The sequence below is a fragment of the Oncorhynchus clarkii genome, chromosome 20 (genome assembly GCF_045791955.1).
Source record: "Oncorhynchus clarkii lewisi isolate Uvic-CL-2024 chromosome 20, UVic_Ocla_1.0, whole genome shotgun sequence".
Taxonomy (NCBI): Eukaryota; Metazoa; Chordata; class Actinopteri; order Salmoniformes; family Salmonidae; genus Oncorhynchus; species Oncorhynchus clarkii.
The window spans coordinates 26,121,362-26,193,450 of NC_092166.1; the positions used below are offsets into that span (position 1 = coordinate 26,121,362).

Genomic DNA, 72,089 nt, shown 5'->3' on the forward strand with positions numbered 1-72,089 from the left:
ATTCTCCCTGTATGAAGACTTACTTGACCTATTACTTTGACTTTTTAGTTGACCAAAGGGCCTCAAAGGTGCATCTCCTGCGATCTCTGTTCTGGACGGTTTTCTTGACTTCAATCCAGGTGGTCGTCGTAAGTGCTCTTCATAAGCAATTCTCTTCATCCCAGTATGAAGAAAGAGGCCTATTTGATGACATTTCAAATAGACACTACACTGAAAAAAGAGAAACAAGATCCAATGGTACAGAGGTGCTTTAATTCTAAAGGGCCCAGCCCAGCCATGGACACCGTGTTCTCCCTCCTCCTCACTCCCTTTCCCCCTCCCTCCTTCCCCCTCTCAGGAGCACGTTGTCAGTGGGTCAGCAGCCGCTCTCTCTCCTCATCACAGGGAGCTGAACACACTGTGCCGAGATGGAGTACCCCCAACCAGACAGAGTACCCCGACCAGACCTGGCCACATCGACCCATGCTACCAACCCGGCCCTCTAATGGAAGTCCTGGGCATCCAGATGCCTCTCCCCGTCCCTCTCACCCTAACGGGGGCATCAAGTAGGTCTCTACTCATCATCCTGACCAGCGGGCCCCCTCTACCCTCCTCAACCCCCCTTCCTTCTCCCCAGGCAGGCCTTTTTGGGAACATTGTGGGCAGATGTGTCCAGATGAGTACGTTCTAATTTCTTAGCCAGGTTAATGCTCAGCCAGAGGCCCTGGAGGATCGATAGCTTTATTTCCCTAAAACACCGGCATGGCGAGAGGCGACTCACAGGGCGCTTTTAATATCGCCAGCGTCCCAGTGTGTCCCAGTGAGGACTGGGCCATATCGATCATGCCACACTGGAAATACGTGCGCCTTCTGGGGAAGGATCTATTTGTGTCACCCTGGGCTGAGATGGGGTCTCTGCTGGAGGAGGAGAGAGCCCAGCCAATGGAGGATGCCAAAAACATCAAAACAGCCATGTTTACAGATTACCCAAAGGGAAAGCAAATTACTGCAATTATGCAGGCTGTGGGAATACTGATATCAACATACCTGCTATTCCTCCCAGAGACACAACTTTTATGAGAATAGAACACAAACAAAAACAGCACACTGTTCATTTGATTTGACGGCTAAACTGCAATAAACATTGGTGGTCGGTTTTAACTAAGTGAAGCCCCACACGTCATATGTATTGAAATGAATCATTTGTTTTTTGGAGATCACACGGTTGTGCACACTAACTTCAACTCACTAACACACATTTCAGTTGATTGACTGGTAAACATCATTGTTATGCCGCTATGCATTTCGGTATATTGGATATGTTTTCTGATCATTTTCCAGGAATAATGATGTATATAGATACTTTATTTATTACCGCAATTCCTATCTTTTCCCAGGCAGTGCCAACTGATCACCAATGAAACACCCTAACATGCTTCCCAGAAAATGTGACAGATCTATCATTGTAATATTCATCTGTTCATACAGAATGCATTTCCACATGAAGGGCCTTTTGTTGTGGGCTGTATGTGTGCCATATTCATGACACAGACCATAATAGTCTAAATCCTCTTCTGTTCCCCTGAGAGACCACAGAGGACAATGTCATGTCCAATTATCTGGCTACACTATAGAGATGAATCACAACTCATGTCAAGAGGCTACAATCTACGCTACAAACATGCACACAAGCACACGTGCACTCTCACCAAGGCCAGGTTGTAGAGGGCAACAGATATTAACATTGATAGAATACATTCTCCTGAGGTGCTCCCAGGTCATGTATGGATTGGACAGGCAGACTGGATTGGGCGTGCTTTTTTTTAAAGATAAATTGACATAGACGATTTCAAGGAGCTATACTGGTTAGAGAGATCGAAATTGTTTGAGCAAAATGTGTTATGTTTATCGATTTTGTGTTGGCATGTAGGTATTTCAATTTATGGCAGATCAGGCAAACAATTTCCTCCTAATTGTCAGAACAATCACTAGATGTGCTTCCAGGTCACCAAGTTCACCAACACCTGATATTCAGAGTCTAACAGCAAAATCCACTAAACTATCATAACAATACCTAGCCAACAAATCAATCAATGTTTCTCTCTCCTCGTTGTGCTGTTTGGTTTGTGATAGCTGCTCGTGGTTGGGTGGGTGGACTCTATGAAGGGTAGGCTACCTTAGCCGGACACAACCTAGTGCCAGCTCACCCTGAAGTGGTGCAGAGCTCCGGCCCAATAAAGCAGGCTGCCTCCCCAGGGCCCCACCCTCCAGCCTCCAGTCAACGCTTGTTTTTGCACCATTTATTTAGTGTGACACATCTCCAATTAAACTGTGGAGGCTGCTGCATTTCCTCCATAACTACCTCTTATTCCTCCCCATAGACTTTCTGTCACACTGAGAGAGGGATGGAAGGTGGGAGAGAGAGAGAGAGAGAGAGATGGAGAGAGAGGGGGATGGAGAGAGAGAGATCACATCTTGCCTGCCAGCTATATGATCAAATAGTCATTTTCCCCTCAGTGGTTAGAAGCCTCGCCTGAAAGGTGCCTTGAATTATAATTATCAAAATATTGAACAAGATAATCTTCTGAAATAATACTGTCAACTTGACACCTGAGAAGACACTGCATATACACTGAACAAAAAAATAAATGCAACATATAAAGTGTTGGTTCCATAATTCATGAGCTGAAACAAAATATTCCAGAAAATTTCCATACGTACAAAAGCCTACTTCTCTCAAATTTTGAGCACAAATTTGTTTACATCCCTGTTTACATCCCTGTTAGCATTTATCCTTTGCCAAGATAATCCATCCACCCAACAGGTGTGGCATATCAATAAGCTGGCATGCTGACTGCAGGAATGTCCATCAAAGCTATTGCCAGAGAGTTTAATGTTCAATTCTCTACCATAAGCCGCCTCCAACATTGTTTTAGGGAATTTGGCAGTACATCCTACCGGTCTCACAACCGCAGACCACATGTATGGCATTGTGTGAGCGAGCGGTTTGCTAATGTCAACAGTGATGTGAATGTGAACAGAGAGCCCCATGGTGCCGGTGGAGTTTTGATATGGGTAGGTATAAGCTACGGACAACGAACACAATTGCATTTTATTGATGGCAATTTGAATGCACAGCATTCAGCATTATTAATGCACGGCCACATGTCTCAAGGATCTGTACACAATTCCTGGAAGCTTAAAATGTCCCAGTTCTTCCATGGCCTGCATACTTACCACACACGTCACCCATTGAGCTTGTTTGGGATGCTCTGGATTAGGGCTGTGGTGGTCATGCAATTTTGTCAGCCGGTGATTGTCAAGCAAATAACTGCCAGTCTCACGGTAATTGACCATTAATTAACATAAACACATGTAGCATCTCCTGGCTTCCACTCACAGCCTACAATCCAATGATGCAGACCTTTGGAACATCTGCATTTTAAAAGTGTAATAAATCTATGAAATGTTACCTACACCATCACAATATATCCATTATTTATTTTAGACAGGTCTAAAGAAATATGACATGAAGAAAATGTAGTCTATTTCGGAAGAACAGAATAGCATATTCTGAGTTGCCATATGGCTGTGGGCTACACTAGTTAATTTAGCAGACAAGATTTGCTTAGAATTCCATGGCATTATTTTATAGTATGAAGAATACAATTGAACAAAGCTGAATAAAATAGAAAGGATATTTTCTCCAAACGATTTGAGGGAGTGAACACATGCTATGTGGTGAGCATTTCCCTGGAGCTATTCTGTGGTGAGCGGTTAACAAAGAAATAGGTACTCCTATATGCTTAATTTAAAGTTATTTATGTAACTTTAGTTGTGATACAAATGTTGCGCTATATATTTTACATTCTAAGGCTGCATGATGCGACTCTAATGATGATTTGAAAAAAGGTTGCATGGAAGGCATGAGCGCTCTTTGTTTTTTTTGTGTGCAGGTTGTACACACTTTATCAGTCTCTCATCCACAATTTGACAAGCACTTGACAATGCCTCAAATTTCCCGGCTGCTAAAGCTCCTCTCATGCACATGCCTCTCAGTCACGTGATTGGGTCTTTCTACAAGTGAAGACAGACACATCCGGGATGCATCTGTGTGTGTCCTTATCCAATTCAGAGGCGCATAGTGAAGATATTGGAAGAACTGTCCACATTTACTTTTCCTCAGCCAACGAGATGAGTAGGCCTAACCAACAGCAAAAGCACTAGCCAATGTCAATCTACTATCCCCCATAGTACAAAAGTTGACCTATTCTATTCTGTGTGAGAAATAAATATTCCAAACATAGTCTGGGACAGTTGTGGGATGCGATAGATCCTAAATTAATACAACCACTAACATAAAAAACTGTTTTAAGCAACGAGCCTGACGCAACAGATGAGAACGTTTAGCTTAAAATGTTGATAAACTATAAGGCTATTTTTAACATTATATACGCAGCATTGTGCACACGACAGTAGGCTATAGACATGAGTGTTCTATTAGCAGGAAAACTGATAGGCTAATTGACATGATTTGAGTCAATTGGAGGTGTACCTATGGATGTATTTCAAGGCCTACCTTCAAGCGCAGTGCCTCATTGCTTGACATCATGGGAAAATCTAAATAAATCAGCCAAGACCTATAATTATAGGACTTTACAAGTCAGGTTCATCCTTGGGAGCAATTTCCAAATGCCTCAAGGTACCACGTTCATCTGTTCAAACAATAGTATGCAAGTAATAACACCATGGGAACATGCAGCCGACATACCGCTCAGGAAGGAGACACGGTCTGTCTCCTAAAGATGAACGTACCTTGGCGCGAAAAGTGCAAATCTATCCCAGAACAACAGCAAAGGACCATGTGAAGATGCTGGAGGAAACAGGTACAAAGGTATTTATATCCACAGTAAAACTAGTCCTTTATCGACATAACCTGAAAGGCCGCTGAGCAAGGAAGAAGCCACTGCTCCACAACTGCCATAAAAAAGCCAGACTACAGTTTGCAAATGCACATGGGGAAAAATATCATGCTTTTTGGAGAAATGTCCTCTGGTCTGATGGAAAAAAATAGAACTGTTTGGCCATAATGACCATCATTATGTTTGGAGGAAAAAGGGGGAGGCTTGCAAGCCGAAGAATGCCATCCCAAACGTGAAGCATGAGGGTGGCAGCATCATGTTGTGGGGGTGCTTTGCTGCAGGAGGGACTGGTGCACTTCACAAAATAAATGGCATCACCCTGACCTCATTCCTATAGAAAATTTGTGGGCAGAACTGAAAAAGCATGTGCGAGCAAGTAGGCCTTACAATCCTAACTCAGTTACACCAGCTTTGTCAGGAGGAATGGGCCAAATTCACCCAACTTATTGTGGGAAGCTTGTGGAAGGCTACCCGAAACGTTTGACCCAAGTTAAACAATTTAAGGGCAATGCTACCAAATACTAATTGAGTGTATGTAAACTTCTGACCCACTGGGAGTGTGATGAAAGAAATAAAAGCTGAAATAAATCATTCCCTCTACTTTATTCTGACATTTCACATTCTTAAAATTGATTGATGATCCTAACTGACCTAAGACAGGGAATTCTTACTTGGATTAAATGTCAGGAATTGTGAAAAACTGAGTTAAAATGTATTTGGCTAAGGTGTATGTAAACTTCCCACTTCAACTGTGCTTTTTAATTTTTTTATTGAGGGAGGATCAGCTTAATATTGCGGAAAGAATGTTGCTTCCAATGTAATTGTCTGCATCATTTCCAATCCCCCATATATTTTTGGTAAATACTGTATATATATCCATACACGCATGCATACATATATATACATACACATACCTATATAGACATACATACTTTTAAAATAATATACCTTTATTATTATTCCCCGCAAACCCTACCACCGATCCCCCAATTGGAGTAAACTAATAAACACTTCTGCTTTTACCTTCAATTTATACATCTTATACACACTCTACAGACACAGTCTACTTTACAATACACTTGTTTGTTCTTAGTCCTTCCTCTATTTCTGATGTCCATCCAGTTTGATTTCTATTTGTAACTGTGCTATTTCACAGAAGTTCCGAACCTATATACATTTTACAGATCCCGTATGCTTTACATTGTTTATCTTGTTATTAGTCTCACCCTTCAGCTCCACTCAACCCCTCCCATCTATCTTTCAACATCATCCATTTCGGATTTCTATTTGCCATATCTTTTTCAACTGTGCTGTGATGCTTCACAAAATAATTGAACCTTCCTATTCTCATAAATTCTACAGATTGTAAATTAAAAATAAACATTTTTGCTAAAATAATTATTATATTATTGATTGATTGACTATAGCTTTTCAAATCACCCAGTATTGCTATCTGTAGCGTTAGTTCTAGGCAAATGTTGCAATTCTTCAGCCATTCCTGGACCTGTGACCAAAAACGAGCTACATATGGACAATACCAAAACAAATGATCTCATGACTCTGACTTCAACTGTACTTAATTGTATTGCCAAAAAGTGATTCATCCATGAATCCTGAGAGACATTGACCAAAAATCCACCCTCAGATTATGTTTAACTAAATATTTTGTCTCCTGAGCAACTTTGACTCAAAGAAATACTTTTTTAGATTTGCCCTAGAATAACCAATACACCTCTCTGTGTTTTCCGATCATATTTGAGTTTTGTATTGCAGTTCTATCAAGTGTGTCCACCATTGGCAAATGTTTTATTTTTTGTTTTGTGCACAGTCCTACGATATGGGATATGGAAAAGTACAATCACTGGGAGCTATATCTCTGCACATGATCTATCTGTTCAAAACTACTGATACAGATCCCCATACACCCTCTGGTGGTATGGATAAATAGTTTATACACCTAATTTTGAGTTGCACCCCCTTTTGCCTTCAGAACAGCCTCAATTTGTCGGGGAATGGACAAGTTGTCGAAAGCGTTTCGCAAGGATGCTGGCCCATGTTGACTACAATGCGTCACAGTTGTGTCAAGTTGGCTGGATACCCTTTGGGTGGTGGACCATTTTTGAGACACACGGGAAACTGTTGGTGGTGAAAAACCCAGCAGCGTTGCAGTTCTTGACACACTCAAATCGGTGCACCTGGCACCTACTACCATACCCAATTCAAAGGCACTTAAATCTTTTGTCTTGCTCATTCACCCTCCGAATGGCACACATACACAATCCATGTCTCAATTGTCTCAAAGCTTAAAAATCCTTCTTTAACCTGTCTCCTCCCCTTCATCTACACTGATTGAAGTGGATTTATAAAGAGACATCAATAAGGGATCATAGCTTTCACCTGGTCAGTCTATATCATGGAAAGAGCAGGTGTTCTTAATGTTTTGTACACTTAGTGTATGTCTCCAAAAAACATGATTCAAATAAAGGCCTTGTCAAATTACTATAGTCGGAATTAGGCGTTTTTGGCTGGGGTCAAAATGATCATATTGATACAAAAACACTCAATAATGATTTAGATGTATTAAGAACAAGTTGAGTGACAAAGTCATGAGAAATTGGAAAAATTGAGTGAACCACCTTTGGACTATGATAAAAAATATGCCCCTGGGGTCAAAATGACCCATCGGTAGTTTGAGTCTTTGTTTCTTTCAAATTTGGACTAGAACCACTATCACCACTCGCTCCTGTCCGCCCTGCACGCGGTAGCCTTCTCATGGTTGTGAAATCTGCAGAATGACTCAAACACAAGGACTTTTATAGACAGCTCCATTGATAACATCACCCTCAATTCCAATTCCCTACACCTGGTGCTGAAAAAGAGGCCGCATTCAAAACATCCAACAATCCCACCCTGTTACATAAAGAGTCACGGGGTCATACTCATCAAAAACACTATGTAAATCAAATGTGGACTAGTGAGGGGTTGCTTTCTCCCACTATCCTATTACGCTCAACAATTAGCACAGTGACGTCTCCATCTTGCTGAATTGATGAGTGCCCAAAAGAGATCCCACAGTACAGGAGTATAAGGGAAGAGTCTACTCCAACCACATAACCCTCCTCCTCCCATCCCTTCACCCCCTCATCCCTGTGCACCCCGTGGCACCAGACAGTCACAGGAGGAGTGACTTTGTCCGACCCCATTCCCGTCTGCGAGGGTGGCAGCTGCCAGGGAGGGCTGGTGGGGGAGCGCCCAAAACGGTGTGTCTGCCAAGCCAAGGGGCCAGGGGGAGCCCCAGTGGCAGCTGGGAAGGGTGGGGCAGCCAGCTGTGGAGCAGCAGGATGGTGCTGGGGTGACTGGGAGATGCCACCAGACCCTGAGCACTCTACATACATAAAGACACATAGGTTACATGCAGATCGTTATAAAGGAGTGCAAACTAACACAAACAGGATTTCTCTATTTTCTCTCAGTTTTTGAAACATCCATAAACATTTACATTTTAGTAGACACTCATCCAAAACAACTCACAAGAGCACATAGGGTTAAGTGCATTGCTCAAGGGCACATAGGTGGATTTTTCACAGTCAGCTCGGTGATTCGAACCAGCGACCATTCAGTTACTGGCCCAACGCTTGTAACCGCTAGGCTATCTAACACACAAACACATTATCATCATCAGCAGCAGGGCAAGGCAGGGCCATCATCTCCACACTCTGGTCACGTGTTCTGGCCACACATCTGGTGCACCATCTGTATCTCTCCCCCCTACGTGAGCTGAGAGGGAGAAGAAGGGGGAGGGGAGGTCATTTTGGGTGTAAATATGCCCTGGACCTTTCCAGACACATCTGGACCAGACAGACCGGGTATGCAGGGAGTGGTGGGAGCGTATTGAACCTATACTGCCAATACAGTAAATACACAGATATTCAGAACAAGGAACTCACAAAGCAATCGTACAATATTATCCGGCTATATCCATAGATTTGGAGAAGAGACATTTGAAAGAAAGACACTGTATAAAAATTCTAGCAATTTATTGTTGCAGTTTTTCCACAGTGACATACTGTACCATTTAACATCACAGTGACACTTACAGTAACAACCCCATCATATTGGCTACAGGGTGCTGAATGAAAAACAAAACATTAATTACAAGATATGTACTACAGTATACCAAGGTTAGTATCTTTGAGGCTGACTGGAAATCAATGATATACTTCTCTTCTCTGTAACATGTGAATGGTGTCCATGTAGTAATAGTGTATCAAGCCCAAGGTTTAATAGAATAACACAACTAGTCTGTACAAGCGTAAGATGCTGCATGACATTAATGGAAATGTATCTCAAAGCCTCACAACACACTCCCTCTGAGTGTTTCATATAATATTGTACCTAACTCACATTCGGTTGGTGGTAACGTACAACATGACACTTTGAATTACACGTTTATTCTGGGGGGGGGGGAAAGAGGCTTACGTCCTTGTAAAGAAGACTCCATCAGACTGAAAGAAGCTTATGTGGGACTGATTATACTGAATGTACGAGTGAGTCTGATTGGACAGTCTGTGGTCAAAGCACTCCCCCAGACCCATAATGGGAATATTCAGTATGGACATAATGTTCATAAAGTTGCAAATAAAAAATGTTATGTATCGAGCAGACACTATTCTCCATCACATGGAACAGAGATCTGTGTCGGATGTACATTAAGACATATGTTTGGAATTTCGCCCAACTGAATAAAGCTCTTAACCAGCTGTCCAATAACAGAGCACACTGAAGCGTCAAGGCCATATTCTGACAACAGATACTGTAGATGCTACTAACTTTAACCTTTAGGAGTAGCAGGGAGCATTGGAAGCATTCAGGTGCCCTATTCATAAAGCGTCTCAGAGTAGGAGTGCTGATCTTGGGTCCATGTAGTCCGTCACACTGTGATCGCCAAGTAAAAACTGATCGCAAATCAGCTCTCCTAATCAGACACTTTACGAGTTTGGGCTCAGCGCGGTTTTACACACATACAGTGCATTCGGAAAGTATTTACACACCTTCACTTTTTCCATATTTTGTAACGTTACAACCTTATGCTAAAATGGATTTAATAAAATAAAAACACAATCTACACACAATACCCCATAATTAAAAAGAGAAAACAGGTTTTTAATAAACATTTGCAAATTGATATTTTTTTTTAACAGAAATACCCTATTTACATAACTACTCAGACCCTTTGCTACCGGACTCGAAATTGAGCTCAGGTGCATCCTGTTTCCATTGATCATCATTGAGATGTTTCTGCAACTTGATTGGAGTCCACCTGTGGTAAATTCAATTGATTGGACATGATTTGGAAAGGCACACACCTGTCTAAGTAAGGTCCTACAGTTGACAGTGCATGTCAGAGCAAAAACCAAGCCATAAGGTCGAAGGAATTGTCCGTAGAGCTGAGACATTTCTGCATCATTGAAGGTCCCCAAGAACACAGTGGCCTCCATTCTTAAATGGAAGTTTGGAACCACCAAGACTCTTCATAGAGCTGAGCAATCGGGAGAGAAGGACCTTGGTCAGGGAGGTGCCTAAGAACCCAATGGTCATTCTGACAGAGCTCCAGAGTTCCTCTGTGGAGATGGGAGAATGTTCCAGGAGGACAACCATCTCTGTAGCTCTCCACCGAGCAGGCCTTTATGGTAGTGGTCAGAAGGAAGCCACTCCTCAGTAAAAGGCACGGCAGCCCGCTTGGAGTTTGCCAAAAGGCACCTAAAGGATTCAAGATTCTCAGGTCTGATGAAACCAAGATTGAACTCATTGGCCTGAATGCCAAGCGTCACGTCTGGAGGAAACCTGGCAGCATCATGTCGGGATGTTTTTCAGCAGCAGGGACTGGTAGATTAATCAGGATCGAGGGAAAGATGAATGGAGCAAAGTACAGAGATCCTTGATGAAAACCTGCTCCAGAGCGCTCAGGACCTCAATACTGGGGCGAAGGTTCACCTTCCAACAGGACAATGACCCTAAGCACAAGACAGGAGTGGATTCTGGACAGGTCTCAAAGTCATTGAGTGGCTCAGCCAGAGCCTGGAGTTGAACCCGATCGAACATCTCTGGAGACCTGAAAATAGCTGTGCAGCGACACTCCCCATCCAACCTGACAAAGCATGAGAGGATCTGCAAAGAAGAACCGGATAAACTCCCCAAATACAGTGGGGCAAAAAAGTATTTAGTCAGCCACCAATTGTGCAAGTTCTCCCACGTAAAAAGATGAGGCCTGTACAATTCAACTATGACAAAATGAGATTTTTTACCCCAGAAAATCACATTGTAGGATTTTTTTATGAATTTATTTGCAAATTATAGTGGAAAATAAGTATTTGGTCAATAACAAAAGTTTATCTCAAAACTTTGTTATATACCCTTTGTTGGCAATGACAGAGGTCAAACGTTTTCTGTAAGTCTTCACAAGGTTTTCACATACTGTTGCTGGTATTTTGGCCCATTCCTCCATGCAGATCTCCTCTAGAGCAGTGATGTTTTGGGGCTGTTGCTGGGCAACACGGACTTTCAACTCCTTCCAAAGATTTTCTATGGGGTTGAGATCTGGAGACTGGCTAGGCCACTCCAGGACCTTGAAATGCTTCTTACGAAGCCACTCCTTCGTTGCCCGGGCGGTGTGTTTGGGATCATTGTCATGCTGAAAGTCGTCCTGGTCCCTTTGCAGAAAAACATCCCCAAAGCATGTTTCCACTCCCATGCTTCACAGTAGGTATGGCATTCTTTGTCCCCCAAACACAACGAGTTGAGTTTTTAACAAAAAGGTATATTCTATTTACCAAAAAGTTTTATATCTGACCACATGACATTCTCCCAATCTTCTTCTGGATCATCCAAATGCTCTCTAGCAAACCTCAGACAGGCCTGGACATGTACTGACTTAAGCAGGGAGACACGTCTGGCACTGCAGGATTTGAGTCCCTGGCGGGGTAGTGTGCTACTGATGGTAGGCTTTGTTACTTTGGTCCCAGCTCTCTGCAGGTCATTCACTAGGTCCCCCCGTGTGGGTCTGGGATTTTTGCTCACCGTTCTTGTGATTATTTTGACCCCACGGGGTGAGACCTTGCGTGGAGCCCCAGATCGAGGGAGATTATCAGTGATCTTGTATGTCTTCCATTTCCTAATAATTGCTCCCACAGTTGATTTCTTCAAACCAAGCTGCTTACCTATTACAGATTCAGTCTTCCCAGCCTGGTGCAGGTCTACAATTTTGTTTCTGGTGTCCTTTGACAGCTCTTTGGTCTTGGCCATAGTGGAGTTTGGAGTGTGACTGTTTGAGATTGTGGATAGGTGTCTTTTATACTGATAACAAGTTCAAACAGGTGCCATTAATACAGGTAACAAGTGGAGGACAGAGGAGCCTCTTAAAGAAGAAGTTACAGGTCTGTGAGAGCCAGAAATCTTGCTTGTTTGTAGGTGACCAAATCCTTATTTTCCACCATAATTTGCAAATAAATTCATTAAAAATCCTACAATGTGATTTTTGGATTTTTTTTCTCATTTTGTCTGTCATAGTTGAAGTGTACCTATGATGGAAATTAAAGTCCTCTCTCATCTTTTTAAGTGGGGGACCTTGCACAATTGGTGGCTGACTAAATACTTTTTTGCCCCACTGTACATACCCAAGAAGACTCGAGGCTGTAATCGCTGCCAAAGATGCTTCAACAAAGTACTGAGTAAAGGGTCTGAATACTGATGGTAATGTGATATCTCCATTGTGTAGATTGATGGGGGGGAAAAAACTATATGTTTTAGAATAAGGCTGTAATGTAACAAAATGTGGGAAAAGTCAAGGGGTCTGATAACTTCCCTGAATGCACTGTATATCTCAAGTCAGAATTCAGCCCCACTCACAGGTCATGTTCTGCTTCTGCTGCCCAAAGAAATGTTTCAGCACTGATGCTTCAATGCAGATGGGTGTTCTCTGTTTGTTTTTGAGGGCTTTCTATGTACAATCCATTCATAAAACCAAGGCATCCGATTTGTTCACCCCAAGAACATATTCTTTGTACAAGTCACTGAAGAAGCAAAGAGAATTCAGGGGGAACAAATAAAAGAACAAACAAAATGGGGGATGAATACAATGTCATCACAACAAAAAATGACATCAATAGACATAGTTCAAGAGAGAGAAAAAACAAAAACAATATTCAACGATAGTCTCCAAATTATTATACAAAGTTAGCTTAATCTAAAAAGCATAAAATTGATTTTTACATCACACATGTTGACCTTGACATGTACCATGGCCTAACAGAATTTTGTTTCAGATGCAAGATCTCCTCACGCCGCCTCTGTCCCACCCCCTCCCATTGGCATTATTGCTTCTTATGAACGGGGGGCTATTGGATGGAGAAACATTGCACTACATGAGTGTGAAGTTCAGTTCTGTACAATTCTGTCCTGTTATATCCCAAAAATGAATGTAACTTGTTATTTTTGCCCATTTCACCATCTGCGGGGCTCTGTATAAGGCAGCTCTGTTTCCTTTTAAGGCATCGCTGCTTTGAGACTAACACAGACCAGAAGCGAAGTGATGGAAGTGGACAAAATCATCTCATTATCGACATTAACAAAAATTACACTTTTCACATAAGGACCACAAAGTGTGTGCGTGTGTGTGCGTGTGTGAGAGAGAGGGTGTCTCAGTGAGCTGCAGCCAAGTTTAGAGGTTAGAGGTCAGAGCAGGGCTCTTGTTGACTGCCATGACCATCTCTCATTGCTGGTAATTTCCATATTGACCCTGTGGAGGAAGGAAGAAAGTACTGTAAATGGACACATCTTAATGACTTCTCATTCTAACGTCTGAACAAACAGGCATTTACTTGAGAAAAGCTCATATTTATATATCTAAATAGGATGCAAACAAGCACATCTGTGGTAGCTATCAACCTTATGTCACAGATGCAGACTATTCCTGTCTGGCTGCATTGGCTGGATTTAACCAGCAGGTGGCAGCATGGCCTCAGAAAAGCTCATGAAAGGAGGGACGCAACTTCTTATTAGTATTCTGCAGCATTAAGCAAAATGCTGCTCTGTGACTTGTGCATTTAATATGATAGGAGGGATGTTTTTTGTTTGTTGGTATTTTAAAGGTTAATTTCTAAACAGGGGTCGAAAGTGGCTGCTCTTTAGGAACAATTGTCATTAGTTACATATTTAAGATTTTCAGTTTCAATTTGACTATTACTTTGATCAGATACTATATCTACACAGTGCATAATTATTAATAAATGACACATAAAACATTTAAATGCAGTTAATTGCATGAAAAAAATATGAATATTAACCAAAGTATGGAGAGTTGTATTTTTGATTTTGTCAATTCCAAAACATCTACATTTTCTCAAGTTCCCCTACAGATTGTGCTTGATATATTTGAAGACCTCAAGCATAAAGTTCGACCCCTGGTTACAAAAAGACGTAAAGAAATCAGATGTTTAAACAGAAGACAGGAGGAGAAACATAACAAATGCAGATCAAGGCTAGGCGAACAGGTCAAACGTCCAGATTTGACGTTGAGGTGACGTCTTCACAGCAACCATTACCTTTGCTTCTTACAGAGCTAGTCAGGGGTTCAAATCCCCGGGTCTTTATTTCCTCATGTGTCCCTGAATATTCAAAGATAAAGAATCAAAGTGTAGCTGTGGCCTCCGCAAAGGACCACAGAAAATACAGGGCAACACGTAGCTCTCCCCTCCCTGTCAACACTACCAAAGGTCTATGTTACATTTGGGGAGGAGAGATTCTACATTACCCTGCTCTGCTCTGACTTGCTGTATTATTCAAGGCAATATATCATAAACTCTTTTCCACTCACAACTCAACTGTGAAGGCAGGTTTCTCTTAACAGAGGAGAACCATACTAAGCTGTAAGCTGGCTAAACACATCAAACCGTTTAAGGAATTATATATTAACCTCCCCATACAACGTCAGCATGCACAAGACACCCACTCCTCCCTGGTCTCTTGCTTATGAAAACTCCCTGAACCCTGGATAAACTAAATGTTATATCTCATCTTTAACTTCTATCCATCTTTAGCCAACATACAAGGACACAGTAAGACCTGCCTACTCATGGGCTCATGCTCACCTGGTCGTAGCCTGGGTATGGGCGTTGTTGCTGGGCCTGAGGGGGGCCGGGCTGGGGGCCCCGGTAGGCCCCGTACTGCTGCCCCTGGCCCTGGGGGTAACCCTGAGGGTACTGGCCTGGAGCTCCCTGGGATGGACCTGGTGGACACACATAAATCAAAGGTTATGGACATCTGACTGAAATATTACATGTACATGAAGATACTGTTCTTCACAACGACATTATAGACATTGTCTGTTCAATCATCAAACGTAGTGTCTGAGAGCATAAACAGCATGCTAGATTCCCAGATTTTGCTGTTCGATGTCAATCATTATGACACGTCGTATTCTTGCACAATTGAGCGCTTCAGGGGAACTCACTTAGAGTCAATCCACCTCTATCTACCCATGAACACAGGTCCACTGACAGGCAGACCGACAGAGGCATGGCAGAGAGAGAGACTAGTGGGTCGTATTAGTTGGGCCCTGGGCCATTCGTTGAAGTTTGGCTCCACACTAACACTGGCCTACTCTTCTCTGTAATGAGAGTCAGAGAGTCTGACTAACTGCAGCCAGAGCTGTAGCCAGCACCAGGGACGGGGCTGGGTGTTAAGTCATCTAATGCAAGGAGACATCAAGGAGATTCCGTGGGCCTTCATTAGAGAAGCAGAGCCTCATTAAAACCCATTTCATCGGACAGCCTCTGAATACTACCGTTGCACTGGTGTTACCGTACCGCCGCATAGCGCCGTGCTATCAGGCATTCCAACGGCTGATCAGTGATAGGATGCCTGACTGACTGGGGCCAAAAGAGAGTCAAAAGAGAGCCACGCAACATCGTTAGGGCGCTCGTAATGCCAACGCCGCAAAGCTTAACTTAGAGGGGGCCCGCCTGCGAGAGTGAACGAGCGTGGCAGATGGAGCCTACCTCACAGCTTCTGCCTCTCTCCACCAGCTCATTACTGACATGAGAGAAATGCCTCTGGCTCAGAGAGAGAGAGAGAGCGAAAGCAGGAGAAGAAGAGCTGACAGGATTTTAAAAACGAAGGGGAGAAGGCCCACTCGCACACACTGCCATGGGCGGTTACCCAGAAGCCTGACCTTTCCTTTCTCTTTCACTCACTCTCTATAACAGTGACTAGGCCTGTACAGTGACCCACCGTAGTACTAGAGGGACACCTAACACAGCACATTGTCTGCCAGCTCCCTCTTCTGATCAACGTGCCAGTGTCTGTAGCCTTGACTGTGCTGCTGCGACATTGAAAGTGCACAATGTCAATTAGGAAAACAGTGGCGTGGTACAGTAAACATACAGGGGGCGCTGGGTTGGTGCCATTTGGAATCAAGGACTGATGTTTCAAGACAACTAAATCAAAAGCAAATGGTGCCTCCTACAGGATGAGTGTGGACTGACAGAGAAAGAGGAAGTCAAAGGGAGACTGAGTATTTCCACCCACCATAACCCTGTTGCTGTCCAGGATAGCCCTGCTGTCCGGGGTACTGCTGCTGTGGGGGGTAGCCCTGCTGTTGAGGAGGACCTTGCTGGTAGGCCTCCTGCTGCTGGCCATACTGGGCGTTTCCTATAGGGGGGACAACAGAGACATTACAGTACCTGTGACATTACAGTATCTGAACCAGGCTCGACGACATAACAGCAGACAGCACAGCAGTGCTTAGTGTGGCCAGAATCAGGGTTGGGGTCCATTCCATTTCGATTCAGTCAACTCCGGAGGTACACAGAAATTCCAATTCAAAATGTTGTTTGGAATTTCAGTTTACTTCCTGAGTTGACTAAACTGAACAGGAAATTGACCCCAACCCTGATCCGAATGTTTTGAAAACACTGATTTAGGCTGTTAACAAACAAAGTTAACAAACCATGATCTTTTTCATAGGGGGACTGTTGGTTGGCTGCTGGGTCTCGCTCTGGCAGACAAGACAAGAACCACAGGAGAAAAAGAACCAACACTGTGAGCACGCCCATTAAAACATTAAGTTTTGTTTTTAATATACAGAATTGTTATAGTGACACCTTTTCAGCATCCTTACCTGACACCTGCTATGAGCCGTAAAATAAAATAAAAGCTTGAACGACAACATTTATGAGAAATGAAATATTTGTGAGTGAGAAATCAAGAATGATAAAAAAGTTTTTAGGAAGGCAGAAAACAGAGCAGACTCTGGAAGCTTCAGCCGCTCAACCTCCCTTAACCTGAACTGAGCTGGCCAGGGAAGGCTAATTGGGAGAAATAATACCGGTGTAGAAAGTGTATTTTAGGCATGTTAATTGTAAAAAACTAGCATTTAGGCTACGGCAGTTATTGAACAAAATAGCCTTAGCAACAAAAAAAAGTTGCATTAGTTATATGGCTTTAGCGTAGCTTTCTTTTTCCCTACATACATTTCTGTGAAACTACAACGATACCTCCATGGTAGTATTGTTCTGAGAAATCAAAGTGTTGATCAGGAAACGGTGGCTAAAGCAAACCGTACTCACCATCACCTATAGCATTACTTCACAGGGAGATAGGAGACATGTTATTTCATGTCCATTTTGGAGGAGGTAGAAGTCAATGGGGGGGGAAATTCGGGGGATTAAGATATTGTTATATACGCATAAACATTTATTGTGCTTCACACAGTGTATCTGTGCGTTGAAATGTTCAGAAATATAGTTTTGCAAAAGTTTAAAGTAATCATGGGAGAAAATAAACTACTTTCTTTTGAGAATATACATATTTTTCCAAAACAATATTTAAAATCCTGTAATTCCCATCAGAGTACAACCTAGCTATTGGAGACTGCTGTGTCAACGTTTCAAAGGGAGTAGAATGTAGAAAAAGGTGTAAAAAGGTGATTGACACATGCAAGAGAAAATTATTCATTTGAGAATACTTGTTTATGTTGATGCTATGACACAAAATCACTATGAAGGGGTTGGAAATCACTGGGGAAATCATCCCAGTCCAACTAATCTCATTTTCCGCCATGAGACTTTAACACAACATCTGACAAGTCTGCTAACTCGTGTGTGTGTGTGTGTGTGTGTGTGTGTGGGGGGGGCTTCTGCTAAAGTAGGACCTCTGCTTCCGCTAAAAGCACGACCGGAGATCAACTTCCAGGATTGAATCGCTGTATGCATTTGGAGTCCCACCATGAGAAGATCAGGGTTCGACAGAATAACTAGCCGACTAGCTATTTGTTTATCGACGACGCACAGTCCTAAATGGGACGGTGGGCGGGAAAACCAAACATCAGAGCTTCCTTCAGGCCAGACTTACAGAGCACAGTGACTAATGTCCAACTGAAGTTAGAGGACTTCTACTTCCACAAATGTTCTAGATAACCGCGTAGGAACCGGAATACACCGTCGACGCTCAGTATAAGGCTTGGGTGTGAGGTGGTGCTGAACGATCCACTCCCTTAGCTGATGGACAGGGTCACCATCTGTCACACAATGTTGTTTTGCTTTGTTACGCTCTCCATCCTCTGTCCTTCTCCATGCCTCAACACAGCTCCTCTAAGTGAACCTTAGACAGGCAGAGGTTTGGTTGGTTCTACGAGCGAGCAAGCGGTTGGTTGGATCTCCTACCTTCTGAAGCTCCCTGTCCTGCGTGACTGTACTGGTCCCCATAGTAGTCTTCCTGCCCTGGGTACTGCTGAGGGGGTCCTACACACACATACACACACGGCAAACAACACACACACAGGTAGATTCAAGGTGTTGTTGGGGGGGTAATTTCGGCGAGGAAGTTGTAATTTTGGTCGCTTATTTGCTAGAGAGCTCCTGTGTGAGTCTCGTTGGCCACCAAACTACAGTTTAGTAGTGCTGGGACTGAAAACCTTCAGGGCGCCTGGGTGAGTGTTCCTTCTATGGTTATGGGGCTACCTGCGTCTGTGAGCCACGACAGTGGAAGTGAAAGATAGCTCCACTTAAAGACGAAGAGGAGAGGAGGTGGCAGCCCTGTGTAAAGTCAAACCAAGCGCCTTGCTCTTGGCCCAGTGGTCCACTCTGTGGAGCGGAGCATACCTTGCTGTGGGGGTCTGTAAGGGGGCATGGGCCTCTGCCCCATGACATGGTTGCCCGGGTTGACCTGACCCATCATGCCCATGGGATTCTGCTGGCCCTGGTAGTGCTGCCCGCCACCCCCAGGGGGCATGTTGTACTGCTGGGAGGGAGGCTGCTGGTGCATCATGGGGCCTGGGGTGGGAACAACACAAATACACACAATATTTCATTACAGAACCCAATTAGAAAAATAATAATAATAAAATGCTCTATGGGTGGATGTCATCATCAATAGAAGGACAACTGAAGGTCCAGTGTGAGAGGTGATAAGGTCTATCAATTATACACCCCCCCTTTCCTGTACCTTGGTTAGGCTGCATGTTCATGTTGGGCCGGGGGCCGTAGTTGCCCATGGGTCCCTGTCCCTGGGTCATGTTCATCTGTCCCTGGGCAGGCATGCCCTGAGACGAGGGCACAGCGTGGTTGTAGCCGCCCATGGAACCGTGGCTGCTGGGGGGCATGTTCATGGCGCCACTTCCGGGCATGTTGGGAGGCTGGTTGGGGCCAGGCCCGGGGCCCTGCATGGGCATGTGATTGGGCCCTGGGAAAAAAGGACAGACCATTTAACTTTCAGGATGATACAGTGCCTTGCAAAAATATTCATCACCATGGCGTTTTTACTATTTTGTTGCATGACAACCTGTACATTTTTTTTGTTTGTATTTTTCTCCCCAATTTCATGGTATCTAATTGGTAGTAGTTACAGTCTTGTCTCGTCGCTGCAACTCCCGTACGGACTCGGGAGAGGCGAAGGTCGAGAGCCAGTCTCCCTCACTCCGGAACACAACCCAACCAAGCCGCACTGCTTCTTGAAACAATGCCCATCCAACCCGGAAGCCAGCCGCACCAATGTGTCGGAGGAAACACTGTACACCTGGCGACCGTGTCAGCGTGCACTGCGCCCGGCCCGCCACAGGAGTCGCTAGTGTGCGATGAGACAAGGATCTCTGCCGGCCAAACCCTCCCTAACCCGAACGACGCTGGGCCAATTGTGCGCCGCCCCATGGGCCTCCCAGTCGCGGCTGGCTGTGACAGTTCTTGGGCTCAAACCCAGAATCTCTAGTGGCACAGCTAGCACTGCGATGCAGTGCCTTAGACCACTGCACCACTCGGGAGGTGACAACCTGTAATTTAAATTGATTTTTATTTGGATTTCATGTAATGGACATACACAAAATAGTGAAATGAAAAACAATTACTTGTTTCAAAAAATTCTAAAAAATTTAAAACGGAAAAGTGATGTGTGCATATGTATTCATCCCCTTTGCTATGAAGCCCCGAAATAAGATCTGGTGCGACCAATTACCTTCAGAAGTCACATTATTAGTTAAATAAAGTCCACTTGTGTGCAATATTTAAATAAATAAATAACCCACTATTCCTAGGCCATCATTGAAAATAAGAATTTGTTCTTAACTGACTTGCCTAGTTAAATAAAAGTTCAAATAAAATCAGGGTTGGGTTATAAAAAAATCTGAAACTTTGAACATCCCTCAGAGCACCATTAAATCAGAGAGGCAACAAAGAGACCAAAGATAACCCTGAAGGAGCTGCAAAGCTCCAAAGTATCTGTCCATAGGACCACCTTACTCCACAGAGCTGGGCTTTACGGAAGAGTGGCCAGAAAAAAGCCATTGCTAAAAGAAAAAAATAAGCGAACAGATTTGGTGTCTGCCAAACGGCATGTGGGAGACTCCCCAAACATATGGAAGAAGGTACTCTGGTCAGATGAGACTAAAATTGATCTCTCATCACCCCGAGAACACCATCCTCACAGTGAAGCATGGTGGTGGCAGCATCATGCTATGGGATGTTTTTCATTTTCAGACCCTGGGAAACTGGTCAGAATTGAAGGATGACGCTAAATACAGGGAAATTCTTGAGGGAAACCTGTTTCAGTCTTTCAGAGATTTGAGACTGGGACAGAGGTTCACCTTCCAGCAATACAATGACCCTAAGCATACTGCGAAAGCAACACTTGATTGGTTTAAGGGGAAACATTTAAATGACTTGGAATGGCCTAGTCAAAGCCCAGACCTCAATCCAATTGTGAATCTGTGGTACGACTTAAAGATTGCTGTACACCAGCAGAACCCATCCAACTTGAAGGAGCTGGAGCAGTTTTGCCTTGAATGGGCAAAAATCCCAGTGGCTAGATGTGCCAAGCTTATAGACACATACCCCAAGAGACTTGCAGCTGTAAATGCTGCAAAAGGTGCCTCTACAAAGTATTGACTTAGGGGGGTGAATAGTCTTGAACTGCACTGTTGGTTAAGGGCTTGTAAGTAAGCATTTCACTGTAAAGTCTACACTTGTTGTATTCGGCACATGTGACAACGTTTGGTTTGATTTAGTTATGCACACAAGTTGTTTTTTGTGTGTCTTATTTCTCGTTTCACAATAAAACATATTTTGCATCTTCAAAGTGGTAGGCATGTTGTGTAAATCAGATGATCCAAACCCCCAAAAATCTATTTTAATTCCAGGTTGTAAAGCAACAAATTAAGAAAAATGCCAAGGGGGGTGAATATGTTCGCAAGCCACTGTATATTACCATACAGTACAGAGATTAAGATGGAACTGTTAAATTAAAAGATTCTCTCCCGAGAAAGTATTTTCTCCCTATACTAATATTTACAACCATGTGTGCTGTATAGAGCCTTGACAACTGGTAATAATTACCATAACAAAGTAGACTAAATGCTCAGTCTCCCTCACTCAAACGAACACGCATATAAAGCACAACCACAGTGAAGTGGAGTCCAAGACCACCTAGGAACATAAAGCGAAGAAACAGTCAGATGCACAATTATACCCCTGAACTAGCTGCACTGGGAGCCACATTTGAAACGGAATTACAAAGAAAACACTACAAAAATGTATGTGGTCACCATTCATGTAATACATTAAATATATACATCATTGGAGAACCATTTCATAGTCATCACAGGTACATTGTTCCCCCCATTTGAATCTTACAGCAACTCCAACTTACAGCTTTTCATGACTTATGGGCAGGGCAGACCATATGATAAGCTATTACATTTTTTGAAGTGCAACCTGGAATGAAAATGTAAGAGGACCAGTGCTTCTATAGTGAAATAAATCTCACATCTGTGCCGTTTGCGAGCGATGTTGTTAGGCTACATTGTATCGTTGCTTCTTCTTCAGAGCGCTCTAGTGAGAAACAACATACTTTTACTTCGCAGAGAACCACGAGATCTTCAGGTTTAGCATCCACACATTTTTGAATAATGATGTTTGTGGTGAAGGGGGTGATTAAATGTACATTATACAACGGGCGAGTCTAGTCCTGAATGCTGATTGGTTAAAACCGCATTCCAGCCAGTGTCTATTCCACAAGTTACCAGCGGCTCACGTTGAAATGCCCATTTTCTTTGTTCCATCTGACTGTACAATCCAGTCTCATCAGCCCAGCCAGGCAATTATAAACTTGTTCTCCACTATAAAAAGCATCTAGACATTACCTCACATTTATTTTAGACTAACATGTAGTTTAACAGCAGAGACTTGTATAAACCTTGCTGTCTGTCTCTCCGACCTTTTCAATTGTGTTTCAATATGGAATTGCGATCTCCATCGTCCCATATAAAGTCATCGTGTCCGAATGAGCCTTACAGCAAATTGAGCTGGTTGTCATAGCAACATCAAGTTGACTGGCTAAATCGATACTTTGTTGCCAAAACTAAAACGGATGAGTGGAATATTTCTTTTGATTTTTTTCGGCAGCATGACTATGGATGAATGGGAAAAAGAGATGGCAATAATACCCAGGCATGCAGATTTGGAGGATACTGAATGACCTAGAGAAAAGCAGCGACAAAAAAAAGATACAAAAACACAGTTAAGAATACAAACTGGGCTGTGTGTTGCTTTGGGGGCTGGCTAGCAGAGAAGAAGAAAAGGTTGTGGACTTCAAAACTGTCACTAAGAGTTTAACATCCTTCACCTATAGTTTTATGGAGATGTACAAAATGGGAAGGGGGAGCACAACAGCATAAGTAGATACCTGGCACTCCGTGGTGGGCTCAACTGGTTTCTAAATGACCCACCCATCGGTCGCAGCTGGTGCCTTATGAAGGACACCCGATTTACCACCCAGAATCATGTATTTCTGGGAAACATTAAACAGCTAAGGCAGCAAGGCAAATATTTCACAAACAGACACCCTCCCATCACCGATAAGGACATGGCCCAGCTCCAAAACTCCCAGGGTCTGAATCCCAGTACACCAAGGGGTTTGGTCCAGAAAGTGTGGTTCAACCTCCAGTTACATCTGGGTCGAAGAGGAAAAGAGAGGAACAGACAACTAAAGCCCAACTCATTCCTCGTAAAAACAGACGAGAACGGTCTAAGGTATGTTATGCATAGCCTGTTTGTGTTATTTCTAAGTTGCACTCCTAATTAGGCTATTGGAAAACAATATTATAACAACGCATTCTCTCTCAGATACGCCACTCTCGCATATAACGAGGCAACAAAGAATCCACTGGACCCAAGGGAGAGGGGCAGGGAGTCCAAGACGGGATTCATGTTCGAGCAGCCAGGGAACCAACTATGCCCGGTGGCATCACTGGAAAAATATCTATCGAAATGCACAGAGAAAGCCCTTCAATTTATATAGCAGGGGATGTAAAGCCATAACAAGTTTTTCCAGCAGCAGACTATGATCGATGTCAAAAGCTGCACTGAAACCCCCCCCAATATTTTTATCATCAATTTCTCTCAGTCATTTGCTTAAGTGCTGTGCTTGTTGAATGTCCTTCCCTATAAGCATGCCGTTAGTCTGTTTTCAATTTATTTAAATGTAAAATAGCATTGTATATAGGTGGGCTATTTGAGCCAGTAAAGGGGGCTTTACTATTCTAAGTAAGCAGGAATGACTTTAGCTTCCCTCCAGCCCTGAGGGCACACACTTTCTTGTAAGCTTAAATTGAAGATGTGGCAAATAGGAGTGGCAATATCGTCCACTATTATCCTCAGTAATTTTCCATCCAAGTCGTCAGACCTCGGTGGCTTGTCATGGTTGAGACAATTATTTTTCACCTCTTCTACACTTGCTTTATAATTCTTGCCTTTCACAATTTGGTCAGATATACTTGGATGTGTAGTGTCAGTGTTTGTTGCTGGCATGTCATGCCTAAGTTTGCTAATCTTGCCAATGAAAAAGTAATTAAAGTTGTTGCCAATTTCAGTTGTTTTGGAATGAATGGAGCTGAGTTTGCCTTTTTTCTCCAACATTTAATTGAAGGTGCACCAAAGCTTTTTACTATCATTATTCAAGTTATCTAGAAGGGTGAGTGACTAACTGTGTATTGTTTGGGCAGAGTGAAAGTACAAGCGCTTCCCACGTTCGAACACACACACCCCACATCAAAGCACGCCTCCAAGACCCAAATTTAGTTCTGTTGAATTTCCTAATAAGGAGAATTAAAACCGAGGCTAAATCGAGTTCAGGCCCCGTTTAATGATGCTATTATTTTCTCCTTCATGGCATGCAGAGTGTGAAAGCTCATAAACTAGAGATAGCTTCTACGATAACATTGAATTGGCTTCTTTCTCTCATCGATACGTTTCACACCTTTCCAATCCAGAACCAAGCACACACAAGTTACAAACACACACGAGGAATTAATTTTCATAATGTTGGATGTGATGGGTATATAACACACATGAGGAATTCATTTTCATAATGTTGGATGTGATGGGTATATAACACTCACACGAGGAATTTGCAATTTTTCATAATTTTTCACAATTTTTCATAATGTTGGATGTGATGGGTATATAACACTCACACGAGGAATTCATTTTCATAATGTTGGATGTGATGGGCATATAACACTCACACGAGGAATTCCTTTTCATAATGTTGGATGTGATGGGTATATAACACTCACACGAGGAATTCATTTTCATAATGTTGGATGTGATGGGTATATAGTCTTCTCTATTCGCTACAGAAAATTGCAAAGGAGTAACGTTAGGAAACAGTAATCTCAACCTACAGCTGTCAAATGATTTGGCATTATTAGAAGCAATCAGCAACAGCTTGATAAAAAGTGTAAAACATGCGAATGATAATTACACGAATGTAAATGGGACAATATTTTCATGTTGTAAACCAAATAACAATTGCAATTTTAGTTGTCTCATTAAAATGGTTTCAATATCTGTTTATGAATTTCTACAATTTATATTTGGTTTGAGGTTAAGTCGTTGAAATTTGGAGCCGTTAACATTTTGAAATATTGCCCCATGTACATTGTGTAATTTACCGATGGTCCGTCACTATTCCCATGGGGATATCGAATGTCAAACCAAATTGACCATGGGCATTACGATCCGGTGGCGTGCGGCTGTGCTCCAAATTGCTGCCAGCTGTGGGCATGATTGAATTAAACCCAAGGAAAACTGTTTTGGTATCTTTCATCCCGTGACATACAATTTTTTACTAATTAACTCGCCAATCTCAGATTTGGATGAGACTGACTTTATGACCATGGGTATCATATTTACACTTCGTAGTCAATTTTAACACTAGAATAAATGTTTGACTAACGTCAACGCCACATAGGATGTTTTCTACCAAATGTTTGCCTTCAGTTGCCCTTTAAACTTTGATTCATTGATTGAATGAAACTATAGCAGTGCATTTGAATCATGACGGTGATGACGGAAAAGCAAAATACAATTCCGATTCATGTTTATTGACCTAAGAGGGAATCTTAGCACAGCTCACAAAACATATAGAAGACACAGCAGGAAACAAACAGAAAAAGTCAGACAAATATCTTACTAACCTTTCTGTCCCACACCTGCCCATATGGGGAGTTGTTCAGAATAGTAAGGCCCTATAAAATATGAGTTGTGGAGAACAGACGGAATCACCGAATCCAGACATTAAAACAGAATTCAACAACATTCCCCCAAAAATGTGTACTTAGTAGAGAATTAACTTAAATCATTCTAATTTTCCAAAGTTAATCATAAGACATGAACAAATGCCTGTGTGTGTGCCGTGCACGTGTACACTTTGTGTAGCCATTAGCAATGATGCTAAACGATAACCAGCTTCTGGTAGAGATGGAAACGATTTCCCAAAAACCATCTCAATTCACCCTTAATCATTTTAAGATGGTCTCACCATGATCATTTAGCTATTAGATGTATTGACTCACGGGTGTGGTCAATAAATTGGCAAAAAATATCTAAAAACATGTTGTCACGTTGAAAGCCAAATCATTCGGACGCTACAGACGTTTGTGAAAAGACACGATTTTCGGGATGTCTCGTGGTCTGACAAAACAACGTTGTAACTTGGCCCCCTTCCACCGCAGATGTGGAAAGCCGCCATTGGCAGATATATATATACATATATACATATATACATATATTATATACATGTATTATATTATATACATATATTATATACATATATACACACACACATATATATATATACATATACACATATACATATACACATATACATACACACACACATATATATATATATATATATATATATATATATATACATACACACACATATATGTATATATGTATATAATATATATAATACATGTATATAATATAATACATGTATATAATACATGTATATATAATATAATATATATATATATAATATATATACACATATATATATAATATATATACACATATATACATACATATATACATACATATATATATATATACATATATATATACACATATATATATATATACACATATACATATACATATATACATATATACATACACATATATATATATATATACACATATACATATACATATATACATATACATATATACATATACATATACACACATATATACATATATGTATATATAATATATATATATATATAATATATATACATATATACATATATGTATATATAATATATATATATATATAATATATAATATATATACATATATTATATACATGTATTATATTATATATATATATATATGTATATATATTATATATATATATATATATTATATTATATATACATATATTATATACATGTATTATATACATGTATTATCTATATATATGTATTATCTATATATATGTGTATATATATATATATATATACACATATATATAGATAATACATGTATATAATATATGTATATATAATATATATATATATATATATATAATATATATATATATACATATATACATATATACATATATACACTTATATATATATGTATATATATTTTATATTTTTTTTATATATATATATATTTTTTGTGTATATACATATACAGTGCCAAAAAATATACACATATATACATACATACATACATACATACATACATATATATATATATATATATTTTTTTACACATATTTAACCCTTTTTTAGGGTAGGCACAAAACTACCTTCGTCCTTTCATAAGAATTTTTTTTTAAACGGTACGGGTTACCTTCAGACGAGTTCCATGACACTTGTGAGGTCATATTAGTTTGTAGCCCAAATGGGCTGTAGATCAGGTGGCAGGTTATGTGCTGGATAGCGCGTTAGTTCAGAAGGGAGAGTTTTAGAGAGGGGGACCCAATCCCTATAGTAGGCCTATAGGCTACCCCAACACTTTATTTTTATACAAACCTTCAGAAAACACAGTGCCAAACTTGTTGTTCTCATGGTCAAGCGAAATTATACAATGTATCAATTTTAAACCCGTACGCTCTGAAGAGTAAATAACGATACAATGTAGCCGAACAACCTCGCTTGCAAACAGCAGAGATGTGAGATTTATGTCACTCTAGAAGCACTGAACAAAATATTTAGGGGCATATGACAGTCTGCTCTGCCCTTCCTCTCAGTCACACCAGGTCTGCGAAGCATATAGGGTTGCTATATGATTGAACCGGGAAAATAATGTAACCGGGGAAAAAAAAATATGAAATAGCTCCCCAATACTGTTTGATGTTAATATTTTATGTATTACATGAATGGTGACCACAGGCCTCCCAAAAATACATTTAAATCGTGTTTTAATAAGATAATTTTTCACCCAGCTCCATTGTTTTGGTAATTGCGGTTCAAATTTGGGTCCCAGTGTGGCTAGTTCCGGTGACACCATGACACATCTGACTGTTCCTTCTCTTAGAAGACCACCAGAGCTCACAGACCGACGAGTGACATCATCATTTAGCAGAGCACCATCCCCTCCCATCCCAGATCTGTGGTGTTGCTAGGCAACCCTCGTGAGTGAGAAAGGGACAGAGGGAGGTGGTGGTGACGGAGAGGTCACTTACCAGGCATCTGTCCGTTCATCTGGTTCTGCATGTGTGGGGCAGTGGGGCCGCCGCTGACCATGCCCTCCGGGGGCATGTTGTGTCCGTGGGGGGGCTGGGGGCCAGGCGCTCCACTCGGGTTCATCCCACCAGGGCCCATGGGCATGTTCTGAGTGGGTGGCTAGACAGACACAAGGAGAGAAACACCATCTGTGTTAAGGTACATATCTGAGCCACGTATGAGAAAGAAAGCAACTGATGTTGAAGGTACAGAATTAAAAAGGCTTCATCTAACTGTGGACACAATCTCTGGCTATACAGTGCATTCGTAAAGTATTCAGACCCCTTCACCCTTTCAACATTTTGTTAAGTTAGTCTTATTCTAAAATTGATTGTTGTTTTTCCTCCCCGTGAATCTACACACAATACCCCATAATGACAAAGCAAGATCCAGTTTTTTATTTTTTAGAAATGTTTGCAAATATATAAAATAAAAAATAAAAAAAACATATTTACACAAGTATTCAGACACCTTGCTATGACACTCGAAATTGAGCTCAGGTGCATCCTATTTCCATTGACCATCCTTGAGATGTTCCTACAACTTGGAGTCCACCTGTGGTAAATTCAAATTGATTGGAAATTATTTGGAAAGGCTATATAAAAAGGTCCCACAGTTGACAGTGCATGTCAGAGCAAAAACCAAGCCATGATGTCGAAGGAATTGTCCATAGAGCCCCGAGACAGGATCGTGTCGAGGCACAAATCTGGGAAAGGGTACCAAAAAATGTTTGCAGCATTGAAAGTCCCCAAGAACACAGTGGCCTCCATCATTCTTAAGTTTGGAACCACCAAGACTCTTCCTAGAAGAATGGGAGAAACTCCCCAAATACAGGCGTCCAAAGCTTGTAGCGTAATACCCAAGAAGACTCAAGGATGTAATCACTGTGAAAGGTGCTTCAACAAACTATTAAGTAAAGGGGCTGAATACTTATGTAAATGTTACATTTCATTTTTTATTTTTTTTTATACATTTGCAAACATTTCTAAAAATCTGTTTTTGCTTTGTCATTGTGTAGTATTGTGTGTACAATCATGATGAAAAATAATAATTTAATCAAATTCAGAATAAGGCTGTAACGTAACAAAATTTGGAAAATTGAAGGGGTCTGAATACTTTCCGAATGCACTGTATAATCTCTGGATATATGTTATTCTATCCTCTATTTCACAGCGCCAGATTGAAGCAACAAGCAAGCTTATATAATAAAGGATGGCCTATCAACAGAGTATACCATTACATTATCTCATACTATTGTAAAGGCCATCAACTGGCCTATCACCAGCAGTGTATCTCAGAGGTGTGACGTGTCACAAAATACCCTGTTTGAATATCTATGGGAAAAAACCTGCAATACACAGTATGAATATTGTGTGAACGAAGACACCTTAGACACCCTATCATAATTCAAACACCACTTCTCCATCCATACTCACTTCAAGCTTTACCTCTGGAGGAGTAGGGGAGTCACACTTCTGAAATCAAGTACAGAGCATCTAGGTGAACATTATACACCTCCCCTTTGTCCAACAACAGGGGAGACCGAGCAAGCTTGCATTTGGGTGGCATATGAGGCATATCAAATGATTGCTTTCAATCTCACATGCACCACAAAATCTATCGTCAGAGCTTGACAGCGGTAGATATACAAGCAAAAGGGAAGGGGTAACACGTATTATAGCCTCATTTCCTGTACTTGACGAATCTAGTGGAATTTCTGACCAGCAGTGTAATGTACAGTACCAGTCAAACGTTTGGACACACCTACTCATTCAAGGGTTTTTCTTCCGTTTGACTATTTTCTACATTGTAGAATAATAGTGATAATAACACATATGATGGAATCATGTCGTAACCAAAAAAAAGGTGTTATGTCAAAATATTTGTTTGATTCTTCAAAGTAGCCACCCTTGCCTTGACAGCTTTACACACTCTTGACATTCTCTCAATCAGCTTCACCTGGAATGCTATTCCAACAGTCTTGAAGGAGTCCCCACATTGGCTGCTATTCCTTCACTCTGCGGTCCAAATCATCCCAACCCATCTCAATTGGGTTGAGGTCAGGTGATTGTGGAGGCCTGGTCATCTGATGCAGCACTACATCACTCTCCTTCTTGGTCAAATAGTCCTTACACAGCCTGTAGGTATGTTGGGTCATTGTCCTGTTGAAAAAAAACGATAGTCCCACTAAGCGCAAACCAGATGGGATGGTGTATCGCTGCAGAATGCTGTGGTAGCCATGGTGGTGAAGTGTGCCTTGAATCCTAAATAAGTCAACAGTATCACCAGCAAAGCATCCCCACACCACCTCCTCCATGCTTCACAGTGGGAAACACACACGCAGAGATCGTCCGTTCACCTACTCTGTGTCTCACAAAGACACAGCTGTTAGACCAACACATTTTTTTTTTAAATCAGAAATTGGGACTCATCAGACCAAAGGACAGATTTTCACCGGTCTAAGGTCCATTGCTCATGTTTCTTGGCCCAAGCATGTCTCTTCTTCTCATTGGTGTCCTTGAGTAGTGGTTTCCTTGCAGCAAGTCGACCATGAAGGCCGGATTCACGCAGTCTCCTCTGAACAGTTGAGATATGTCTGTTACTTGAACTCTGTGAAGCATTTTTTTGGCTGCAATTTGTGATGCTGGTAACTTTAATGAACTTATTCTCTGCAGCAACGGTAACTCCGGGTCTTCCTTTCCTGTGGTGGTCCTCATGAGACAGTTTCATCACAGAGCTGGATGGTTTTTGCGACTGCACTTGAAGTCCTTGAAATTTCCCAGATTGACTGACCTTCATGTCTTAAAGTAATGATGGACTGTCATTTCTATTTTCTTATTTGAGCTGTTCTTGCCATAATATGAACTTGGCCTTTTACCAAATAGGGCTATATTCTGTATACCACCCCTACCTTGTCACAACACAACTGATTGACTCAAACCCATTAAGGGATGAAATTCCACAAATTAACTTAAGGCACACCTGTTAATTTAAATACATTACAGGTGACTGACTACCTCATGCAGCTGGTTGAGAGAATGCCAAGAGTGTACAAAGCTGTCACTGCTACTTTGAATTCTTAAATATAAAATATATTTTGATTTGCTTAACACTTGTCTTACTACATTATTCCATATGTGTTATTTCATAGTTTTAATGTCTTCACTATTATTCCAGAAAATAGTAAAAATAAAGAAAATCCCATACTTTGACTGGTACTCTATATGTAGAGGGTATTCTCTAATTGCACAATAGCTCTGTGGTTGCCTGTCTATGCCCTTATATTTGGAGCGGCAAGGAAGCCTAGTGGTTAGAGTGTTTGGCCAGTAACCGAAAGTTTGCTAAATCGAATGCCCGAGCTGACAAGGTAAACATCTGTCTTTCTACCCCTGAACAAGGCAGTTAACCCACTGTTCCTAGGTCGTCATTGTAAATATGAATTTGTTCTTAACTGACTTGCCTAGTTGAATAAAAAAAAAATTCAAGTTGTGATCTAGGCCTATATATTATATCAGTTGATGAAGGGAATATTATGGAGAGGATATTTTTTTATTGCCATGTTTGGGGCAATAAAAAAATATATACTAGGCTACTAGCCAAGAACAACACCTTATTTGAAATTGTACAATATCTGTACAACTTCATGAATTCTAGTACGCTTCATGTTTTCTCTCTGGCAGAAATGTGTCAGAGTGAATCAGCACCTACGTCACTGCCCTTCGCCCTGGACCCATACTCACAGCAGGGAGCAGAGACTGCATGTTCTGATTGGAGTCTGCTATCGTGGCCAGGTAAACCAAATTTCTGTGGAGCATTTGTTGGTACCTTTTGACAGAATGAACATAAAAAAAGACAGGGAGATGGGCCGTCAATACACTGCAAAAACGTACATGCATGACAGTGTGGAACCTGAAAGCACATCAGGTATGGAACTTTTGTATGGTACATAAATGATAACTTACTGTGAACATTCTGCGGTCTTTCCTTTGCTCTGGAAATCCATTATACATTGAATCAGCTGATTGTTCTCATCCAGTAACTGAAACATGACAGAGCAAAAAGGAAAGAAAACTGAAAAAAATGTGGATAGGCCTGTAGAAGACAACTGCATCTTCCTATCCAGTAATGTTCGCATTCAGACCTGTGCCCTATGAGAGAATACAGTAGCCTAAATACAATTTTAAGGGTATTGGAAACATGCATGAAAACAATGTTGCTTGTATTGACTGGTTGAACTTCAGCAGGACAAACGGCTGTCCCATTCCAATGCAGACTACTCATGAAATCATATGTTCTTTGGTAGTACAGTAGTACATGACGTTGATGGCAACATCGTAGTTATCTGGTCAACCGGCCTTTTTCTCCAAACGTTAGCTAGCTATAATCAATGTCATATATACTAGTAGTCCTGTTCTGTGCGTGCCTGGCTAACAAAAGACGCTAACAATCCAACTAGCTAAGAAAACCTTAGCCTATGCTTCCATTTATATCAGAAACTAATTCAATGTTAGTCCATCGAATCGGTTAAACATGTTTGTTATTTTTTTTATTATTTGCCCACTACCGCGAAGTTCATATTGACCGCGCTTTACCCTAGCAACATTGTTACCATCTATTTCCCTCTTTACAGCTCGACCTGGCCGCTGGCTAGGCTAGTTAGCTAGCAACAGCAGCTGGTGCTGTATCCGCCTCCATTCCGTTGCGGTGCGTGATAAAAAATGAATTAGCTACCTTTTGAATTCCAGCGGGTGTTATATCACCCTTTCCACGTTGTCTGTGAGGTGCAAACGCCACCGACATGGTGTTTTCATATAAAGCTAAATAAACTAAAACATACAACTAACAAATCTGTAGAACTCAAAGCAGACAGTTTAGATTAGCAACATCTGATGTTATTCTGTGATGTAGTCCATGGCCGTGTTCGAGAGGATCAAATCCGCAATGTATCATGGGTAAATTATGACTGATCGACTGATCTACAAATAACAATGAGTCATTATTTATGATCCACCTTGATTTGTAGATCAGTAAATCGGCAGTGGCCTGCAGTTGTTCTGATGCTCTCGAACACGGCCAACTAAAGGGCTGAACGATAATGCCCTTGAAATGTAATATATCTTCATTATATATATAAATTATAAAAACATGTCAATGCATTGTATTGTTGTTTTGTGGGGTACAATTAAGACTTTTATAAAAACAAAACAATGTTTTCAACCCCTGTCGAAAGGTGGAATAATCCAAACTCAACCCAAAGGCCACAGGGGAATGGAAAATAGTATCCCCCGGAAAGGGTCCAAACAGCGCTGAAAACGTCTGTATTAAACCCTTATTATAGTTCCGGAACCACTTATGATAACAATGAAATGCTGTTGAGTTTATAAAGAGTAAAATAAAATGTTGCAGAGGCATTTGTGAATTTATGAAAATTTTCTTGGTGAAATGCTCAAAATTGAAAGAGTTCAAGCGCATGCGCCCTGTGATTACTCTCACTCAAAACTAACTGGCAAACATTCGCTAGCGGAGTAGCTAGCTACACGTTTTAAACATTTCAGTACATCTGTTTCGAGAAACACAATGGCAGCAAGATATGACAGGGCGATCACTGTGTTTTCTCCCGACGGTCACCTTTTTCAGGTGGAATATGCACAAGAGGCTGTGAAGAAAGGCTCCACTGCTGTAAGTTTATGAAGCTAAGCTAACGTAAGCTGTGTCATTTAGCTACTATGTAGCTATACATGTATGAAAAGATAGCTAGCTACCGTAACATTGTGATGCTGTTTGAGAAAATTGCTAGCTAACTCAATTTAGCTAGCTATCATGTTCTGTTGTTGAACGCAATATTTACTTGCATTTCGGTTAAATTACTTAGCTAGTGTCGAACTACTAAACTGTTTCATTTCCCCATTCCTAATTTAGGTGGGCATCCGGGGCAAAGACATTGTTGTCCTTGGAGTTGAGAAGAAGTCTGTCGCCAAACTACAGGAGGAAAGAACAGTCCGCAAGATCTGCGCCCTAGACGAACATGTTTGCATGGCATTCGCAGGTATCTAACTAGCTAACTACATATTCATTAATTTGTATGTTATCTTGATCATCAGACGACATGCCAAAGTAAGTACCGTTGAAGTCGGAAGTTTAAATGTATTTGGCTAAGGTGTATGTAAACTCAGTTTTTCACAATTCCTGACATTTTATCCTTGTAATAAAATCCCTGTTTTAGGTCAGTTAGGATCACCACTTTACTTTAAGAATGTGAAATGTCAGAATAATAGTAGAGAATTATTTCAGCTTTTATTTATTTCGTCACATTCCTAGTGGGTAAGAAGTTTACATAGACTCAATTAGTATTTGGTAGCATTGCCTTCGGGAAACCTTCAACGGCTTCCCACAATACATTGGGTGAATTTTGGCCCATTCCTCCTGACAGAGCTGGTGTAACTGAGTCAGGTTTGTAGGCCTCCTTGCTCGCACATGCTTTTTCAGTTCTGCCCACAAATTTTCTATAGGATTGAGGTCAGGGCTTTGTGATGGCCACTCCAATAACTTGACTTTGTTGTCCTTAAGCCAGTTTACCACAACTTTGGAAGTATGCCTGGTGTCATTGTCCATTTGGAAGACAAATTTGTGACGACAAAGCTTTAACTTCCTGACTGATGTCTTGAGATGTTGCTTCAATATATCCACAATTTTCCTCCCTCGTGATGCCATCTATTTTGTGAAGTGCACCAGGCCCTCCTGAAGCAAAGCATCCCCACAACATGATGCTACCACCCCCGTGCTTCAAGGTTGGGATGGTGTTCTTCGGCTTACAAGCCTTTCCCTTTTTCCTCCAAACATAACGATGGTCCTTATTGCCAAAAAGTTATATTTTTGTTTCATCAGACCAGAGGACATTTTTCAAAAAAGTACAATCGTTGTCCCCATGTGCAGTTGCAAACCGTAGTCTGGCTATTTTATGGCGCTTTTGGAGCAGTGGCTTCTTCCTTGCTGAGCGGCCTTTCAGGTTATGTCGATATAGGACTCGTTTTACTGTGGATAGATACTTTTGTACCTGTTTCCTGAAGCATCTTCACAAGGTCCTTTGCTTTTGTTCTGGGATTGATTTGCACTTTTTCACAAAAGTACGTTCATCTCTAGGAGACAGAATGCACCTCCTTCCTGAGCGGTATGACTCCTGCGTGGTCCCATGGTGTTTATTCTTGCGTACTGTCGTTTGTACAGACGAAAGTGCTACCTTCAGGCATTTGGACATTTCTCCCAAGGATGAACCAGACTTGTGGATGTCTACAATTTGCTTTCTGAGGTTTTGGCTAATTTCTTTAGATTTTCTCATGATGTCAAGCAACGAGGCACTGAGTTTGAAGATAGGCCTTGCAATACATCCACAGGTACACCTCCAATTGACTCAAATGATGTCAATTAGCCTATCAGAAGCATCGAAAGCCATGACATAATTTTCTGGAATTTTCCAAGCTGTTTAATGGCACAGTCAACTTAGTGTATGTAAACTTCTGACCCACTGGAATTGTGACACAATTAATTATAAGTGAAGTAATCTGTCTGTAAACAATTGTTGAAAATAGTACTTGTCATCCACAAAGTAGATGTCCTAACCAACTTGCCAAAACTACAGTTTGTTAACAAGAAATTTGTGGAGTGGTTGAAAAACGAGTTGTTATGACTCCAACCTAAGTGTATGTAAACTTCCGACTTCAACTGTAGCTAACATTGCCTAGCTAAGAACAATTCGTGTAATGGCTGTTTCCAGAGGTAAAACTTTGTCTAGGGAGTTTTTTTTCCACCATTTGTCTGGTTTCAATATTGTTTGGTTTGCTGTGGTTCATAACCAAACCAGCTGAACGTTTCGCTCTTATTGTCTCTTATTTAACCAGTTGTCTGCCTCTGTCAGGTCTGACAGCAGATGCCCGCATTGTGATCAACAGAGCTCGGGTGGAGTGCCAGAGTCACAGGCTCACAGTGGAGGACCCAGTCACCGTTGAGTACATCACACGGCACATCGCCACCCTGAAACAGGTACAATACACACCACCTCCAACTAACAGCCCCTAACGACTTGCTATTGCCATCCGTGACAGACACCACTCAGCAATTAGATTTCACTAAAACAGGAAGTCACAGCCCTCCAATAGTCTCTCTGATATGTGCACAAGCAAGAGATGGCTTGTGTAAGACTTTTATTTTAATGTTAGGGGAAGCAATTTGTCAGGAACCTGTAGCAGACCCACGTTTAAAAAGTCTGTTTAATAAGACTTCCCTGTGTTTATTTTGTCAACGTCATAAAGACCAACCACCTGGACAACTGTCAGTGGAAGTTCAAGTTTATTCAACATTAGTGACACAGAGGGGACTTTTTGTGTTGGGTCAACGTGGTGATGTTGTCCAAGAGTGACAGCATCGGCGCATGCTACCAGGTTTGGGTAGGTTACATTCAGAATGTAATCCTTTACAGTTACTATTGTTAGGTTCTAATTCTCAGAAAACTCTAAGGACACTATGAAAGCTGAACCAAGTTTAATTCTTCCCAGGGGATCAATACAGCTGCATTGGACAAAACATGTTTCCACCACCACAAGTATATATATACTCCAATTTAGATGCACTCCTCCTTCTCTCCAACCCTTACATCTTTTATGGTTCTACAGGAAGACGAAGTGATGGTGTAATAAACCGTTCCTTCTCCCTTAAGGTGACCTGACGTTAACCCCCTTGATTCCCAATCCAAAGCTCTCCACCCGTATCACCTATAGCAATCATGTGACTGCCTCCCCTCTACCCAGCACATTCCAAAGCCATCTGGCTCCTACAGATAACCATTAACTTCTGATGTAAAAACCAGCCTCTATCACTTCTCCGATACTATACTATTACTTCTGATGTGTCTTGTCTCTAGTATAATAATGTTCCAACTTTAACTCAGAATCTAACAGTCCCCTGTTTTGAACATTTAACTCCATACTGTTCAACATTACATACACTTGGAAATTACTTTTCAATGGACAAACAATCATTAGTAAAACATGAACAAAAAATAAACATAATTAACATTCACAGTGAGGGTTACAAACTCTGAGACTTATGTTCTATGGTGTTCTATGATCACACCATACACAATCTTATTTCCATTCCTCATAGAACACTGATTATAACGTGTCCCCTGGGTCTGTTGACTTCTCCCAGTTCAACGTTCTCCTTCTGGTTCCCAAGAGTGATAGCACAAAACTTCCAAAGCAGTGAGAAACACGAAACATAACAGTATTAATGTGGTAAGCTATGCATAATTATATATGCATGAAAACCAAAGTCTGAGACCATGACACTTCCCACTCTCTCTTCACCTGACTCTATGCCTCCAGGATACTTTTCTGCTGGATTCCACATAAATGAAAGCCCTAAAAGCCTCTTAATGCTTTCGCCCAGTCTTCCCCTTACCGGCCCCAGGTTCTGAGAGGTGTTCCCAAGCCATGTCATTTTCACTTTGTTCCCAATTCTCCTCCATTGCCACCTGACGGGCGCCTCACCTGATAGGCAAGTGCGTATCCCTAATCAACTCTACATCTTCTTGAGGTAACTCAGCACTGTATAGACTTTCATATCAATGCCTCCAAAATGTTGTTTAGAGTACAATTATCCCACATCTATCCTTTTATATGATGCATTAACCTGCCTGGAACACTGGGTTTACTGTCTCTCTCTCTTTCCCCCTCCCTCTCCCTCCCTCCACCCCCATGGGAAATTCTACCCACTGCCCTCTCTCCCATGCAGTCACTTCAACACAGATGGACACACTGGAAACATGACAACAAATAGGATTTGCTAGCGTCCCACCTCAACAACAGCCAGTGAAATTGCAGGGGGCCAAATTCAAAACAGAAATCCCATAGTTAAAATTCCTCAAACATACAAGTATTATCCACCATTTTTAAAGATAAACTTCTTATAAATCCAGCGACAGTGTCCGATTTCAAATAGGCCTTACGGCGAAAGCACACCAAAAAATTATGTTTGGTTTTCTGTGACTAGGTGCTGACCTTACAGCCATTTTCCAGCCACGGAGAGGGCTCACAAAAGTCAAAAATAGCAATTAAATTAATCACTAACCTTTGATCTTCATCAGATGACACTCACAGGACTTCATGTTACACAATGTGTGTTTTGTTCGATAAAGTTCATATTTATATCCAAAAACCTCATTTGAAATTGGTGTGTTATGTTCAGAAATGCATTGTCTCAAACAAACATCCGGTGAAAGTGCAGAGACACATCAAATAACAGTAATACTCATCATAAACATTGATAAAAGATACAAGTGCTAAACATACGAATACAGATAAAGTTATCCTTAATGCAACCACTGTGTCAGATTTCAAAAAGGCTTTATGGCGAAAGCCCACTTTGCGATTATGTTAGGTCAGCGCCTATACACAGAAACCCATACAGCCATTTTCCAACCAAGGAGAGTGTCACAAAAGTCAGAAATAGCATTAAAATTAATCACTTACCTTTGCTCTTCATCTGGTGGCACTCCCAGGTCTCCATGTTAGACAACAAATGTTTGTTTTGTTCGATAAAGTTAATCTTTATGTCCAAATACCAACATTTTGTTGGTGAGTTTAGTTCAGAAATCCAAAGGCACCATGCGCGCTCTCAACACGAAGACGAAAAGTTACAAAAGTACAAATAAAGATAGTAGAAAAATGTCAAACGATGTTTAAAATCAATCCTCGGGTTGTTTTTGTCATAAATAATCAATATTATTTCAACCGAACAAAAGCTTCGTCAATGGAAAAGGTAAACAAGAAATGCGTGCTCCCAATCACGTGCTTGGTTCGTGTCTGGAAATTTCCACTGTCCTCTCATTGAAAGCGGTGTATCTCCCTCATTTGTCAGCGTAAAAGCCTGAAACAATGCCTAAAGACTGATCACATGCTGAGGAAGCCATAGAGATCGTGAACTGGGTCCTAAGTCTTTGTATGGTGGATAGGCTTTCAATGGAAAAACAGCCTTTCAAAATAATAGTACTTCCTGGTTGGATTTTCCTCTGGTTTTTGCCTGCCATATCACTTCTGTTATACTCAGACATTATTTTAACAGTTTTGGAAACTTTTAAGTGTTTTCTATCCAAATCTACTAATTATATGCATATACTAGCTTATGGGCCTGAGTAGCAGGCAGTTTAATTTGGGCACGCTTTTCAACCAAAATTACGAATGCTGCCCCCTACCCTAGTGAAGTTAACCAATAAAGCAGCTAACCCAACTATGTTTAAAGTAGCTCCCAGACCCAACCAATCTGCATGTCTACGGTGGAATCTAGTCTCTCTCTCTTTAGCTCCACTTCCTTTGTCATGGCGTCTTCAAGCTCACCCATTATGCAGCTGGACCTCACTTCCTGTGAGAACTATGCGCCCACCAAGGAGAGACATGACGATCTTCACCGCTGCAGGTGCTGTAAGGAGTACTGTGTGTAGACCAGAACATTGCTGTCCCAACATCCCTGCCTGGTGTATCTTGATGTACACTCAATCTCCAGAATTCAGCCCGTGCCTAGGTTATCTCTTGCTCCTCATGTGCTGCTTTCACCTGAGGATATACACACTGCAACGCATGGGTCATTTCCTGACAACATACACTCCCCCCTTATGGGCAGATCACTAATTTGTGGCATTTGAATAACAGCCCCCGGCACTCCCATCAGTCTCCCAGCTACCCAGCCATTTGGCATGAGTCCTCAAACTGATAAACCAACAATGCTGCTAAAGTAACCCCTGCTACTCCTAACATGGCCCATGACTATAGCCTCCTTCAATTACTTCCCTACAAATCAAATCAGACTTTATTTGCGACATGCGCCGAATACAACAAGTGTAGGCTTTACTGTGAAATGCTTACTTACAAGCCCTTAACCAACAGTGCAGTTTAAGAAGAAGAAAGTATTTACCAAGTAGGCTATAATAAAAAGTAACACAATAAGAAAAGCAATAACAAGGCTATATACAGGGGGCACTGGTGCCGAGTCAGTGTGCAGGGGTACAGGCGACTGCTGTGAGACTAACTACTGCATGTAATCTGTCAAGTGTTTACCGGCGGTTAGAAATTGGGAACGAGATTAATGAGTTGGAAGAATATCCAACCTAACACCATGATCTGGGTTTGTGTAATGTTCAATTTAACTTCATAATAGTCCCTATATTGTGCACAGTTGGCGGTCCTCCCTCTCCTACGAGCTATCTCCTGTAACAATATACATAGTCTCTGGGAATGATACCCCTCTATCAACACAACCTTAATTTATGAGCCCCCACAGATCTCCCCCGCAGTCACATTCCATCCCACTTAACAGCCCTATATAAACATTCTGTCTCAAACACAGGCCTCGTGTACTTCACCTCCTGCTGCAGATACATTTGCAAATATCATTCCATCTAACCCATAAAACACTAGTCACTAATGCACTTCTACAGTTATAAACATACTAAAACATTCTCAAATCAATGAGTCAATATACATCAGCCCCTCTGGAACAAGGATCACTCTTATGTTCCATTTCTACTTTGCACATTCTCCCATTGCAAATCTACCATTCCAGTGTTTTACTTGCTATATTGTATTTACTTTGCCACCATGGCCTTTTTGCCTTTACCTCCCTTATCTCACCTCATTTGCTCACATCGTATATAGACTTGTTTATACTGTATTATTGACTGTATGTTTGTTTTACTCCATGTGTAACTCTGTGTCGTTGTATGTGTCGAACTGCTTTGCTTTATCTTGGCCAGGTCGCAATTGTAAATGAGAACTTGTTCTCAACTTGCCTACCTGGTTAAATAAAGGTTAAATAAATAAATAAAATAAAAACCTAAAAACATTGACTTGAAAAGGAAAGGGAAGAAAAGTACATGTTTAGTAACTTCACACCACCCTTGATGCGACTAAAACTGTGGAAAGAACCGTCCATCCGTAACGTTCTATACCCATATGATGCTGGTCTCCATGCCCTCTCCTTCATTTTCATCCTTGGGTGTTATTGCAAAACACAGACTATGAGCCTTTTATGCAATTAATTGTGCTGTATCTTCCAGCCATCTATATGTATTGTGATTTAACATAAAGATTCTGACATGGTAAAACAAAAAAAAGCCTTCATGGTTGGCCCAAGCTATCATCCAGTGAGTTCTCTAACAACCTCCCTGTCGGAGGATACTTAGAGATAAGGTTTCTAGAGCCTCCCTAGGCCTAATACATTTTTGCAGTGCCCTCACTGTTTTAGAGCCCCCCCCCCCCTCTCTCTATCTGAATGATAACTAAAACATTTGATAAATTATCCAACCCAAATTCAGAATGACAGTCCTTAGTGCTTACTTTGAGTCTACGACTCGAATTCAAGTCTCTCAACCTAGCACACATCATCCCTGTTAGAATGTCTGTTTATTAACTGAACCTTTTTATTGCCGGTAAAAACTCTTCTCATTACAGCCCCCATTTGTCCCTGTTTTACTGTCGCCTGGTAACGAAAGAGCGATATCTCAATGCATACTTAGTCGAAATTGTTCGCAGTGTGTAGATCCCCCCCCCCCTCTCCCGACACTTATCATTCTAGCGTGTCTTCTTCAGATAGCGTTACAGTTAATCTTCCCAACGGCACATGTAACTCGTGCCTGTCACATTTGATGGCCCTTGATCATGTCCCGATTTTCAATATCCAAATGGATACATCTGTTTCTACCACGAACACGAGTCTCTCACCTGAGCCGTTATCTCTCTCCACACGCGCGGTCTCAGCACTAACCACTATCCTGAACAAAAATATAAATGCAACGATTTAAAATATTTCACTGAGTCACAGTTAATGTAAGGAAATCAGTCAATTGAAATAAATTCATTAGGCCCTAATCTATGGATTTCACATGACTGGGAATACAGAGAACCATCTGTTGGTCACAGATACCTTTAAAAAAAATGTTGTGGCGTGGATCAGAAACTCAGTCTATCTGGTGTGACCATTTGCCTCATGCATAGTGTAGAATGTTGTCTCCTCTTCAATGGCTGTGCGAAGTTGCTTGATATTGGAGGGATCTGGAACACGCTGTCATACACATCGTTCCAGAGCATCCCAAACATGCTTAATGGGTGACATGTCTGGTTAGGCCATGGAAGAACTGGGACATTTTCAGCATTCAGGAATTGTATACAGATCTTTGCGACATGGGGCTGTGCATTACCATGCTGAAACATGAGGTGATGGCAGCGGATTAATGGCATGACAATGGGCCTCAGGATCTCGTCATGGTATCTCTGTGCATTCAAATTGCCACCAATAAAATGTGTTTGTTGTCCATAGCTAATGCCTGACAGAACCATAACCCCACTGCTACCATGGGGCACTCTGTTCACAAAGTTGCACACCGCTCGTCCACAATCTGCACACCGCTCGTCCACACGACACCATACTCGTGGTTTGCGGTTGTGAGGCCGGTTGGATGTTATGGTAGTGAAATTATCATTAAATTCCATAGTAACAACTCTGGTGGACATCCCTACAGTCAGCATGCTAATTGCCCCCTCCCTCAACTTGAGACATCTGTGGTGTTGTGACAAAACTGCACATTTTAGTGGCTTTTTGTCCCCAGCACGAGTTGCACCTGTGTAAAGATCATGCTGTTTCATCAGCTTCTTGATATGCCACACCTGTCAGGTGGATGGATTATCTTGGCAAAGGAGAAATGCTCACTAACAGGGATGTAAACAAATTTGTGCACAAAATTTAAGAGAAGCTTTTTGTGCGTGTTTAAAATGTGTGGGATATTTAATTTCAGCTCATGAAACATGGCATATTATTATATTTCTCTTCAGTGTAGTTACCTGTCCAAAATTGTAATCACACATGTAACTTTTGGATTACCCAAACGAAATAACGTAATCTGATTACATTCCATTTTTTGTTATTTAACTAGGCTAGTCAGTTAAGAACAAATTCTTATTTACAATGACAGTCTACCCCGGCCAAACCCGGACAATGCTGGGCCAATTGTGCGCCGCTCTATGGGACTCCCAATCACAGCCGGTTGTGATACAGCCTGGAATTTAACCAGGGTCTGTTGTGATGCCTCTAGCACTGAGATGCAGTGCCTTAGACCGCTGCGCCACTCGGGAGCCCAACTATCCATCAGACACATTTGGTGTGTCATCATATTAGTCTCTGATTTGTGGTCTTTCAGACATGACAAACTTAAACTTGCGCCTTTTTTCAATGCTGATTTTGAATGTCATTAGGAAAATAAATGTACAAAAAAATATATATTTTAAAAGTAACCCTAGAAGTAATCATCTAGTTTTTCAAAAGTATATCTAATCTGATTACAAAATTTTTGCTGGTCATGGATTACAGTTAGTTGTTTTGTAATCCGTTACTCCCCAAGCCTGCATGCAAGGCTACCTTGTACCCAGTTTGGTAGAGTAAACTAGAGTCCATATGATACTTGACTGTTTGTTTATTTTCATATAAAGCCAGCTTTTTATCTTTTTCTATAGCGTTACACTCAGAGTAATGGACGAAGACCGTTTGGCATCTCGGCGTTGATCGTGGGTTTTGACTACGATGGGACCCCCAGGCTTTATCAGACTGACCCCTCAGGAACATACCATGCATGGAAGGTCAGCCAATCCACAAAAATATCTCACCTTTCTCAACAGATAAATATGTTTTAATGTTTTTCATAGCCATAATGATTATCTGAAGTGTATCATTGCAAAAGTTAGATTTTCTTGTCTTAATTGTGCGGTTTGTTTTTGAAAATAAACATTAGGTATTGAGCTGGATTTAAACCACACTATTGGTATTTTAATGTTTTAAAAATACTCAGTTACTGATTTGTTACCCATCTCTTTGTTCAGGCAAATGCAATTGGCCGCAGTGCTAAGACAGTGAGGGAATTCCTGGAGAAGAACTACACAGATGAAGCCATCGCCACTGACAACGAGGCGATTAAGCTGGCAATCAAAGCCTTGCTTGAGGTGAGGTCAACCACTGTCATTTTTATGCTAAACTCCAAACCGACGCCTACTTCCTACTCCCATAGGCACTTCTGTAGGTCTGAGACAGTTATATTTGGGTATTCAATATGGCCAAAAATTTGGCTGTTAGCATATTAAATCCATTGTGTACATTTGACCTTTTGAACTATGTTTACAGGTGGTTCAGTCTGGTGGGAAGAACATTGATCTCGCTGTGATCAGAAGAAACCAGCCACTGAAGGTAACCTCACCAAAGAGTTTGGTGGTCTGATCCCAGTATTTGCTGCTTTACACATGTCCTTATCTATGAGTTAATTGCTTCTTTCTTTTGCTGTTGCTCCATGTAGTTATTGGAGTCCAAAGAAATTGAGACCCTGGTGGCTGAGATCGAGAAAGAGAAAGAAGATGAGGCAGAGAAGAAAAAGCAGAAGAAATCTACTTGAAGTCGTTACTCAACCACTGGCTTTAATTTAGCCCTTGGGTAAAGGCAGTCTATTTGGTCGGTAAATATAGAAAAGTGTCAAGGTTTATAGGCCCAAATATAGCTTTCATGTCACACACTAAGGTTTGTATGTTGAATTTTCACATAAATATCCCACCGGCATTGCCATCAATGCATGGTTTATGTGGAAGTTGAGCTGTGTGGATCTCAAGTTAGGATTCAGAACTTGGAGATCTCACCTTGTAAGAACCGTATGTTATTTTTATTTGAAGTGAATGTTAATAGACCGACATACTTAATAAAGTCAACTTGTTTATGTACCTTCGTTTTTATTCATTCATCGGGTTATCGGAGAGTTTGTTTTCTTTAGATTCATGTTATCTTTGTTGTGTGTGTTGATGCTAAAATATGTCTGTAGTGAAGTCGAGCACCCAATCCCAGCTAATAATTTAAAAAAAATACTGTAGTAAAATGGAATCAGAACAGCATTATACCAACTATGTCAAGAATCAACAATGAAACAGTAAATATCACCCCCATGAATGGTTCAGCCCCCCCCGGGACCTATTGAGATATTGCGCGTGACTAACATATTTAAGTTCATTTCTAATGCTAACGCCTTGGTCCAATCAGTGTAATTCTGTACATGCCGGATCTCTGGCAGGACGCGTCATTCACCCAAGTTATGTCAATTGGGCTACTGCTGTCTGAGATGTCATGTGACTAATGGACAGCCAGGGACAGATCCACAGTCCCTTCCCTGATTTCATCGTGAGGGATAATAAAGGTTTAGTTTGACATATCAGTGGGTCAATATGAAGAAATGACAATGTAATTTTAGCTTCACTTGAGTATCCTACCCAGCAGTATACAAAAAGATCACTGTTATCCCTCACTCCGACAGAGAGTAGACTCAACATCCTTAACGACAATGTTTCCATTTACCAGCATTCTTTAGGAATATCACTCATACAGCGAATGCAGAGTAGCCCAGGCCCCAGACGGACTGCTTTATGACACGCTCATCTCTCACATAGTCATTTAAAGTGCAGTTACAGTTGAAGTCGGAAGTTTACATACACTTAGGTTGGAGTCATAACTATTTTTTTTCAACCACTCCACAAATTTCTTGTTAACAAACTGTAGTTTTGGCAAGTCGGTTAGGACATCTACTTTGTGCATGACACAAGTAATATTTTTCCAACAATTGTTTACAGACAGATTATTTCACTTATAATTCACTGTATCACAATTCCAGCGGGTCAGAAGTTTACAATACACTAAGTTGACTCTGCCATTAAACAGCTTGGAAAATTCCAGAAAATGATGTCATGGCTTTCGAAGCTTCTGATAGGCTAATTGACATCATTTGAGTCAATTGGCGGTGTACCTATGAATGTATTTCAAGGCCTACCTTCAAACTCAGTGCTTCTTTGCTTGACATTGGAAAATCCAAAGAACTTAACCAAGATCTCAAAAATTGTAGACCTCCACAAGTCTGGTTCATACAACCACGTTCATCTGTACAAGCAATAGTACGTAAGTATAAACACCATGGTACCACGCAGCCGTCATACTATTCAGGAAGGAGATGCGTTGTCTCCTAGAGATGAACGTATTTTGGTGTGGAAAGTGCAAATCAATCCCGCAACAACAGCAAAGGACCTTGTGAAGATGCTGGAGGAAACAGGTACAAAAGTATCTATTTCCACAGTAAAACGAGTCCCCTATATCGACATGACCTGAAAGGCCGCTCAGCAAGGAAGAAGCCACTGCTCCAAAAGCGGCATAAAAAAAGCCAGACTACGGTTTGAAACTGCACATGGGAACAAAGATTGTACTTTTTGGAGAAATGTCCTCTGGTTTGAAACAAAATTAGAACTTTTTGGCCATAATGACCATCGTTATGTTTGGAGGAAAAAGGGGGAGGCTTTTTCCTTCACCAACCGTGAAGCATGGGGCTGGCAGCATCATGTTGTGGGGGTGCTTTGCTGCAGGAGAGACTGGTGCACTTCACCAAATAGATGGCGTCATGAGGTGGGGAAAGTTAAGTGGATATATTGAAGCAACATCTCAAGACATCAGTCAGGAAGTTAAAGCTTGGTCAGAAATGGGTCTTCCAAATGGACAATGACCCCAAGCATACAGCCAAAGTTGTGGCAAAATGGCTTAAGGATGACAAAGTCAAGGTATTGGAGAGGCCATCACAAAGCCCTGACCTCAATCCCATAGAAAATTTGTGGGCAGAATTGAAAAAGCATGTTCGAGCAAGGAGGCCTACAAACCTGACTCAGTTACACCAGCTCTGTCAGGAGGAATGGGCAAAAATTCACCCAACTTATTGTGGGAAGCTTGTGGAAGGCTATCCGAAACGTTTGACCCAAGTTAAACAATTTAAAGGCAATGCTACCAAATATTAATTGAGTGTAACTTCTGACCCACTGGGAATGTGATGAAAGAAATAAAAGCTGAAATAAATCATTCTCTCTACTATTATTCTGACATTTCACATTCTTAAAATAAAGTGGTTATCCTAACTGACCTAAAACAGGGAATTATTACTCGGATTAAATGTCAATTGTGAAAAACTGAGTTTAAATGTATTTGGCTAAGGTGTATGTAAACTTCCGACTTCAACTGTACATGTGATGTTCCTGCTATGACGTCGAAATAGTCCCTGTCTGTATTGGAACGTTGTGCCTAGAAGAAGACCAACAGCACAAACAAACAGGCTATACAGCTACAAGTAGTGAGTGGAGTTACTTACAGACTATACAACTACAAGTACTGAGTGGAGTTACTTACAGACTATACAACTACAAGTAGTGAGTGGAGTTAATGGGCTATACAGCTACAAGTAGTGAGTGGAGTTAATGGGCTATACAGCTACAAGTAGTGAGTGGAGTTAATGGGCTATACAACTACAAGTAGTGAGTGGAGTTAATGGGCTATACAGCTACAAGTAGTGAGTGGAATTACTTACAGACTATACAGCTACAAGTAGTGAGGAGTTAACGGGCTATACAGCTACAAGTAGTGAGTGGAGTTACTAACAGACTATACAGCTACAAGTAGTGAGTGGAGTTACTAACAGACTATACAACTACAAGTAGTGAGTGGAGTTACTAACAGACTATACAGCTACAAGTAGTGAGTGGAGTTACTTACAGACTATACAACTACAAGTAGTGAGTGGCGTTAACGGGCTATACAGCTACAAGTAGTGAGTGGAGTTACTAACAGACTATACAGCTACAAGTAGTGAGTGGAGTTACTTACAGACTATACAGCTACAAGTAGTGAGTGGAGTTACTTACAGACTATACAACTACAAGTAGTGAGTGGAGTTAATGTGCTATACAGCTACAAGTAGTGAGTGGCGTTAACGGGCTATACAGCTACAAGTAGTGAGTGGAGTTACTAACAGACTATACAGCTACAAGTAGTGAGTGGAGTTACTTACAGACTATACAGCTACAAGTAGTGAGTGGAGTTACTTACAGACTATACAGCTACAAGTAGTGAGTGGAGTTAACGGGCTATACAGCTACAAGTAGTGAGTGGAGTTACTAACAGACTATACAGCTACAAGTAGTGAGTAGAGTTACTTACAGACTATATAGCTACAAGTAGTGAGTGGAGTTAACGGGCTATACAGCTACAAGTAGTGAGTGGAGTTACTAACAGACTATACAGCTACAAGTAGTGAGTGGAGTTACTTACAGACTATACAGCTACAAGTAGTGAGTGGAGTTAACGGGCTATACAGCTACAAGTAGTGAGTGGAGTTAACGGGCTATACAGCTACAAGTAGTGAGTGGAGTTAACGGGCTATACAGCTACAAGTAGTGAGTGGAGTTACTAACAGACTATACAGCTACAAGTAGTGAGTGGAGTTACTAACAGACTATACAGCTACAAGTAGTGAGTGGAGTTACAAATGGTCTAATATAACAAGTTAAATGTCTTACCTGTGATAAATATTTTCCACAAATATAGCTAGCTAGACGTAGCCTACTTGGACCCCGGGTCGCCACATTTCCCACTCCAAATAGCCTGAAGCCACAGGGCTGTTCTCGCGGCCTTTATTTCCCTACATGGGAGCATATACATTGAACAACACAGCAGCTTTTCAGCTTTTTTTATTTCTGTATAACAAAAAATCTACAGCTTCCCGTTGTCAATGGGAAGGAATGAATTGTTTGTTTTCCACAATTTGTGGGTGTGGTTGAGGAGAATTCCTTTTTATGACGTAAATATAGACTCGGAGTATAACGCTTTGAAATTGTGAAAATTATGATTGTTTTTGTGTAAGAGCTGTTTGATAGACATTCCTGGAATTTCAGCCTGTTCAGGTGGGATGGAACTTTTAGCCCACATCATGACGTCACAATGTGATCTAATTATAATAGACATTACTTTTCATCTGGGCAAGGGGGTGGACTCTAGACCATCCTATCAGCCAATCAGGGCTGTGTACGTAAATATATTCACATTTGTTTCCTAACGCCCACAAGATCAAGACGGCATTTCAAGGGTCAAAGGAGGCCCAGGGAAATAAATACATGTTTTTATTTTGTAGTTATTTTCATTAAATAAACACACACATTGGTGTATTAGACATACAGTGATGATTTTAAAATAAAATTACAAACGATTGCATGAGGGCTTTACAACAAATTAGTGATGGACCAAGGGAAGTGTCCGTATGCCTCTTCCCTCCTTTCTTGCCTCACCCCCTTCTTTTATTTCACCCTAAATTTGCTTATCAAGCAACCGCTGCTCTGAATTCTCAAAGACACAATTATGGCCGCCGGTGTAGTAGGCCTGCTTAATGGGATCCTGGCCTCAGACCCCAGTGGGAAACTTCAGTGACTTTAATCTGGAGCCCTTTGAAAAGTTGTGCTGCCGAGCGTTGCTGAGGAGCCCCGGGGGGTCCCTGTGACTCTCACCAAAGACATAATGGTGAATGGTAAAGTCCTTCATTTAGAGTCATCTCCCCCAGACAGGATTTCCTGAGTGGGTGCCATGACTGCCATGGCAAGAGAAACTGCTATTTGTCTGCAATTTGTCTTGTTTGTGTGGGTTATAGATGTGTGGGTATGAATCCGTTAATTTCAGGAGAATACTTTGTAACCCTACTATAAATGTATAGGTTGTTCAATTATTTATCAAACTCAGTTCTTCAATGTTTTCAGGACAATGGTAGTGCAGATGTGTGCTAATCAAGAATGAGCTTTCCATTTTTTTTTTTTATCCAAACACCACACACATTTTGTATTTCAATCAGTTGTATGTTGAAGATCAGCTCTCAGTATGTCAGAATCGCTTGCAAAATTCTTATTCTGACAGAAACAGACAGACAAACACTGCTTTTCTTTTCTTTTCTGATCCTGGTGGTAGTGGTTGAAAGTGAAGACAAATTACAAAGGAGCAACAAAATAAGCTACTTCCTTAACTTTCTCCAAGTTCACTAAGGGTAATCCCTTCAGACACAGAGGTTATCGAGATCCATCTTGTCAATAGACCGAGAACAGCTTATGTTTCTAATGCCAAAGCTGGCTGCTGCTCCTAGTTCTGTTTCAACTTCTTGTGGGAAGAGTTTCTCTTTGTTTTTCACTGCCTACCGTTGTTGTTGCCCATAATCAGAACGAGCTACTTTGCCTGGGGACAAAGCCCATCACTGGCTGACTGCTGTTCGTCATTAATGCAGAAAATAATGGCTCCACCAGAGGTCATTGACGGAGGAACAAGGCCCGGGGACATGTGCTCTCAAAGCAAGAATGCACAGTGCCCAAGGCTGTAGACTGAGTGCATTACATTGTACACACACACACACACACACACACACACACACACACACACACACACACACACACACACACACACACACACACACACACTCTCTCTTAATGTACCTCACAAACCAATTGTGCAAACATATTGCGTTTTTTAGACGACTGACAACACAGTAGCCTAAACCGTATGAGATGTACACACACACCTCACAAACCAATAGTATTCTTATATTGCGGACTACACTTAGAAGACATTGCAAACTAAATGGAAATGTACATCAACACACACACACAGTGTATTTATGCGTTTGAATTAATAGACTTTTATGTTACTTGAATGCATACAACATAGATGGAAACTGCCTGTAGTATGAGTCTGCTGCACTTTTGCCTAATATTAACCAAATCAATGTAGCTTCCTGTCATGTTGATTTCAATTCATATACAGTGCATATTGCAGGCAGCGCAGGTTGGGGATCTACATTTTGTCATTCTAATGTGTTACCTACCCCCTTAGCTGTATTTCAAAGCAGGCCCCTCTTGGGATGTTTGAAATTATCAGTGTGGAATGTCCCCAGGTCCAGATAAGATAACTGCTTCAAGGGCAAAACACACACACACAGACAGAGAGACACACACACAGACACACAACCCCTGGGAGCTAAGGTTATATCAGTCCTCTCTTACAGAGTGCTTCCGTTCCGCTGAAATCAAATGGAGCCAGTACCACTCGTCACCAGCCGGGTGCAGTGTTGCATAAAAGCAGCACGTTCCTCTCAGTTACACTTTCATCTCACTTTTGTCATTAAGGCTTACAGTATGAGTCTAGCTAACAGCTAGCTGAATATACTGGCCTCTGACATGTTTTTGTCGCTCTGTGCTTTAACATAGAGCCTCAAAGGCTCTAAGAACAATTGAATCCATAGATATATATATATATATATATATATATATATATATATATATATATATATATATATATGTATGTGGAAAGAGAGAGAGGGAGAGTTGTGTTTGCTTAAAACTGTCAGAAGAAAAAAAAACAAGGCTAATGTCCTGCAGCCATGGCCAAGCTGTCATAGTGTGTTGGGTCATGAAAGGCTACACTCTCAACACTGTCCCTTTTCTGCTTGTCACTTGTTGACAGATATATACACCATTATCCGTGAAGGCTAGCGATCTGAACCGCTAGCCTTCACTCATCCCCTACAGGGTTTATGGTTACACCACGAAATAAAAGGGTGGACAAATTGGAAGTAAGTGTGTAGTCCTAAGACAGATGTGTAATCACATGTGTGATCCCCTACTATAGTTCCGGGGATATTGACTAGAGTCATTTCCACATATTTCATTCATAGGTCTGCAAAGTAGCTATCTTCGCCTCGTGAACACACCCTCTGTCAATGTCACCACAGTTGCGAACATACACAGTGGCGTAAATGATACAACAAGCTGCATTGATAGCCTTGGCCTGTGTGTGTGTTGAATGGGTTTTGGAACACTAACAGTTCAGTGTTAACAGACTAAAGGGATGGTTTACTGTTACCCCTCAAGAGTCAACATACAATGGTTTTGTCTCACTGGTGAAGAATATGAGTACATCCTCTTCTAATTGAAAGATGATACCATCAGATACACAGGGAGAGAGAACTAGAGGGAGGGAGGGAGAGAGAAGGCATGGAAAACTAGACAGGGGGGTAAAATAAATAAAGGAAGGAGAGATTGGCAAAAAGGAGCAGACAGGGCTAAGTAAACAATTCCCATGATGCCGTGGGGCAGGAAGCAGTAGCCCGGGGGTGCTTGGCCTCTCAGGGCCGTGGCAGAAGTCAGTCACACACATCACATAGAATTACACGGAATGAGGTTACAGCAAAATGTCAGCCAACGCATAAGGAGGAACCATCGACCCATAGGATAATTCGATGGCCTGAGGGGGTTGCAATCTCACATTCCCACGAATCCTCTCTTTCCACCCACACACCCTCTTTTCATTGTATTTTTAAATCAATTTTATCTCTCTCTCTCTCTGCTCCATTATTTAATGTTTTCAATTGTACTGTGCACTCTAGTAGCCAAGCATACTCATGAATATAACATGGTAAATGTGTGGCTAGTGTATTTCCATGAGAATTGACTGCAGTATCCTCTACCGCCTGTCGCCATTCCCCATGGAAATGTTCAGGGCTATTGGTTTAAAGGCTCCCCTGACCTGACTGTTGGATGGCTTGATTCAGGACCTGCTGCTTTCTGTTCATGCTCTCCCTTAGTCTCACTCTCATATTGTCTTCACCACACAAAATGCCTATCATTCTATTACTTGTCGGACATATTCTTTCCCTCCCAGTCATGATGTGAGACACTTGAGGCCTTTAATAATTAATTGAATTGGAAAGTTGAAATAAGTACATGTTGTGTTTTTAACTGTCATGTTCTTTTTGGGAGGTCTATCATTACGGTATCATATGGAAATGTGTGTAATATTATGTTTGTCAGAGTGTGTGTGTGTGTGTGTGTGTGTGTGTGTGTGTGTGTGTGTGCGTGTGCAGATAGTTGAGTACCTCTGACAGGGAGGACAAGCCTGAAGGCAGGTCTTAGCCCTTCAGCACCAAAAATGACACATGACCCCCCCCCCCCCCCCCCCCTCCAACACATGCTGTATACTGCTTAGATTACATTATATTTGTCCTCTGGACATGCACCTTCCTTGCTGGATGACATTTGGGCTTGTGCAGCGCTGAGGTTACCTTTATGCCCCCCCGAAGTCAAACATGCCTGTCTTCAGTATGCAATCAGAAAAGAAAATGTGATGAGAGAAAGATTTCCAAAAGCACTTTGATCAGAGGCATCCACAGCAACTTGTTAAGCAGTATGTAAATTTAGGCTGATACTGAATAAAGTTGCCAGAATGGCATGAATCCATTGTGCTGCGATGATCAAAATAAAAGAGGGCTTCATGTGCTGGAGGGCAAGAAAGTCACAGACATTAGTTTTTTTTTTCTTCGGCTTCCTCCTTTTTTTCTCACAAAGAGAGAGGGCTGATGGGAGGCAGAGAGGAGAGGGTGTAGGGAGGAAAGGAGGGAGGGAATGAAAGATGGGGGGGAAGCCTGGAAGGATCTCAATCTAAATTAGCCGAATGGAGGGAAAGAATCTGCTGAGTGAGATGTATAATTCAAATCAGGGTTATACTGCTGTGCTGTGATGAAAACATCAGCATCCATTCATTATCTGACTGAGTGAATTCTCCAATTACAACTGGGACCTTCTATAGACGATTCAAAGCCAAAGATATAAGCTTGAACTATTGAATAGATTGTGGCAATGCCCCTAGAATGGATTTCAATGAACAATCTCACCTATGGTATCTCTTTCTCACCTTTCTCTCCCTCTCTCTGACACTCTGTGAGATGAATAGGCAGTGTCACTGAGACTCTTGTAGCCTGTCAGCTTTCAAACAAACAGTCACTGAAAGCATCACTTTCACAGGAGAGACCTGAGAGTCTGAGGTAAGATCATTAGCTTGCCTCAGTCACAACCCCTCAACTCACACCTGTGAGGGTGTGGGAAGATGTATCCTGCCAAAGAAGCAGAAAGATACAAATATGGCCTCACAAGTAGAATGACCATTTCTCCTGTATTCAGCAATGTTATCACAGGAATCTGATTGCCTTCAGTATCCGTATTAATGCCAAACAAAAATAGCTAATTGTTTGATCTTGTTCATTCAGTGTCCATAATCATTTTGAACAACACTGACCGTTTCTGAATACCCATACTTGGGTTCTAAATAATATAAATTTTGGGTATGTGAAAATAGAACATTTTATAGTATGTGACATTTAGCAATGTTATAACGAGTGGGGAAGCAAGTACAGGGAGTGTGTGTCAATAAAGCACCGTAACAAGAAACACAAAACACACACCGACATGAAACAGAGTCAATAACACCTGAAGAGAGAACCAAGGGGAGTGACAGATATAGGGAAGATAATCAAGGAGGTGATGGAGTCCAGGTGAGTGTCAGGAGGTGCTGGTTGCACTTGACAATGGTGACAGGTGTGCGGGATAATCAGCAGCCTGATGACCTAGAGGCCGGAGAGGGAGTGTACCTGACAGTATGCTTTAAATTCCAGGATGTCGTACTCATTGCGGCTTTCCGTCTAGTGCAATTCGTTGCACGCTGTTGAGGAAGAGAATCGTCTTTCGAGACCCACATGTGTTTGACAGCAGTTAATAATGACATAAGGTGACCGACCTACTGTTCCAAAATTATGAATGGCTGGAATAAAAGCAATTCTGCATTTGATGATACATTGTCAGTATAGACGAGCCTTGTATGTAGATATTTGTTGCTTACTGCATTCGATTTTACTAAAAAGTGCCTTCTAAATAGTATGCAGTACTATTAGTACACAGTATCTACTTTTAGTAGTAGGTAAGACAGACTTTTTGATACGGTTTTTGTCTACTTATTCATGTCCACTTACATATATACTGAACAAAAATATAAACGCAACATGCGACAATTTCAATGATTTTACTGAGTTACAGTTCATATAAGGAAATCAGTTTGAATTTTTAAAGATTCATTAGGCCCTAATCTATGGATTACACATGACTGGGCAGGGGCGCAGCCATGGGTGGGCAATCAGAAGTAGTTTTTCCCCATAAAAAGGCTTTATTGCAGGAATACACCTCAGTTTCATCAGCTGTCCATGTGGCTGGTCTCAGACAATCCCGCAGGTGAAGAAGCCGGATGTGGAGGTCCTGGGCTGGCGTGGCTACACGTAGTCTGCAGTTGTGAGCCCGGTTGGACGGACTGCCAAATTCTCTAAAACAACATTGGAGGTGGGTTATGGTAGAGAAATGAATATTACATTCTCTGGCAACAGCTCTGGTGGACATTTGTGCAATCAGCATGCCAAATGCGCGCTCCCTCAATACTTGAGACATCTGTGGCATTATATTGTGTGACAAAACTGCACATTTTAGATTGGCACTTTATTGTCCCCAGCACAAGGTGCACCGGTGTAATCATCATGCTGTTTAATCAGCTTCTTGATATGTATACCTGTCAGGTGGATGGATTATCTTGGAAAAGGAGAAATGCTCACTAACAGGGATGTAAACAAATTTGTGCACAAAATAATAGAAATAAGCTTTTTGTGCGTATGGAACATTTCTGGGATCTTTTATTTCAGCTCATGAAACATGGGACCAACACTTTACATTTTAGTTCAGTATTGTTCCCCTTGATTTCAGTGATCTAACAGATTTGGATAGGGTTCAAATTAGATTTTCATCGTGATGCTTTCAACTATCAAATGAGATAACACAAAAAGTAAATAAAAGAAAGAATAACACCCAGATGCTCTCTCTCTCTCTCTCTCTCTCTCTCTCTCTCTCCCCCAGCACAGATCTAGTCTCCCATGTCCTATGTGTCTCTCCACACAATGGAGAAAAGTGCGTAGCCCCTGGCGCCTCTCCCCAGCTGAGAGCCACCTCTCTCCAGAGGACACGGCCAGGCAGGAGGAGAAACTTAGCAGGGCTAAGAACTGATCCTGGTAGATAAAGAAGGAGATAGGAGGAGAGGAAGTGATAACTCAGCCAAAAGGCAACCTCCTCTGCCTTCTGTGTGTCTTCAACGGTGCTATGACTGCCCCTGGTAATAACACTACTGATGCTAGTAATAATAATGATACACATGTAAATAGCAAGTATTGCAACTTTGTCTTTCAAATATGCTCTGAAGTATCTTCTAACACAGCTATTCCCAAACTGGGGTACGCGTACCCCCAGGGTACACACAATGCCGTGGGCGGTTATGCCCCCAAAAAATGTGATTCACATTTTCAAACAGTCCATTTAGATTTTCCAACGGGGCTATAAATGCGGGTGTTTTTCTCTTTCTTGAGTAGCCTCGTTTCACTGCCAAAAATAAAATCAAACAATCTAGTGTTCAGCGAAATAACAACACAATGTCAAATACAGGTAGCCTAGTCAAATAATTAACATCCAATCACATTAACTGTTACTCTCTCGTGGGAATTCCACTAACGGTCCGTATGTAGCCAAACGTAGCTGCTGCTCATTCAGTTTGCTTGAAAATTGATAAATTGTTTTAAAAAATGAAGGCCCGCGTCCATAGAGACACATACCAGCTCTACTGGTAGCACGACTACCAGCAGTACTACACCTGCACCTGTCGATGACACAAGTTGTTCTGCTTCCACGAGCACATTCAATGCCCGCATCAGTAATTCTACATTTGTTGCTAGCCCAGCTAGCATAGACATTGACAGTTGTGAATCTGATGCAGCCGAAAAGCTACTGCCCCCTTAACCGGGAAAGCATAGAACAACAGACAAGGACGTTGAACCATCGAAGAGGCGCAAATAGGATGAGAACTACATTGATTTGGGGTTCACTTATATTGGGAGTAGTGCCTTTTCCTCAGCCACAGAGTGTTATATGTGCAAAAGTACTGTCTCACAACTCAATGAAACCTTCACTCTTGCGCAGACATTTAGAAATGAAACAAGCTAATTTGAAAAAAAATAAGCCACAGGAGTTTTTTGAGCGAGAATTAAGATGACTTTTGGGTAGTTAGACATGTTTAAAAGCAACAGATACCATTAATAAGAAGGGGCTAGAAGCGTCGTATATGATGAGCTACCGAGTGGCTAGGACAGGCAAGCTCCATACTATTTTGGAGGACTTAATTCTTCCTGCTGCCACGGATATGGCTGGGACAATGCTGGGGGAAAAGGCCAAAAAAACTATACAGACAATGCCTCCATCAAATAACACTGTTTTACGAAACATCAGTGACATGGCAGGAGATGTTTTGAAACAATTACTGCTTCTCATACAAGCCAATGAATTTTATGCGTTTCAGCTGGATGAGTCAACAGCTCCTGGTTCAAGTCCGTTACGTTTATGTTGGGTCAATTAAGGAAGACATCCTCTTCTGCAAACCACTAGAAACCATGACAACAGGAGATTATATTTTTTAAGTACTGGACAGCTTTGTGACATCAAATGGACTTTGGAGGTCAAGATGTGTTGGTATCTGTACTGATAGCGCAAAAGCCGTGACAGGGAGACATAGTGGAGAGGTAACGCTTGTGCAAGCAGTTGCTCCAGATGCCACTTGGGTACACTGCAGCATCCTCCAAGAGGCTCTTGCTACCAAGGTAATGCCTGACAGCTTGAAAGACATTTTGGACACTACAGTGAAAATGGTAAACTTTGTTAAAGCAAGGCCCCTGAACTCTCATGTATTTTCTGCAGCATGCAATGACATAGGCAGCGACCATGTAGCGGTTTTACAATATACAGAAGTGCGCTGGTTATCAAGGGGCAAAGTATTGACATGTTTTTTTTAAATTGAGAGACAAGCTTAAAGTTTTCTTTACTGACCATAATTTTCACTTGTCTGACCGCTCGACTAACCTATCTGGGTGATGTTTTTTCTCACCTGAATGATCTGAATCTAGGATTACAGGGACTCTCCGCAACTATATTCAATATGCGTGAAAAAATTGAGGCTATGATTAAGAAGTTGGAGCTCTTCTCTGTCTGCATTTACAAGGAAAACACACGTCTTTTCATCATTGTATGATTTTTTGTGTGTGCAAATGAACTCAAACTTACCAGACGATGTCAAATGTGATATAGTGAAGCACCTGAGTGAGCTGGGTACTTTCCCAAAACGGATGAGACAAACAACTGGATTCGTTATCTTTTTCATGCACTGCCTCCAGTCCACAGTCAAGATGGTGGCCGTTTTACGGTCTCCTAACCAATTGTGCTATTATGTGGGTATTTTTCGCGATATTTGTAACTTATTTTGTACATAATGTTTCTGCAACCGTATCTTACGGCAGAAAAGAGCTTCTAGATATCAGGACAGCGGTCACTCACCTCGGATTAGACAAACATTTATTCCACAACAACAACAACAACAGCAGCAGCAAGCAGGACTCACACGATATTCTCCAAACAACCCACAGGGCAGACATCCAAATTATTCGCAAGAGGAAGCAACGCAGAGGACGAAGAGCTGGATGCCTTGTCCGGACCCATAGAAGACAACTAGGAAAGCTGCCGTTACCATCAATATTACTCGCCAACGTGCAATCATTGGACAATAAACTATATGAGGTAAGATCACGAATATCCTACCAACGGGACATAAAAAACTGTAATATCCTATGCTTCACAGAATCGTGGATGAATGACGACATGGATATTCAGCTAGCGGGATACACGATGCACCGGCAGGATAGAACAGCACAGTAAGACGAGGCGGGGCGGTCTGTGCATATTTGTAAACAACAGCTGGTGCATGAAATCTAAGGAAGTCTCTAGATTTTGCTCGCCTGTAGTTGAGTATATTGTGATAAACTGCAGGCCAAACTACTTGCCTAGAGGGTTCTCAGCTATACTTTTCGTGGCTGTTTATTTACCACCACAGACAGATGCTGGCACTAAGACCGCACTCAGTCAGCTGTATAAGGAAATAAGCAAACAGGAAACCACTCACCCAGAGGCGGCGCTCCTAGTGGCCGGAGACTTTAATGCACGGAAACTTAAATCAGTTCTACCAAATCTCTATCAACATGTTAAATGTGCAACCAGAGGGAAAAAAATTCTAGATCACCTGTACTCCACACACAGAGACGCGTACAAAGCTCTCCCTCGCCCTCCATTTGGTAAATCCGACCACAACTCTATCCTCCTGATTCCTGCTTACAAGCAAAAATTAAAGCAGGAAGCACCAGTGACAGTCTATAAATAAATGGTCAGATGAAGCAGATGCTAAACTACAGGACTGCTTTGCTATCACAGACTGGAACATGTTCCGGGATTCTATATGACATTGAGGAATACACCACATCAGTCACTGGCTTTATCAATAACTGCATTGAGGACGTCGTCCCCACAGTGACTGTACGTACATACCCCAACCAGAAGCCATGGATTACAGGCAACATTCGCACTGAGCTAAAGGGTAGAGCTGACGCTTTCAAGGTGCGGGACTCTAACCCGGAAGCTTACAAGAAATCCTGCTATGCCCTGCGACGAACCATCAAACAGGCAACGCGTAAATACAGGGCTAAGATTGAATCATACTACACCGGCTCCGACACTAGTCCGGATGTGGCAGGGCTTGCAAACTATTACAGACTACAAAGGGAAGCACAGCCGCGAGCTGCCCAGTGACACAAACCTACCAGACGAGCTAAATCACTTCTATGCTCGCATCGAGGCAAGCAACACTGAGGCATGCATGAGAGCATCAGCTGTTTCGGACGACTGTGTGATCACGCTCTCAGTAGCCGACGTGAGTAAGACCTTTAAACAGGTCAACATACACAAGGCTGCGTGGCCAGACGAATTACCAGGATGTGTGCTCCGGGCATGTGCTGACCAACTGTCAGGTGTCTTCACTGACATTTTCAACATGTCCCTGATTGAGTCTGTAATATCAACATGCTTCAAGCAGACCACCATAGTCCCTGTGCCCAAGAACACAAAGGCAACCTGCCTAAATTACTACATGAAGTGCTTTGAAAGGCTGGTAATGGCTCACATCAACACCATTATCCCAGAAACACTAGACCCACTCCAATTTGCATACCGCCCAAACAGATCCACAGATGATGCAATCTCTATTGCACTCCACACTGCCCTTTCACACCTGGACAAAAGGAACACCTATGTGAGAATACTGTTCATTGACTACAGCTCAGCGTTCAACACCATGGTACCCTCAAAGCTCATCGCCAAGCTAAGGAACCTGGGACTAAACACCTCCCTCTGCAACTGGATCCTGGACTTCCTGACAGGCCACCCCCAGGTGGTGAGGGTAGGTAGCAACACATCTGCCACGCTGATCCTCAACACTGGAGCTCCCCAGGGGTGCGTGCTCAGTCCCCTCCTGTACTCCCTGTTCACCCATGACTGCATGGCCAGGCACGACTCCAACAACATCATTAAGTTGCTGACGACACAACAGTGGTAGGACTGATCACCGACAACGACGAGACAGCCTATAGGGAGGAGGTCATAGACCTGGCCGGGTGGTGCCAGAATAACAACCTATCCCTCAATGTAACCAATACTAAGGAGATGATTGTGGACTACAGGAAAAGGAGCACCGAGCACGTCCCCATTCTCATCGATGGGGATGTAGTGGAGCATGTTGAGAGCTTCAAATTCCTTGGTGTCCACATCAACAACAAACTAGATTGGTCCAAACACACCAAGACAGTCGTGAAGAGGGCACGACAAAGCCTATTCCCCCGCAGGAAACTAAAAAGATTTGGCATGGTTCCTGAGATCCTCAAAAGGTTCTACAGCTGCAACATCGAGAGCATCCTGACCGGTTGCATCACTGCCTGGTACGGCAATTGCTCGGCCTCCGACCGCAAGGCACTTCAGAGGGTAGTGCGTACGACCCAGTACATCACTGGGGCAAAGCTGCCTGCCATCCAGGACCTCTACACCAGGCGGTGTCAAGACCAAGACCTGTGGGGGTGGGGGCGAGGCAAAGTCAAGATTGAGACCGGGAGAGGGACAAGGGGTCAGACACTGAGTTAAGACCGAGACCAAAAAATGCAAGTCCAATTCAAGACCATGATTGTAATTTTATCAAATCACCACCATAATAAGAGTTCAAAATGTCCAATATTTCTGTGTTCATATTTCTGAAAAACACATGGATTCTTTAGACATTCAGAATAGTGAATAAATGCAGGCTGAGGGAAAATAGAGCCACTCTACGAATTATGACTAACCCAAACACAGTGGGGAACAATGGGCCCTCTACGCCTTCAGAGAAGGGTTAAGGATTTATAAAATAATGATTATAATAAAATAATAATGATAATTCTATTATTATTTTTAATGATGTTCTCATTTAATCTATTCAGTTTTTGTTGGAATGAAAGGATTAACAACAAAAAAAATACTATCAGGATTTTTCTTTGCTGGTCTCTGGGGAGATAAATTTAGCTAGTCAGCCATTGGCTAGGCCTTCAGAAGCTAGATAAAGGCATGTGCCATTCAACTGTATTAAGTCACATTTTGACTTAATGAGTGGGACTGTTTTTCCAAAATTGTACAGTATGGAAACGTCTGCCTTCTTGAATGCCAACAGGTCACTGCGCAGTAGTAGTTTTTCCCACGGTCTAGCTAGCTAGCAAAAATGTGTTGTTGGCTAGTTTGCCGCGGCCACAGAAGGTGTTATCAAAGAGGATGTTGTTGCTAATTTGTTAGCTTCTCCCTTTTCAAGAATAACTTTCAACAAGAAGTTAAGTTTCAAATGATCATACATCTAGTGATTGTAACTGTGTGTTTTTTTACAGCACGCTTGCTGTTGTTCGCCATCTCTTTGAAAATAATTTATGTGTGTGAAACATTGTTGCGTTTAAAGTGGAACTTACAACATTTTAGCAACATGAAGTCTTATTCAAATCTGTTCATGTACACACCCAGGAAGAATATGACACTTAAAAAAAACATGACAAGAGACCATTTAGATATGGTCATTTTAACGTTTTCATCAACTCTTAGAATGTTTGGGAATGACTTATACTGAGGCATTTGTGAAAATTCTATAGCAATATAGAGTGGGAAAGTGGCAGTGCATTTGGACAATTAATAGACACGGCCATAAATAAAACCGAATAAAACCATCTGTCTTATTCAGGACCGGAGTCTACAGAGACCGGTGTGCTATAGCCAATCAGAGCTACAGTAGACCTTTATACAAACAAGCCATTTGCCACACGGGCCTACCATCATTCACTTTGAACTGGACTGTGTGTTTATAGGCAGTTGCAACAGCTCAATTTTAGATCATTAGAACGCATTCGCCATAAGCCACAAAATACACCTGAATGGATTCTTCAAATATGAAGAAAAAAAAACACCACGGGAGGTAGGCTTTCCCTTAGTTATACACATCAACAAGATCAACAACTAATGCTAGCCAGAGCATGATGAGCTAAAATCTAACGAAGGAACATTAGACAAACCCTCTCTAACTTTTTCAGTTGGTTGGCTGTCCAAATAGGACTGATAAACAATGGGGAATTGTAGCTTCCTTGTCGCATTGGCAGGCAAGCTGCAGAACATGCTTGTCCCAACCAAGCACCCAAGCTAACTGGCTAAAGTTGGCCAGATTGCTAGCTAGCTACAAATGAAAGAACATCTCACTCTGACCATTTTACTCGCTGTAACAGCGCTGGTTAGGCTGTTATCTAGTTCTTTACTTACTATAACTTTTTTTGCCTACGTTTACTGACACCGGTCAACACCAGTAGGCGTTGCACGTTTGTCAATTCATCAGTTGTTCTGCACTCTGGCATGCTCAGACGAGAGTGCTCTGAAATCAGAGTAGTTAGCCAGAGTGAATTTGCTAATGCAAGATATATGCTAACTGTCCTTCAAGTTCTTGCTAGCTAACCAAATGACACCTGCATCTCTAGCTGTGTATAGCCACCGAAAAACGATATGAGGGGAAAAAGTCATTACTCACTCACTCTAATGACATCCTCCATGCAGCTAGCTAGCTATCTAGCTAACGTTAGGCTCTGTGTTTTTAGCTTGCTACATAAATGGATACACTAGCTTATTAGCCACGTTATGACTGACTTGTGATCATTGCCCTTGCTAGTTTGATTGTTGACATTCCAAGCCTTAGTTCCATTTGTCAGTTTTTGCTCTGAATATTGAGTCATTGAAACTGAAACAGTGCATCCCGAATGGAGGCAGCAAACAATGTACCAGGCCAGATGTGATTTACAACCTGATAGCAATATATTTTGGACTACCAATAAATGTATTGGTGAATTAATGCCTTAGTGTACATTATGGAATGTTAAGTAAAAAAAACTATTTTTAAAACCGATTATAAAATCGGTTTTGCAGCATAAACTGGGAATTTTATATTTTTTACTGATATTATGATTGACTGTTTGTTTCATATCTGCGAAGTAGTTAAAACGCTGTCAGTTCCACTTTAAACTTTAGGTCACTGGTTACTTTGTGTGCTAAACATCAAAGGGTTTTTTTCAATGGGAAGTAATAGTTGTACATTTTGATTGGGAAATGCTAAATGATTTGAGTTTGAGTTATTTTTTTTATTTTTACAGGGACAGTGCACATTAATCAACGTTTCAGTAAAAGTGCTGGTTTTAGCCAGCCGGCTAATATTCAACCACAGTCCCTGGGCAGGTTATTAAAAACAAATTCCGACAACAATACAGACAAACAATGAGCAGTGAGCAGATGCAGAGCAACATAGGACAAGCAACACGTAGCATGCAGACAGAGAAATAGCACAAAAAGCAACACAACAAAATACATAAAAGCAATGAAGTGTTTCCATACCTCACAAGCTACAGACAACATGTAAAGGGGCAATACACAGCTAGGGATTATGTTCACAAGCCTGATTGGCCTTTAGCCATGTGTTCATGTTTTTTGTGAAAGTGTGATAGGTGGTGCAGTTGCATGTGTCTGATAGCAGTGTGTTCTAGGCATGGGAAGCTCTCACAGAAAAAGCATTTTGACTAAAGGTGCTTTTCCTTAAGGGAACTATACAGTCACCTCTCACGGCAGACCTTGTGGATCTGCTGCCATGTGGGGAGGGGGGGGGGGCATGCCATTTAAGATCTTGAATACAAGACATGTATTAGAGCTACTTGGAACTTACTAGAGCTAATTGGAACCCTAACTACTAATCCACGACATGTCTATCGATGTCACCGCACGAAGAGGCAAAAGCAGACTTACCCCCATCGCGACGTCCCCCAAAGGCCCTTCTGCTAACTTGCTTGTCCCGGTCTGCTAACTGCTTGCTTGATAACCCAGTCTGCTAACTGCTAGCTTGCTAGCCCCGGTCTGCTAACTGCTAGCTGCTAACTGCTAGCTTGTTCAGCCCCGGCCTACTAACTGTTAGCTTGTTAGCATCGGCCTGCTAACTGTCTGAATCGCCATGTCCCCAGTCAGCCCAGCCACTCACTGGAACCATATGTTCACTTGGCTACGCATGCCTCTCTCTAATATCAATATGTCTCGTCCATTACTGTCATGGTTAGTGATTAGCACAAGCATTTCGCTACACTCGCATTAACATCTGCTAACCATGTGTATGTGACAAATAAAATTTTATTTTATTTTATTTGATTTGATTACTGTCTTATTTCACTGTAGAGCCTCTAGCCCTGCTTAATATGCCTTAACACCCCAGCCATCCTACAATCTAAGCTTGATGCCCTCAATCTCTCACAAATGATCAATGAACCTACCAGGTACAACCCCAAATCCGTAAACACGGGCACCCTCATAGATATCATCCTAACTAACTCACCCTCCAAATACACCTCTGCTGTTTTCAATCAAGATCTCAGCGATCACAGCCTCATTGCCTGCATCCGTAATGGGTCTGCGACCAAACGACCAACCCTCATCACTGTCAAACGCTCCCTAAAACACTTCTGCGAGCAGGCCTTTCTAATCAACCTGGCCGGGGTATCCTGGAATGATATTGACCTCCTCCCATCAGTAGATGATGCCTGGCTATTCTTTAAAAGTGCCTTCCTCACCATCTTAAATAAGCATGCCCCGTTCAAAAAATGTAGAACTAGGAATAGATATAGTCCTTGGTTCACTCCAGACCTGTCTGCCCTCGACCAACAAAACCATCCTGTGGCTTTCTGCATTAGCATCGAATAGCCCCCATGATATGCAACTTTTCAGGGAAGTTAGGAACAAATATACACAGGCAGTTAGGAAAGCTAAGGCTAGCTTTTTCAAACAGAAATTTGCAATCCTGTAGTACTAACTCAAAAAAGTTCTGGGACACTGTAAAGACTTGGAGAATAAGAGCACCTCCTCCCAGCTGCCCACTGCTCTGAGGCTAAGAATGATTGTTACCACTGATAAATCCACTATAATTGAGAATTTCAATAAGCATTTCTCTATGGCTGGCCATGCTTTCCACCTGGCTACCCCTACCCCGGTCAACTGCCCGGCACCCTCCACAGCAACCTGCCAAAGCCCCCACCATTTCTCCTTCACCCAAATCCAGATAGCTGATGTTCTGAAAGAGCTCTAAAAATCTGGACCCCTACAAATCAGCCGGACTAGACAATCTGGACCCTCTCTTTCTAAAATCATCTGTCAAAATTGTTGCAACCCCTATTACTAGTCTGTTCAACCTCTCTTTCATATCGTTTGAGATTCCCAAAGATTGGAAAGATGCCACTGTCATCCCCCGCTTCAAAGGGTGTGACACTCTAGACCCAAACTGCTACAGACCTATATCTATCCTACCCTGTCTTTCTAAGGTCTTCGAAAGCCAAGTTAACAAACTTGATTATCGACCATTTTGAATCCCACCGTAACTTCTCCGCTATGCAATCTGGTTTCAGAGCTGGTCATGGGTGCACCTCAGCCACGCTCAAGGTCCTAAACGACATCATAACTGCCATCGATAAGAGACATGACTGTGCAGCCGTATTCATCGACCTGGCCAAGTCTTTCGACTCTGTCAATCACCACATTCTTATTGGCAGACTCGACAGCCTTGGTTTCTCAAATGATTGCCTCGCCTGGTTTACCAACTACTTCTCTGATAGAGTTCAGTGTGTCAAATTGGAGGGCCTGTTGTCCGGACTAATTGCAGTCTCTATGGGGGTGACACAGGGTTCAATTCTCGGGCCGACTCTCTTCTCTGTATACATCAATGATGTCGCTCTTGCTGCTGGTGATTCTCTGATCCACCTCTACGCAGACGACACCATCCTGTATACTTCTGGCCTCTCTTTGGACACTGTGTTAACTAACCTCCAGACGAGCCTCAATGCCATACAACTCTCCTTCCGTGGCCTCCAACTGCTCTTAAACGCAAGTAAAACTAAATGCATGCTATTCAATCGATCACTGACCGCACCTGCTCGCCCGTCCAGCATCACTACTCTGGACGGCTCTGACTTAGAATACGTGGACAACTACAAATACCTAGGTGTCTGGTTAGACTGTCAACTCTCCTTCCAGACTCACATTAAGCATCTCCAATCCAAAATTAAATCTAGAATCGGCTTTCTATATCGCAACAAAGCATCCTTCACTCATGCTGCCAAATATACCCTTGTAAAACTGACCATCCTACCAATCCTCAACTTCGGTGATGTCATCTATAAAATAGCCTCCAACACTCTACTCAACAAATTGGATGCAGTCTATCACACTGCCATCTGTTTTGTCACCAAAGCCCCATACACTACCCACCACTGCAACCTGTATGCTCTCGTTGGCTGGCCCTTGCTTCATACTCGTTGCCAAACCCACTGGCTACAGGTAATCTACAAGTCTCTGCTAGGTAAAACCCCGCCTTATCTCAGCTCACTGGTCAACATAGCAGCACCCACTCGTAGCACGCGCTCCAGCAGGTATATCTCACTGGTCACCCCCAAAGCCAATTCCTCCTTTGGTCGTCTTTCCTTCCAGTTCTCTGCTGTCAATGACTGCAACGAACTGCAAAAATCTCTGAAGCTGGAGACTCGTATCTCCCTCACTAGCTTTAAGCACCAGCTGTCTGAGCAGCTCACAGATCACTGCACCTGTACATAGCCCATCTGTAAACAGCCCATCTATCTACCTACCTCATCCCCATACTGTGTTTATTTATTTATCTTGCTCCTTTGCACCCCAGTATCTCTACTTGCACATTCATCTTCTGCACATCTACCATTCCAGTATTTAATTGCTATATTGTAATTACTTCGCCACCATGGCCTATTTATTTCCTTAACTTACCTCATTTGCACTCACTGTATATAGACTTTTTGTTTTCTTTTGTTCTACTGTATTATTGACTGTATGTTTTGTTTATTCCATGTGTAACTCTGTGTTGTTGTATGTGTCAAATGTATATGCTTCATCTTGGCCAGGTCGCAGTTGCAAATGAGAACTTGTTCTCAACTAGCCTACCAGGTTAAATAAAGGTGAAATAATTGTATTTTTTAAATGTGTCGGTGTATTGCACAAGATTTTTCCAACTCAAGAGCTCATACTTTCTGAGGATGTAACAGTGATGATGGCTATTGGGCTTCCTATCAAGCACTTTGAGATCCTATTGGTAGACAGACTGAATGGGTTTTAATGTTGTACAGCAAGCTTGTGCGCAACTAGTCAAGCAGTATGTTAAGTGGGGGAATATCAGATTTGAAGTACATTTTTATTAGCTAACTTGAATTTGGTTATTTGAGTTACCTTTTTTTTTACCTCCTTGTTAAAAGAGAGGTTGGAATCAAGTAGGATTGGGACCTACTGGCTTATTATGTCCGAGTTTATGGACTGCTTATCCTATAACATAATGCTGTGTGTGACTGCTGTCTTTCCATTGGTCCTATGCAGTAGTGTAGCGGTGCCTGGATATGTGGGCATACACTAATTTTGCAGAAGAGTTCCCAAACTGCCCGCCCAATGAAGGAAAGGCACCCTGTGTCAAAAATGTGTTTTCCTATAGATTTTTCAGATGTTCTCTCTCAAAATCACCCTTTTCTTAATGACATTTATTTTATTTTATGTGATGGTCTACGTCCACAACAATACTTACACCACATCAGTCTGAGTGGGTGGGCCTCTGTCCACCCAGGCCCATGCCCTTGATGGAAACAGAGCATGAAGACAGTTGCGTGTCACAAAGAGCCTAATAACCAACACTTCGGACAAAGCTTTTTCAATACCTGGTTTGCATACCCATTGGTGCCTTAGTTAGCATTTGCTGGTAGATGTCATAAGTTGAAACGATGTCATTCTTCTGTGAGGTTCTCCATGCCAAAACTAGCTCAGAGCTGCAAACTCTTTCTGCCTGCAGATCATATTCGGCTACGTGCTTTGTGATTGTGTAGGCTACTTTGTGCATGATTTCTATATTGTACTACATAATTCATAAGTCGTATACCTGCATTACACTGCTTCACTGCTTTAATACGCATCAGTAGGGATTTAAAAGTGAATATAAGCAATGCCCACTGATAAAAACATTGGTATTTTGCTTACCTGCATACCTTCCATTACACCTTTGTGTTTTACAAAAAGTGCACTCTTCTACATGAGTGCGCTGGTATTACAGTTGCTGTCCTTTCAGAATCACCATCCCGTCACACTGAAGGCCTATAGGTTTGTCACTGAGCAAACATGTCTATAATATATATACAGGCTGTTAAGATATGCATTTTTCCAGAAAGGAGTGTATATACAGTGCCTTGCGAAAGTATTCGGCCCCCTTGAACTTTGCGACCTTTTGCCACATTTCAGGCTTCAAACATAAAGATATAAAACTGTATTTTTTTGTGAAGAATCAACAACAAGTGGGACACAATCATGAAGTGGAACGACATTTATTGGATATTTCAAAAAATTTTAACAAATCAAAAACTGAAAAATTGGGCGTGCAAAATTATTCAGCCCCCTTAAGTTAATACTTTGTAGCGCCACCTTTTGCTGCGATTACAGCTGTAAGTCGCTTGGGGTATGTCTCTATCAGTTTTGCACATCGAGAGACTGACATTTTTTCCCATTCCTCCTTGCAAAACAGCTCGAGCTCAGTGAGGTTGGATGGAGAGCATTTGTGAACAGCAGTTTTCAGTTCTTTCCGCAGATTCTCGATTGGATTCAGGTCTGGACTTTGACTTGGCCATTCTAACACCTGGATATGTTTATTTTTGAACCATTCCATTGTAGATTTTGCTTTATGTTTTGGATCATTGTCTTGTTGGAAGACAAATCTCCGTCCCAGTCTCAGGTCTTTTGCAGACTCCATCAGGTTTTCTTCCAGAATGGTCCTGTATTTGGCTCCATCCATCTTCCCATCAATTTTAACCATCTTCCCTGTCCCTGCTGAAGAAAAGCAGGCCCAAACCATGATGCTGCCACCACCATGTTTGACAGTGGGGATGGTGTGTTCAGCTGTGTTGCTTTTACGCCAAACATAACGTTTTGCATTGTTGCCAAAAAGTTCAATTTTGGTTTCATCTGACCAGAGCACCTTCTTCCACATGTTTGGTGTGTCTCCCAGGTGGCTTGTGGCAAACTTTAAACAACACTTTTTATGGATATCTTTAAGAAATGGCTTTCTTCTTGCCACTCTTCCATAAAGGCCAGATTTGTGCAATATACGACTGATTGTTGTCCTATGGACAGAGTCTCCCACCTCAGCTGTAGATCTCTGCAGTTCATCCAGAGTGATCATGGGCCTCTTGGCTGCATCTCTGATCAGTCTTCTACTTGTATGAGCTGAAAGTTTAGAGGGACGGCCAGGTCTTGGTAGTTTTGCAGTGGTCTGATACTCCTTCCATTTCAATATTATCGCTTGCACAGTGCTCCTTGGGATGTTTAAAGCTTGGGAAATCGTTTTGTATCCAAATCCGGCTTTAAACTTCTTCACAACAGTATCTCGGACCTGCCTGGTGTGTTCCTTGTTCTTCATGATGCTCTCTGCGCTTTTAACGGACCTCTGAGACTATCACAGTGCAGGTGCATTTATACGGAGACTTGATTACACACAGGTGGATTGTATTTATCATCATTAGTCATTTAGGTCAACATTGGATCATTCAGAGATCCTCACTGAACTTCTGGAGAGAGTTTGCTGCACTGAAAGTAAAGGGGCTGAATAATTTTGCACGCCCAATTTTTCAGTTTTTGATTTGTTAAAAAAGTTTGAAATATCCAATAAATGTCGTTCCACTTCATGATTGTGTCCCACTTGTTGTTGATTCTTCACAAAAAAATACAGTTTTATATCTTTATGTTTGAAGCCTGAAATGTGGCAAAAGGTCGCAAAGTTCAAGGGGGCCGAATACTTTCGCAAGGCACTGTATGTGGCCTGACGAAGCAGTGCTGAGTGAACGGAAGCTGACCTGGTCTCAGCTGGTGAGTCCTCACCGTCAGACCGACTACAAATGCATCTGACACCAGACAATACCGAGAGCACTCAATATGTAGTCGTAATACAACACCGCTTTAGTGTGTACACTCAATCAAATCAAATGGACCACAAACTTGTGTTTGTTTAGGTTTGTACAGTATGATGTTTTGTACCAGTGAGGAGGAGGAATACTAGGCTGAGCCACCCAGTCAGGCCCCTGCTCCATGCTCCCAGGGCAGCAGAGTGGAACAGCAGTTAGGGGGGAGATGGATGACCCTCAGCCCTGGTGGGTCAACCAGCCCAGCCCAGGGTAGGGTAGAGTAGGCCACAGCTGGGGCTCCTCAGGACCCCAGGCCATGCGGTCTGTCGACCTGTCATGATTGAGTAGCTACACATGCAGCTGAATGGATGGATAATGTAGGGAAGAGTAATACCTTGACAGGGGGCTCAAGTAATGCAACCCATATTCTCTCTTTAAGATGAGGTGCACAAAACACAACACAGAGAAAAGTATGGTAGGCCTGTCCACGCATGCAGTTATTTAGTTATTGTTGGATTGACCTGTGCTGTGTTAGTGTGTAACCTGTGTATGTGCATGCGTTTGTGTGTAATGCTAGCACTCGTATTTGTCCTGCAGAAAGACCTTGTGTGGAATGGGGTCTCAGTGAGAGGAGAGTGGTTACTTTATTCTCTCTCGTGCTGCTGGGGGCTATGGCTGTATTAATGCAATGCCGGGGATCTTTGAAGTTGTGACTTTATGAGACAAAAGCTAATTTCCTTCCCTTTGTTCATTATCGGGACTGACTTCCAACTGAGCGGAGCCCACACTGTGCTAATTATTCCATTCATGAGTTGACTCTAAAGTGCGTAATGGATTTCACTGGGCCTCTCACAGGTAAAGCAGTGTGGGAGAGCATAGAGAGAGAGAGACACATCTTAGGGAGATTCTATGTCTGCCTTGGCCCTGACACTGACCAATAGGAATCTGCCTTATTGGATGCATCTTACTCCATTCAGGGTTGTATTCACAAAGGTACACTGTAGTTATACGTAACAAAGCGTTGTTTGGGTAGTTCCTCCCTGTTTCTGTCAGTTTTCTTCCATTTGGTGCCTAATGAATATGCCTAGTTCCCTATCCACATTGTGTTGAGGGAACAGGAAGTACATATCACTATTTCACTAAAGGCCTTAATGAGTTTTTTTTTTTACATGCATCTGTTTGCTGTTACTATATCTGGCTCCTATAAACTAGCAATGAAGAAGCTAGAAACGAACTCTTTTTTTTAGATGTTTGAAGGTGGGAGCATGTTTTTAGTTGATCTTTGCAGATGGTTTCTGCAGAAACGAGCATCGCAGTGTGAGGTCTGGCAGCACGAGACTACGTTTGTGTAAGTGAA

The 72,089-nt window shown here is 41.8% G+C and overlaps 2 protein-coding genes across 12 annotated transcripts; one reads left to right on the forward strand and one right to left on the reverse strand.

Moving 5' to 3' along the window:
• Window positions 1–8,923: 8,923 nt before the first annotated feature.
• Window positions 8,924–33,410, reverse strand: LOC139376133 (protein SSXT-like). 11 transcript variants are annotated; one of them, XM_071118361.1, is made up of 13 exons: window positions 33,199–33,393; window positions 32,430–32,506; window positions 32,208–32,292; window positions 29,904–29,942; window positions 28,428–28,587; window positions 19,401–19,637; window positions 19,058–19,228; window positions 18,620–18,697; window positions 16,906–16,953; window positions 16,485–16,607; window positions 15,047–15,183; window positions 14,501–14,563; window positions 13,563–13,695 (listed from the first exon to the last, which is right to left on the reverse strand). In XM_071118361.1, exons 1-12 carry the CDS (start codon window positions 33,265–33,267, stop codon window positions 14,546–14,548), a joined length of 1,242 nt encoding a protein of 413 aa, XP_070974462.1. In that variant the 5' UTR covers window positions 33,268–33,393; the 3' UTR covers window positions 13,563–13,695; window positions 14,501–14,545. The 11 variants fall into 11 exon arrangements, with proteins under 11 accessions (XP_070974461.1, XP_070974463.1, XP_070974465.1 ...); XM_071118360.1 differs by lacking the exon at window positions 14,501–14,563 and having other exon boundaries at window positions 8,924–13,695; XM_071118362.1 differs by lacking the exons at window positions 14,501–14,563; window positions 29,904–29,942 and having other exon boundaries at window positions 8,924–13,695; window positions 33,199–33,399.
• Window positions 33,411–33,588: 178 nt separating this feature from the next.
• Window positions 33,589–45,261, forward strand: LOC139376135 (proteasome subunit alpha type-7). The gene is made up of 7 exons (XM_071118372.1): window positions 33,589–34,146; window positions 34,387–34,513; window positions 36,380–36,504; window positions 44,019–44,141; window positions 44,382–44,501; window positions 44,680–44,742; window positions 44,849–45,261. Exons 1-7 carry the CDS (start codon window positions 34,045–34,047, stop codon window positions 44,942–44,944), a joined length of 756 nt encoding a protein of 251 aa, XP_070974473.1. The 5' UTR covers window positions 33,589–34,044; the 3' UTR covers window positions 44,945–45,261.
• Window positions 45,262–72,089: the final 26,828 nt, after the last annotated feature.

Coding starts and splice junctions, on each gene's coding strand:
- LOC139376133 (XM_071118360.1), bottom strand. CDS start 33,267: ATGTCGGTGGCGTTTGCACCTCACAGACAACGTGGAAAGGGTGATATA. Junction 32,507..33,198: donor CACCCGCTGGAATTCAAAAG/GTAGCTAATTCA, acceptor GTCATGTTTCAG/TTACTGGATGAGAACAATCA. Junction 15,184..16,484: donor TGGACAGCAACAGGGTTATG/GTGGGTGGAAAT, acceptor TGTGTCCACCAG/GTCCATCCCAGGGAGCTCCA.
- LOC139376135 (XM_071118372.1), top strand. CDS start 34,045: ATGGCAGCAAGATATGACAGGGCGATCACTGTGTTTTCTCCCGACGGT. Junction 44,502..44,679: donor CAATCAAAGCCTTGCTTGAG/GTGAGGTCAACC, acceptor CTATGTTTACAG/GTGGTTCAGTCTGGTGGGAA. Junction 44,743..44,848: donor GAAGAAACCAGCCACTGAAG/GTAACCTCACCA, acceptor TGCTCCATGTAG/TTATTGGAGTCCAAAGAAAT.